This window comes from Manacus vitellinus, unplaced genomic scaffold (assembly GCF_001715985.3).
Source record: "Manacus vitellinus isolate BGI_N305 unplaced genomic scaffold, ASM171598v3 scaffold_18_pilon, whole genome shotgun sequence".
Taxonomy (NCBI): domain Eukaryota; kingdom Metazoa; phylum Chordata; class Aves; order Passeriformes; family Pipridae; genus Manacus; species Manacus vitellinus.
Genome location: NW_021939324.1, coordinates 2113209 through 2164389, shown reverse-complemented (window position 1 = coordinate 2164389; position 51181 = coordinate 2113209). Strand labels below are relative to the sequence as shown.

Here is a 51181-nt window from a genome sequence, read left to right as displayed (position 1 = left end):
CCTCGCCCAGCTGGTGATGCCTTGCCTGATGCCCCCCAGGACATGGCTGGCCCTCCTGGCTGCCAGGGCACTGCTGACTCACATTCAACTTGCCGTTGACCAGGACTCCCAGGTCCCTTTCCACAGTGCTGCTCTCCAGCATCTCATTCCCTAATCTATACACACATCCAGGGCTGCCCTGTCTTCAGTGCAGAATCCAGCATTTGCCCTAGTTAAACTTCATATGGTTGGTGACTGCCTGGTGCTTTGATTTGTCAAGGTCTCTCTGCAGGGTCTCTCTGTTTTTGAGGGAATCAACAGCTCCTCCCAGTTTTGTGTAAAAAATTTAGTATCCCTTTGAGTCCTGCATCCAAGTCATTTATGAAGATATTGAAGAGCACAGGACCTGAGACGGAGCCCTGCAGAACCCTACTAGTGACAGGTTTCCAGCCTGATGTGACCCCATTCATTATAACCCTTTATGCCTGATGCATCAGCCGGTTGCTCACCTATGTCATGATGCATGAGAAATGTCCACTGGTGAACAACCTGCCCCATGTGTAAGTGTTGCACCTTTTCAGAGGCTGGGCAGAGTCACCTGGGAGCTGGTAGTGAGCTGAATGTGAAATGGTTATTTTTCTGTCCAAAGAAACACATTTGGAATGTTATCAAGCTCCCCAGAACAGCAGATAGTCTCAACTGGGTGGAGCTCAAGAAAAAGAAGAAATTAATCCTGCAACTAAATACAATAAAGCATTATGCTTTCTTGTTTAAAACGTATAGTAAAAATTTTTACCAAAACCTGCATACATTTTCCTTTGTAGTTCTATAGCTCTTTCCTCCAACTGAAGATCTATAATAATATGCTAGTGGTGGTCTAGGAGGGGGTTGTAAATTTGTTTGTCTTTAGTTTTGGTTTTGGGGTTTTTTTGGGTTTTTTTGTGCCCTTATTTCTTCTTGCTGGTTGCATTCTGTGGGGGAAGAATCACTCAGAATGGTTGTGTATGCTTTTCTGCTCCAGCAACAAACAGTGAAGATTTCTTCCTCCCAACCCTCTAACCTTAATGATGGTTTCATTCCAGACTGATTCCAGTGTGACTGCCTAGCAGTGTTTCTGCTAAAAGGAATTTTTTTCACTTGACACTTCTCACCATACTAAATTGCCAGACAAAGTTATTTCCTGGTAAACAGAAGGCAGCCAAGCCCTGACTGTCCCCATTTCTCCAGCACCTCTGGTTTCAGAGTGGTTGTGTGCTGTGCTAGCACTGGCATTAACTTCCATTGTTCTCTCTTGTTGGTGGGGGTAACTCCTGTAGTTTCTGTTTTACAGTTGAGCATTATGGCACAGAATGGAGACATCATCTGCCACTCACTGAAAAGGTCGTGATTATGTCATAAACTGAATCCAGAGGAAATCTTCAACATGCTGAAATTAGTGGGAGTTTTACTATTGGCTTCAGTAGTGTCTGGACTGCACTTGCAAGGACTTTGGGTTTGCTCCTGTGCTCTATCACAGGGGTCACCAACCCTCACATCAAAGACTGCAGTTCTTTAATATTTCCTGCAACAACTATCTTTTCGTTAGATATGAGAACTTCTATTAGGTAATAATAGTTTTCTTGTTCACTGTGGGCAAGGAATGCCATCCCTCCTTTGCCATTGTAAGCTTCAAGCAACGTACCTGGCTTGATGGATCATTGCCTTGGGTCATAAATTATAATTGGGAAAGATAAAGGAAACCTGAAGGAATCTGTCAGAATAAGCAAGGTCACAGAGACCTTACCAGTTCTCAAGGGACAGCTTTCTTGGTAATGCAGCTTCACTACTACACAGAAAAAAAACCCTATCTATTTGTTCTTGTCATTAGAGAGGAGGCATTATCCAAAACAAATATAATGAGCCTTTCCATTGATGCAAACGTCCACACAACAGTCCAGCATATCTAATTTTTCACTGGCACAAGACTATGTGAAATGTGTATAGAATACAATTACCACATTGAGATAGCTGAAGCATGACTCAATGGCTGGACAATCAGCAGCTGCTCTTGTGGGCTTCTCACCATGGCTTTTGTATAAATAGTTGTTATAATGTAGAATGCAAAATTTGAGCAAATATAAAAGCTAACTGAACATATATATTTATAGTGTCTCTTATAGTGATTATCCTTCTGCAACCTCAGAAAGGAGTAAGTAATCTAGAGTTTTCTCCATGAGTTTGAAGTAAAGTCTCATACACAGGTTTAAATATCAACAACCAAACTTTTGCTGATGAGCCACTGCTTAGGTATAGTAATTACTGTTTCTTGTTACAGCTATGGAAACATCTTGTATTCAATGTTTGAGTCCCAATGTCTTTATTTAAAATGCTGTGAGTGGTAATTGTCTATTGATTTAAGATTTTGGTGTAAAACGAGGCTATGACTACTAAATGCAAAATTGCTAGATGCAGTAAGCACAGTAGAAAACAGGTACCAGTGTATTTACTAGTAATAATTCCCCAGTGAGTGATAAAAGAGACCATCATCCAGGTTTTTCCCACTGGGTTCCTGCAGAGCTCATTGCTCTCTCATGCACTCTTGAGTTTACACTCCAGGCAGGGCAGGAATGCATCTGCAGCAGCAGTATAAGTTGTGGCATTCATGACAGCTCAAGCTCAATGCATTCAGATATGTATTCGGGGGAAGAAGTTCATCATGTTTCTTGTCACGCAGAAGTCTTTGATCAGTAGGCTTTGACTATTTTCTTCAGAAAAGGTGTGCTTCAGCTGTATCTGTAACAGAAGCGACTTAACTTCACTGATAAAGGGTTATGGGATAGAGATGCCACAAAAAACATTGTTTATAAACCAAAACTTAACCAAAATAATAACCCTCCTGCTCAGAGATCTCAATTACTGTAAGGGGTCTTTCAACAGGCTCCCAAGGCTGTGTATTCATATGTGAGTAGGTGTGAAGATTTCTAATGCAGAAGGATTTTGGCGATATGATCTTTATTCCTTAATTACTGGAAGTGAGATTGCCCCTAAAGGTGTATGGCTGCACCCAAGGTAAGCATGTTTCACTGTCCTTTTAATCAGTTGAGGAGAGAAACTGTCCCTTGTAGGACAGAATTTCTGTCTTGTTAGGTAGACATCTCAAAACAAGTTGGGTGAGTCATGCCCTTAAGGTGCCTGTATTCCTCTGTTGACTGTGAAGGGAGCCAGGGGGTGGGGGTGTGGAACTAGGAAAAATACACATACTTACGCTATGGATATCTAAAATTGGATTACACTAATCCTACTTATTTTATTTTTTAAAAATTAATATATATGTATTTGAAATAGATAAGTGTATATACTCCTAACATATGATTTCCAGCACCAGATTGTCTTCCAGATCAGCATTGTTTGTATTGCCACTTTTTTCAGGAATAACTGGCTCCATCCACAAGGGACCAAAGCTGCTGTGGGATTTAGCACTGTGATAACTCATGGTTACAGACTGTCTCCCAAAGGGGTGTTAAGGACCAAATGAGGTGCCTGTGCCTCCTTCCCATTGCATGCTCTGTCAGCTAGAAACCATCCAGAGTTGTTCACATGTGGGTGGAAGAAACAGTGGTGTTTGTATGAGACACAGCCAGCCACCAACAAAACAGGATTCTGCCTTGCTCATAACCCAGTGAGCCCAGTTGTTCCAGGACCTGCAATAACCAAACCCAGAGCAGACAAGACTTTATTTTAGCTGAACTGATTGTTGCCTTTTAGATAAGGCCTGATTGCTAAAATTCCCATTTTGTCTTTGGAAGCTGTTACTTCCATAACTTGCAGGGTAACAGAGTCTTTCATCCAGCATCATCCTTACCCAGAGAAATCATCTACCTGGAGCACATACGGAATGTCAAGCATCAGGGCATGAGGGTCATATGCACATGTACGGCCCAGACCATCTTCCCATGGAATTCCCTACCCTATCCATGGCCTAGGAAACCATTTCAGCCCCTCAAGGCCATCAGGCCCTGCCCTGCCTGGCCATGGACCTCATTGGTTGGGATCCCTGCTTATGAAACAACATCCCCTGCTGGCCTTGGCCTGTCCCCATTCCCAGGAGGGTGCACAGGGCTAGGGTTGCCCGGCTCTCTGGGGGTAGAGTGGGAAGAGGATCTGTTGGAACGAGTCCAGAGGAGCACCATGAATATGACCAGAGCTGGAACAACTCTCCTAAGGGGAAAGACTGAGAGAGTTGGAGCCATTCAGCCTGGAGAAGAAAAGGCTGCTGGGAGACCTTATATCACCTTCCAGTACCCAATATGGGCCCCCAAGTAAGCTAGAGAGGGGCGTCTTACAAGAACATGTAGTGATAGGACAAGGGGAAATGGCTTTGAACTGAAAGAGGGTAGATTTATATTAGATATTAGGAACAAATTGTTTAGTGTTACAGTGGTGAGGCACTGGAACAGTTTGCCCAGAGAAGTTGTGGACAGACCAGATTGTATGGGGCTTTGAGCAATCTAGTATAGTGGAAGGTGTCCCTACCCATGGCACGTGGGTTGGATTAGGAGATCTTTAAAGTCCCTTCCAACCCAAAGCATTCTATGATTCCATGATAGGTTTGAACTACCAGGTGCTGCCTGCTGCTCTGAGGGTCCCTAGGGAGACTGAAGCCCTTGTGGCACCCTGACAAGAAGGTGAAGTTCATATTTATCTGGAAATTAAAAACATGTCAGCAAGTGCAAACTTTTAACAATATTTTCTTTACTGGGCATATTACCTGGTTACCGAGACTTTCTCCCTCTACTGTTCTCTGCTGCTGAGACCTAGCTAAATAATAAAATCAGTCGTCTTCTTTTATTAGATTCTTCTGTGAGCATAGTGTAATTGTGCAGCTGATAGGAGAGCATTAGCTTTTATGTGGTGATATCTTATTTTTTAGACAAATCAACTACCAAATCTATCACACTTGAGTGACTGCAGGTAACTGTGCACCAAGTGGGAATTTCAGGTCCCTGCTGAACAAGCAGGTCTTGTCAAATGCTGTCTCAGACACTGCAGGTTCTGGTCAATGTGACCCATGTATTAAAACCCACTCAGGGAGAAAATAAAGCTGATTATCTGCTGTTTCCTCCGCTCACTGGCTGTTTACGTGTCTCAGGAAGGCTTTCTGACACAGCACTGTAAAGCAGCCTATCTATAGCTTCATATTACTAGTCCCAAGAGAGAGCTGCAATAAACAGCAGAGAAGAAATAAAATCTGTTCCTGGAAATCAGCTCAGCTAGAGACAACTGAAACTTATAGCAGAATAAACCATGACTGGTTTAAAGCACTTAATCTTTTGTTTATAATACACACCTGGTGTTTATAATACACACCTAACCAAGGTAATGCAGGTTATATCAAGAAGATGGCATAGGTGCCACTGCCACAGCCTCTTTCCAAAAATGAGTCACTGAACATGCCATCAGCCTCTTTGAGGGGTGCAGGACTGAGGAAGGACCTGACTGCACGGAAGCCCATCAGTGCTTCCCTAGCACAGCTAAATTGCATTAAGAAAGGTGGTCATCTTGGAAAAATATCTGTGAAAACACAACTTGTCTAAGGACTGTGTGGACAAAGAGCCATGACCCACGCCAGCCAGGCTGCTGAATTTGACAAGCATGCTTCAGATTTCAGAAGGCAAAAATAAACTGGCCTTTTATCAAATCTGGGGAGTAAAGATCTTTTCTGTTTAAGTTTTTTCTCCTTTGATAGTGACATCTCTGGAGATATTTGTGTCCTTCTCAAAGCTGCACAATAGAAGAAAATGAAGCCAGATTTCCAGCACTTGATTGAAAATGTCTCAATGTCCGGTAACCCCTCTTTCTGTGTCTTGGTCCCTGTAATTGTGACATTGACATTGACATTTGAAAAGATAAAATCTTAGTGAGTATTGGAAGGAGACCTGCTACCACTGGGAAATGCATTCTTCAAATGCCTTGATTTATGTCTCACATTTTCAATGCTAAATTTGATGGTCAGTCCTTGGATTCACAAAAGTTCTGTGACTTCTGGTTACAAAGCTTTATACTGCATGTAAGGACCTGCTGATTTCATTTGCAAAAGTTTGAAAGGTAGAAATAAGCCTGGCAAGCCAGTACGTCTCAAGAAATCATTTTGGGAGCTACTTTTATTACCAGTGATCATTCTAGAAAAAAAATAATTTTGCAAATAAATAGCACTTCAGAGTTGGACTTTAGCAATGGGCTAATTTTCTGGAATTATTTCAGAACTGTTCCTTTATAAAACAGTTGCTTTTAAGATCTAATTTCTTGTGTATGTTCAGGATATTTTTTGAGAGGAGTGATTTACATTCTTTGTCCCCAGAAGAAGCAGAGGGAGGGTCACTGCAGAGGTCAATGACCTATCACGATCCCAGGAGAGGCAAGGAACTGGAATCCTTTATTGGACATACAACTTCATATTTAAAGAATCAGGGTTTACATATTCAACAGGGGGTTCTGCATATTTATGGTATTAAAATTGGGGGGTTTCACAAGGATGAGGTAAGGGAAAAAACCCAGGTTAACATTTTTGGGGTCTTAGGAATTACCTCATGGGAAAAACCCACTTTAACTTGGGCAGTGATTTTACGGGGAGGTAACACAAAAGGAGAGACAAAACAGTGGGTCTTCCTATGTGTTGATCAAATCAGGGTATGATCTCTTTGGTTTGGGCAGGGCATTTGATAACATCATGCAAGGAATCTCTTCCATTGTGCTGGAGGAGGCAGGAAGAATCTACAGTGATGAAGTTACTACAAAGGGGTTTTCCCCAGCTTCTTTGACTCAAGGTTTTCTGTTTAAGCCTAGCAGTTTCTTTTCACATATCTAAAATTTGGAATCCAACAGTGTAGGGAGTGTGTTTAAGGTACCGGGGATGTACCAGGGCAAGAGTGCCCGAGGGAGCATGCGCTGACATAGACAACTTTATTGGTCAAAGAAGTCACATGGGTTTAAGGGATAAAACCAGTGCTGAATTTGAAATAAATTCTCTTTGTTCACCACCTCACAAGGAGCGTGCTTCCTTCTTTACCATGTAAAGTACCGCCACGCTACATATGGTGCACCCAAACTTGAGCCTTTGAACTTATATTAAGTCAGTTTAGCATATCCTGAATCAGGCAAAAAACTTGGTAATTCCAGTATCGTCTCAATTATCTTGAGACGGGAATTTTCACCAAAAAAACCACAGCTGTCTTTAAGTTGTTGTCTCAGAGCGTTTGAGAAACACAATCCTAGTTTAGTGAGCTCCAAAAATATTAGAGATAGTGCACAGGAAATAGAAGAAAGAAGAAAGAAGAAAAGAAAAAACCGACAGATCGAGGCAGTCGGAGAGGCGGAGTGGGGTCCAACATACACCGGAGCGGTGAGTCACGCTGAGAGGCAGCGCCAACATCCTATGCAGCAAGGACTCTTCCCCAAGCGATACCATGTCCGCAGCTCGGAGACCCAGGTGGCGGAGCACCTTAAAACCATCAGGGAAGCCCCACTACCTGCTGCTTGCCACGGCTCGGCCGTGTGCGTAAAGCGGCTCCACCGCTTCTGCCTTCTAACATCCTCAGCGCGACCGCCAGACCCCGCAAAGCCCGCATCAGTTTTCTGCCTAGCAGAAACTGCTGCAGCTCACTGCCGCAGCCTGCCACTTCCTGCCGGCCATGTCCCATGCTCAAAAGCCACGTGGGACCAGCCGAAGCCGCGTCGTGACCCCGCCAAGCCTCTCCCCATGCCACGTTCAAAACCACGTGGGACCTACTGAAGCCGAACCGAACGCGCGCCGCGCCGCGACTCCCCGTCGCAGCGTCAGAACCCCTGCACCACCCAGCGAACTTCGGGAACCCCGGAGCCGCTTCCCGCTGCTGCTGGAGAGCCCCACACCAAGCCGCCCACGCCTGCTGCTTGCAGATGCCGCTTGCAAACGCCGCTTGCAGACGTGCCCGCGCTCACCAGCCGATCGCCTACTGCCGAGCGCCGCCGCAGCCCGCACCTGCGCCAACGAGCCCTGCCACACCACCAAGAAACAGCGCCTCCGCCACCCACACAGACCCAGCCGACAGAGAACCGGGAGAAGCCAGCAAATAGACAAAGACTTTCCAGCAGTGCACATCTACAGCGCCGAGACTGAAAGGTAAAATGAGAAATTTTCTCTCCACTGAGATATCACAGAACACAGATGCACTGGCTATCCTGCTAAAACCGTATCACATACAAGCTACAAGGGTGGAACTAACAGAACTGGTACGCTTTATTTAGACAGCTGTCCCTGAACTGCCAATAGTTGAAGCCCTTCACATAGAAATATGGGACAAAATAGGAAACCTTATAAAACTAAAAGCTCAGGGGGGAGACCCCCAAGCTAACAATGCCTTTCCAGCCTGGCAAGTCATAATGTCTGCACTAAGCAGAGCACACAAACGGACAACACATGCATCCAACACCAACACACACCCCCCCGCTCACACTGCTGGCAACAGCCCGACTTCTAGGCATAAGACCTCAAACGCACAAAGTCCGGCGGGGGAAGGGAGAGGAGCTGTTCGTGACTTAAGGTTTGGGTCAGGGATCGGGAGCCAAGGGGACGCAGGTCGGCGGGAGGAGACGGGGCCTGTGATGCGAGATCCCAGCCCATGGGACCAGCACAGAGGACCCCGTAATAGTGATGGGGGGGTAACCCAGCATATTTGCCACCTCGCACCGCAGATGATCACCGGCCATGTGCCCAGGGATGGGTGCCACCACCTTGCCCGCCACATGGACTGGAAACTGACCCATCTCTCCTGGCCCCAGCTCTGCCCTGCCCCACCCATAGGCACAAAGGGGGAGGTAACCTCGCCCCCTCGCTGCCTCCACCACCCACCACCACCTCCCCACAGGGAACCGGGTTCACTGGGGCCACAGGGGGAGAGGAATGGGGAGATGAAGAGGAGGAATCCAGGATGGTTCTGCCGGGAGGGAGCGAGGTAGCAAACGGGGAAGGATCAGTTCATAAGTATGCCACACGATTGGAAGACAACATGTGGCTGGCCGATTTTAGGGAGAATTGCTCTGCTTATGCCAGTGACCCACAGGCAGGTGTAATAGCACATCAGTTAACCAGAGATAGAAATTATAGTTCAATAGATACACAATCTAAATACCATAGAGAGATATACGATGTAATAGCCAAACAAGCCCTGAAAGCTATGAAAAACCTTCACACTACAGACCAAAATAGCAACCTGCCCTCTACAAAAGCATTACAAAACTATTCTGAACCAAATTCAAGATGTCTAGATCGGTTGCAATCAAACAAGTGGAATACAATTGTTGCCGTGGGAGTTAGGTGCTGAAAAAATCTCCCGGAGCAGTTAATTAGGGGTGAGATAAGAAAGGGTTTATTATGCCAAGGCAAAGGTGTTACAGGACGCGCCCACCCTTTGTGCCTGAGATGTTACATTTTATAATATCATCCATCCAATCCCAGATGTGTCCACCCTGTGGCCTTTACTCTGAACCACCCCAGGTCCACCCCCTGAAAATGGGTCTGGGGTGTGTTTCGGGACCCTCTGTTCAGCCCATCTTCATCTTCATCAGAGCACAAAGGGTACACAGTCACCCAGTTTTTGACCGTGTTCTGTGGTTTAGGCCCTGATATGCTGTTCTGCCAACAATCTGGGCCTTGCCTTGACAAAAGACTAAACATTTCTGCTGTATTCAGGGGTAGGGGTGATATGGGGAGCATAGAATGGGGTAAGAGGGTTAATGAATGTGTAAACAAGGGTGCTAGAGGAAAGGGATAAGGGAGGAAGGGAGGGATGCTGCTTTTAGAGTCTACTTCCACTACTTATAAAACTTACAAGTATTAGAAAAATAAAAACCATTAGGGGCTTAAGGCATCACAATAAAGCCCAAGACATGCTGTATAAGCATTTGGCTTTTGAAAAGGCAAGCTCAAGCTGTGGAGAATCTTTGCAAACCCCTCTTGAAAGGGAAGGCTACAGCATTGCTGAGTTAGTTCAATCCTACCAAAGAGTTAACTCTGTGAAACACCAATCTAACCCTTTTGCTATAACCCTAAAAGCCCAGTTAGGAGTAAAAGATGAGGCCAGACACAGAGCTAGTTGTGTTACATGTGGTGACAGTAACCACTCTCAGAGAGATTGCCCTTGGAGATCCTTAGCAGCAACATCCCACAACTACCTAAGCAGCAGGGAATGGGCTGACTTATACCAAGGGTGCCATAAACAAGGCAAAGGCTATGCCATAAGCATTGTACTACTTACTGCCGTGCTGCTCGCTATCCTCCTCTCTGCCACCCGCCTTCCTGAGCAAGAGAGGAAGCAGCTTAAGGCAAGCCACAATGTGCCAACAACCAGCCCCAAAAATACTCCTGTATTCTGCACCCCCAAGAAAGGTGAGAAGTGGAAAACACTGCAAATGTTAAGAGTAGAAAATGCGGTCATAAAGCATGTGGAAGCCTTGCAGCTTGGACTGCCCTTACCTACAAGGCTTCCAGCAAATTGGCCTCTAATGATAATTGATTTAAAGAACTATTTCTTTACCATCCTTCTGCACCCTGAGAATGCGCCAAGGTTTACCTTTTCCATCATGGCCTTGAACAATGCACAGCCCATGCAAGACCACCAGCACTGCTGGGCTGTCCTTCCTTGGAGGATGCAAAACAGCCCGACGAAAAATCAGACAATTATCATACACCATCATATAGATAACACATTAATAACCACGGCCACAAGAAATGAACTGCCATTTGTTAGTACTGCTCTAACCAAAACTGTCCAAGATGCAGGATTTCAGATTGTTTCAGAGAGGATCCAACCATCACAACCCTGGACTTCCCTGGATGGAAGATCACACAGCAAGAAATTTCCACGCAACCACTGCAGCTCGAGGTAAAGGACACTTTAACTTTACATGAGTTGCAAAAACTCCTGGGGGCCATAAATTGGTTAAGACCTATTTTAAACATAACCACAAAGGAGCTACACCCTCTATTTGTGCTGCTAAGGAGAGACTCCAGCCTAACGTCTAACCAGTCTCTGACAACGGAGGCAAAGCAGGCGTTAGACATTTGTGCCAAGGCAATAGAGAATAGGCAGGGCAGACGGAGAAATCCTGAACTGCAAATCTGCCTAGCCTTAGTTCCCAACAGGTACCAGCCATTTGCAGTCTTGTTTCAGTGGGATCAGACTGAGAAAGACCCGCTGCTAATTCTGGAGTGGCTCTTTCTGCCCCACACACCACCCAAGACTGTGTGGACCATTAACAAAATGTTTGCTAAGCTTGTCATTAAAGGCAGAGAACGACTGCAGGAACTGGACGGAATGGATCCTACTATCATCTACATCCCAGCTACGAAGGACAATTTGAATTGGATGCGGGCTGAAGATGTAGGATTCCAAGCTGCCTTGACAAGCTTTGATAGTAATATTTCAATCCATCTCCCTAAACACAGATTGTGGGCAGAAATTAGTAGTTTACCTTTAAAGGTAAACTGATGCAAACACAAAGGCCACAACCAGTGAAAGGCCTCAGAGCCTTCACAGGTGCATCTGGAAAAACCAAAAAAAGCTGCAATGACTTGAGTAAACCCTGCCACAGAACAGTGGGAATGAGAAGTACAGACCATGAACCAAACTCCTGTACAGGTTCTGGAACTGGCTGCCATTCATATTGCCTTGGGGAAATTTTCTGAACAACTTTTTAATGTTGTAACTAATTCCTGTTATACTATAAGGTTAATCCCTCATTTTGAGAGTTAGTTTCTTCGAGATATTGTTAACCTGTTGTTTGAAATGTGTTCTGCTTGGTTTCTTGTGATTCATAGAAAGTTTGATTTCTATAAAATACACACAAAATCACACATAAATTCTCTTTGTTCACCACCTCACAAGGAGTGTGCTTCCTTCTTTACCATGTGAAGTACCGCCACGCTACACAACAGGTCACCATTTCTGTGCTCTGTCAAGTGGCCCGGTGGTATCTGTGCTGCTAAAATGAAAGAGGACCAAGTTGTGGGCTTTAGAAAGGGGCACATGAGTATCCTTCCTGTTGAATTATTTAATGTGCTTTTGGTCTGTGCTAGCTAGGCCTCCCCTAAAAGAGCATTTGGGCACAGTTGAACTACTCACATGGGCCATGGACTGTTACCAGCACAACAACAGTTTGGGGGGGGGAATGGTACTGGAAATGAACTGACCTACATCCTTTTGCCTCTGGGACTGTAAAATAAGGCCTGTCCAGTTTTATTTACAGATTATTTGCTCTTTCCCAGGAATTCTTAGACTTGATTTACTTTATTCACATGCCCATATCTGTTTTGAAATTCTCTAACATGCATTAGGGACAGACAACAGTCCATTAGGGACAGGCAACAGTCCAAAGGGTCAGTGTTCAAGGCCACAGAAATGTTCCAATTTTTGAAGTATAAATGAAACACTTGACCATAGTGTTTCAGTCATCTGAGATCTGTAAATGGGGCTGGGAAATTTTAAGAAACCAAGATCTCTTTTCAGTATTGAACAAAACCTCAAGCAAAACTCTATATGTTCCTTGAAGTTATTTTAAGTTAAACTTGCACAGTACAGTACCTGATCATATTAGATAATTTATGATAATCACCTCATATCTTTGGCTTCATCCCCTAGGGAATAATTTCTTAATAAATACATGTGAAATCCCAGATTATTGCATTCACATTTGTGAATACATGGTTATTTTGTCTGTGAAATTCCTCTGAGAGTTGCTGTGTCAACATTTGTTGTGCAACACTCTTATTTGCTGTGTAACAGGATGAGAACAGCAGTGAGTTTTCCCGTAAATGTGAATTTTTTTTCTTGGCTGGCACAATGTGTAGAGCCCTGCCAAGAAACACTTGGGTAGTGGCTGCATTCCTTACTGGCTTGATTGGTGTGCCTGGGGGTGTGTGCAGGCATGTGTCTGCACATGTGTGCAGAAATATACATCTACTGGATGGACTGAAAATGCTTCAGCATTGACACCAGCACATGCTCCCATTGCTGATACAGCCATGGATGCTGTAGTCCCCCATTTAGGCTACAGCTGACTTGAATATGTGAGCATGCAGAGAGAGACTCCACCAAAAGCTTAGTCATTCTTGTCACTGTAGGTACACACTGTGTGTCAGGACTTCGGCTTAGTTTTTAGCCTTGTGATACATGTCCTATTTTTCTAAAATCAACAAGACTTGTAAATACTGAGAAAAGCCTTGACTGCAGCAGCAAAGCGGCAGGAGCAATTTGGGCTTGCTAGATGCAGTTGTGGCTGGCACTGCTGGCCCCAGCTCTGTATTTGCGCCACCTCTTCAGAGCCTTAAAGTTGGCTGAAGTCTCAAAGCACTGCCCTGTGCTCCTGTTAATCCATTCCAATCTCCCCAGGGTTTAGTAGCTCAGCAAATGTATCACCCTAGTGCAGCTACATGGTCTCCAGATCAGGCTATCGTGTCTAGACGGCTTAAAGAGCAGGAAGAGTAGATATGCACAGCCTAAGGCCATCTTTGGGATTCACAGAGATTTAGCTGTCTCAGAAAGAGACTTTATTTGTGAGCTTCCATAAAATCTCGTAGAGGAAACAATGCAGGGAGAGAAAAAGACCCAATCTCCAACAATTCTGTAGCCTCTTCCTCTTGTTTCTACCAGTGTTTGAAAGATCAGGAGCATTTTGGTTGCATCTTGGTGGGAACTTCACGCTCTCAGATAGACAATATCCAGTATATGTGTTCTGGAAGCAATGGTATGTACTGAAACAAAGATGACAATCCTATTTTCAAGGAGATATCAACATGCATGTGTCCTGGGAGATGATCCAAATAAATTCTCTCTCACTTAAGAAATGGCATCTTTTTCTGTTTTGAGAGAATTTGCAGCAGCCTTTGATGCTACATGTGCCTGGACTAATTGCACAAGGAGAATGCTTGTGCTTGTGCTTTATGCATGTCCCAGTACTTATGTAGCTCTCATCATCATAAGATTTGATAACCTGAGTAACAGCTCCCAAAGTAAAAGAATATTGCTCGTGTTTTTTGGTTGCCTGTTGGGATCAATAAGGCTTGTAGTATGAGCAAGTGCAGTTACCATCATACATTGTACAATTATTCAGGAAGTGAATTCTACAATCACTGTAAAAGTATCAGTGTACTTGCTGTGATCCAGTCTGGTTAAACTATCATTCTGCTCAAAAGTGCTATATGCAGCTGTTTGTCACTGCTTTATTTTGTATATTCACTCTTAAAACAGTTCTTAGAGGCTTCGATATAATAAAAATCCAGTTAGAGAGGTGCTAAAGTGAGTTGATAGTTTTCTCTTGCCTGCTGTGGTGTAGGGCTCTACCCACTGGCTCCTGACCACAAGAAATGAAAACAGCTGCCTGAGGAAAACATGCAGGAGAGCAGGTCCCAGAGGCTGAGCTCTGAGCAATCTGAGTTAAGCCAGCAGACCTGGTGTGCCAGCACTGTCCTTCTGCTGGTAAGAGGCAACTCCTCTGTGTTTTGCAGTAGAGAGAGAAAGAAATCAATAGCAATTTGTATTCCTGTGACCCCTGTCACAGACAGGAATGTATGGCTCTGCTGTTACTCACAGTGGCAGCTCATCACAGTGAGCAATGCAGCAGAGCCACAGTGTGATGGGAATGCAGCTAATCTGTAACAGCCTTATGAATATGGTGATGCAATGGTTTTAGGCAGGGGCAAGACCAGGGCAGGAGGTTATTCAGTAAGATTCTGTTGGAGCTGGAGAGAGAAGAACAAAGAAGTGATACAACAGCTCCCAGACTGGAAGCAATTGGTAAAATCATTAGGTGTAAAGATATGTCCCCAAAGAAATTTCAAGCGTATTTCATCAGTTTATGACTGTCAAGTGAGGGAAAACAGCAAGTTAAACTCTGTGAGAAAAGAGATGGAATAGTGGAAGTGGACTAACCAAAGCTGTCTAAAGAAGACATTAATAGAACAGGAGAGAAAAGGGACCTCTCAGTGGAGGGGAAAAATATATCTTGCAAATGTTATTTTTTGACAGTTTTTTAATGTTTTCAGGTTATGTTATACTTCAAAATATTTTTCTTTCAGTTAGTGATGTCATGCTTTCTTCAGGGCACCAAACTGCTGATCTGTTGTCAGCTGGGAGGTGACTGCAGTCCTGCCCAGGACTGCAAATCAGGGAATGATTTGGGAACCACAGCAGCCTGCTCCATGTGTCTCTCACACAGGAAGGCAGAAGATGCCTATGGATGTCAGGGTATAAGCTCAAGGATCCATGAGAAGCCCACTAGGGATACAGACTCTCCTGTTCTTGATCCTGATGCTCTGCATGAGGCAAGCCTTTTTACTGAGAAGTTTGTGATATCTTCCAAGTTACTGGCCTCAGATAATCCTATCAGTAGGGATAAACAAGTTTTTCTATACCTAGATCTGTTTACCTTACATCAATCTGAGTTAAATGTAATCTGCCACAGCTGTCCAAAGCTCAGGTTATCTATTATAAAATTCCTCCCAAGTACCCTGACACATGGTGATGAGGCAAATGCTCATGCAAAAAAAGCACGTGTTTTATTTAATTCAGGTAAAACAAAGGGGTTTACCACTCTCTGCCAGGTAATTTTGATTCCATGGAACCATGGTCCCGTCATTGTTCCTCCCATGGGACACAAATTCATCTGATTTTGCTTTCTTACCAAGAAAAAATATCCAGCAGTTCCTTGTTAGTTTAATATCAGTATGGTGGACCAGAGTGACTGGAGACGCTTCTGTACTGAAAGGGCCAAAGTGTGGCCAGCAGATGTGCATATCATGGGGATGGATATAGGACTGGACAGACATTCGTCCCAGACATTGTTCTTACACGAGTACCTGGTTTTCCTTCAATACATACTTATATTTCTTTGAAGAAAATTTCAACCTATTCACCTTACCTTTCCTCCCGAGCAGTATTAGACAGTCAGCTGATTGGTTAAAAAAAATCAAAAAAAGGACACCATGTCTGTTCTAAAAACTGTAAGATATCCTCAGGTTTTCAGGAGAGGTGATGCAACTGAAATGCCCCGATGTGCCAGGGAAGTTGTAAGTCAGGCAGGGAAAGGACTGTGGTGTCACAGCACAAAGGGGAGCAGATCCTTCCTGGACACCTGCAGTCAGGCAGCTATGAGGGAAAGTGTCCACACAGAAGGAGCTGACTAGGTAAAGAATCAGGAGGGGAAAAGATGGAGTGGGTAATTAGAAAGAAAGAGGAAAGAAAAAGGATCCCTGAAAAGATTTAGATGGGTCAGATAAAGTGAGATGCTGGGGACTGAATGAAGCATCTCAAATGCAGCCTTCATTAATATTTTGTTTGCGTTGTCTCAGACTAATTTATTTTATGGACATGGAGAGCTGTTTCTGCTGATGTATTGAGATGATTATCATACAACCTTATTGTTTTTTGGAACAGGAATTCTCAGCATTACTTGAGGCTCTTTGCTGGTTTTCTACATTTCCCTATGTTTGAAGACATGAATCATCAAGTCACTATTACTTCTGGGTTATCTCTCATGAAATTTCCAAGTGATTTTCTCTTTTCTTCAGCAGCTATAGAAGCTATTGCTACCCAGTGGGCTCAGGGTGCAATCACATGTTGTGCCAGTTGCCACAAGAAAAAGGTTAGAAATTGTGGACAAGTGACTGGGGAGTAATCAGGTGGCAGACAGCTGAATGCTCTACAAACATGGTACTCCTGAGCAAATAATAAAGAGCTAATAGCCAATTAAATTTATTTGGATTTTATTGTACTTGCTTTCATCTGTATACTATTCACAAAAATTTATTATTTGCTATAAAAAAAAATATTTTCCAGACAGCATATAGGTCAGGAGGTCCTTTCAGCTAGTGTGGTGGTAACCTTCCCCCAACATAGCTGCCCCCACAAGAGAGAGTCTCCCATGAAAAGCACGCTACTCCTGTTCTGTCTTACTCCTCATTGTAAGCATCATCCAAAGCAAAGCTTTTCCAGCTGAGGGTAGGGATTACACAAGGAAGCTACTGGTAGAAACATGACTACCAAGAGAGATGTTTCATCTTACTATCTCATTGATAGTAAGAAATAACATCCCTTGCTTTAAAAGCATGCATGTTTCTTGCTGGCAGTATTGCACTTGCCTGAACACCCATTTGCTATCCAGCCTTTTGACCTTGTTTGCATTCCTGAACAGTCAGAAGGGATAGGACTGCCAGCATAGGTTCATGAATGAACTTGTAATATGTAAGCAAAGGTGTCACTATCTGACTACACCAGAGAGCATGCTTAGCTGTGTAAGGAAAGAGCGTAAGAGACTTCTTTTATTCAGGAACAGTCTTTGAAGACTGTCCAAAGGTATTTCCAGGGGGATTGAATACAGAATGTCTCCATTGCTGTGAGGATAAGTTTTCCCTAACAACTGTCTTTAACAAAGTTTTACTATGGTGGAAGGCCTCTTTGTGCAATGGTCTGTAAGGAAACTGGTCTTGTCACAAACATAAATGTACGTGACAGATGCAACTGAGTTACCTGTGCTCCACGTAGCTCATGATAACAATGACAATGTAAAATGGCAATTTTTCATTAAGTGGTTCTGTGCACAAGAAGCTGCAAGCATAGCTGTGTTCTCAATGCTTTAAGGTGGCTTTCCTATTAACGCACACTGTTTGGACCTTTAAGCCCATCAGGCTCAACAACAGGTTCAGTGCTGTGTGCACTGTTTGCTCAACTGAATAACACACAGTAGGAATAAGCTGCTTTATTAAAAGAGAAGAATCATACCTCCTACTCTGTAAAGCTTAGTCTATATGTTTTGCTGATATAGATGCAAAGCATATGTGTGGCTTTAGTAAAAACAAATTTACCATGTCAGACATGGTAATCCATCACTATAATAGCTACTTTGGTACTTGCACTTCAGCAATATTTTTTAAAATCTGATGGAAATATGAAGTAAACCTGCCAGTGCTAAGGCTAGTGCCTAAGCAAGAGCTCTATTGTGAGCAGTACTGGTAAGTACATGTCTGTCTAACGAAGAGCCTCAGGCCTTGATTCAGAGCTGACCAGATGCATAATCTCATCAGCTGCAGTGGATTTCACAGCAGAGCTTACATTTGGCAGAGCAAAGTTCAAAGTATGTCCTGCCCAAGAGCTGACACATTTTGAGATATCCCCTGGCAATAACCAAAATAAACTGTAACCGTATCTTATTTACTCTGCACGTCGCAGGGCCTTATGCTGACAAGGGTGACAGCCTGCCCCTGGCATCTGAGCTGCCCAACCTCACACTCCGTCATGGTCCGACGGGCAGCAGAGCCGCTCACTTCAGCACAGACCTGTATGCCTCCGTCCTCACACAGACCATCTTCATCACAAACACAGTTGTTGGATTGCACTAAACAAAAAGCACAGAGGAAAAACATTCAGGATAGGATCCAAGTCACAAAAAAAAAAAAACCAGACTAAAATATTTCCAGTAAAACTGTAGGTCTGACAGAAATTTTCTGGAGGGTGCTCAGCACAAGGAAGACATGGATCTGTTGGAGCAGGTTCAGAGGAAGAAACAGAGAGGGCTGGAACACCTCTCCTGTGGAGATAGGCTGACGGAGTTGGGGTTCTTCATCCTGGAGAAGAGAAGACTCCTGGGAGACCTTATAGCACCTACCAGTATCTGAAGGGAGTTTATAAGAAAGATAGGGACAGCCCTCTTGGTAGGACCTACAGTGGTAGGACAAGGGTTAATGGTTTTAATCTGAAAGACGGCATATTCAGACTAGATATTAGGAAGAAATTTTTTCAGATGAGGGTAGTGAAACACTGTATCAGGTTGACCAGCGAGATAGTGGATGCCCTATTCCTGGAAACATTCAAGGCTAGGTTGAATGTGGCTCTGAACAACCTGGTCTAGTTGAAGATGTTGTGGCTGATTGCAGGGGGCTTGAACTAGGTGGCCTTTACAGGCCCCTTCCAACCCAAAGCTTCCTATGATTGTGTGATTGTTTTCCTAACCTAATTCCCTAATCCTTTCAGTAATATTAGCTTAGGTTCTGCAGAACAACTAGAAGTAGAAACAAGTGGGGCACTGCTGGGACTTCCTCTGCTCGGAGAGGCTGATCATGATTGTGGGAGAAGCTTGCTCAAGGTGCCTCAAAGATTTCTCTGATGTTACTGCTTGAACTGGTGCATGTATTTACAACTCCAGTGCTCAGATAACACGTAAAATGAGAGATCTGTCCTTGGACACTAACAAACTAATCATGCAAACTCTTACGACTTGTATCTTTGTTTTCATACAGGCAGTTTCACTAAGATTAAAGTATTTGCTGCTATAAATGAATGTATGTAGCTGTATCAGTGACAATCACATAAGAAGATTTTACTTGAGATTTATTTTTCATAACAGTGGCTTTGTTTTGGTGTTGTATGCTTACATTTTTTTTGCCAGTTTTTGTCTCTGCTGAAGCTTCAGCCAGTTTTATCTTTGGTTTTTTGTTATTATTTTTGTCTGTTCAAAAATAATAACTGTTAGACAAAACAGATGAACTCATACCAAGTAATCCTTTTTATTTTCAAATTATAACAATAACTGTGCCTCTAGCTTGGGCACTTCTAAAACCCTAATTTATTTCTTCATCTTGCCTATTCCTGGCAACCCTCCATTAAATGCAACATAGTGTAGGACACTCAGGGAAAATATATCAGGGAATTTGAAAACTTCCACTGCAGACAGGTTACAAAACACAGGAACTATTTCCTCTGAGGGAAGAGAAACTGTGTGAGAAACTGGGGATAGACAATGAAGTACAAACAACAGTAGCTGGCTTTCCTAGCTAGTATGCAATAAGACATTTAAAATCTTGCCACAAGATACTGCTGGGGAGACTGCTTGGCAAATTTCTGGAAAAGTTTACCTATTCCTGTGGGCAGTAAGGACTCCCAGAGGTAGAAATAGTGAAAAGGAGAAGGGCAAGGGTTTCACCCAAAACTTCCAGTGGACCAAAATGTTGACTCACTTAACAGGGACTAGGAATAAGCTTTGCCTGCAGATAGTGTCCTTTGCTACAATGTCCTGTGGGGTTTTCTTTTCCATGGTTGGAGATTCCTGCTGTGTTTGGACACCAAACACTGGGTTGATGGTTTGAATCAGCTTAGCAATGCATGGTGCTTCTGGGAGGAACTGGAGACGCCATATCAGGACAGACTAACTGCTAATGTGTGACTGGGGGTAAAGACTTCATTTTGGTTGTATGAAAAATTTTGCTTAGAATTGTGACGAATCTCTTACCATTGCATTTTTCCCATGAACGACATGATCCACAAGGTATTTCAGTTGCCTGGGATATTTTGCAGTTTTCTGCATTATTGAGAGAATATTTTCTGCCTGTGCACTCCAAGGCATGCATCTTGCAAACAGTTAAATGTGTATTTCTCTTGGTTCTTTGATCTGTAGCACAGGTGTCCAGGGAAGGACTGAAAACAAAAGAAAGGATTGCACTATTTAAATGTGCTTTGTCTTGGCACATCTTAAAAAGAGCCGAGAGAATGGAAAATATTCAGAGTCCAGTTCCAGTTTCTCTGTTCATTGAAGTACATCCTAAGAGGGCACCAAGGAACTAAAGACATAGACATGCGAAAAATCCAGACTTCTTCCTTTTCCATATGGTACCTTAGCAAAGTCAAGATCTGTCCTGTGTGAAGGACAGGGATATTACGTTCTATTTGCCATTGACCTCTGCAGCAGTGAGAGACTTTAGATAAAAATACTTCAGACTTCAATTATTCTCTAATTTATGACATATACAGGAACATAAGTACACACACAGAAAACACTGTCATACATATAATGATATATATGAACATGCACAAATATTAAAATATTTTACAAGTATTTCTTAATTTTAATACATCAGGATATGCTTCTAGATCTTTACTCTGCTGTCCTTTAAAAATCACAGCTTTTACTAAATAAAATCTTATGATTCACCATCAGAGACCAAAGATATTTCTGGAAATACACATGCATCTCCACAAAAAATTTATGAAAAATATTTATCCAGGAAACTTGCCGGTGTATTTCTTAAATGGTGGAGAAGTGGCAACAACAATTCTTGGACAACCTTGAACTGTATTTTGGGGACAGTTCCAGGAAGTTGTCATCATTTGCGATTCATGCTCTAAGTGTAGGAGCGGAGGAAAAAAACCCTCCTATTACTTCTTTGTTTTAATCTCAAACCCCAATCTTCTCCACTTGTTCTCAATGCAATCAGTGGCATGTGTGGAGTGAGCAAAAGAACAACCGTCTGGCGCAGGGAATGCTGTACTTTCCTGGATGTACTTTACAGCCATGGGTAAGGTGCAGCACAGGCTACCAGAGAGCAGAGATGCTCCTGGGAGATGGAGAGCTTCGAATTCAGCCCTGAAGTCTTATTTTCAGCACAGCCTCTCATTTTGAGCTCACAAATACTCTCACAGAAACTTTTAGTGTCTTATGGGTCGGTTCTGAAGGCCAATATCAGCCAAACAGGTGTTTGGTGAGCAGGAGAGACTGATGAGGTAAAGACACATGGCCCTGATGAGCTGACTGAAAGGAGAGGATAACTCCCTGTGAAAGCGGCTTGTTGGAGGAGGGAAGAAGAATTCGGAATATGGAAATCTAGTGAGAAAGTCTTGACTCAAACTTTGCTCACTTGCTTGTCAAGCATTAAGGTGACTTTTCTTCCCCCTGCCCCACCCCCCTATCCCACTCCGTGAATTAGAAAGTGGGTTTTGATCTATAAATGAGACACTAAGGAAAAGACTCTTCTCCAAGCTTTTGGAATGGTTCTTTGAAAGAAGGTTGGAACACTCTTAGAAGAGCTGGCTTTACAGAAATTTTAAACTACCTGTAACATAGTGCCTCTTTAGGATATTTAAAATATGGTATGAATTTCACTAGTTGAGCCTGAAAACTTTGATGCACCTGCCTGTTGACATGGTTTGAAGCTGGCTCCCTGCCAAGTCTCCAAACCTTACCACAAGAAGTCCCCCCTGCCAAACCTCAGGGAGAAGAGGGAGAAAAACAACCAAGAAAACCCGAAACGAGAGACAGCTAAAACAATATATATAAATATATTTACACTTACGTTACAGTTATATACAATTGAAATATATATACAATTTCACAAGGGAAAGGGAAGGGGGAAGGGAAAAGGAACAAAACCAAAATAAAATATATATATATCCCGATTAGTAGCCCGATATCTAGCAACTAAAAAAGTTAGCAAAGAAATATCTCACTACTCTCCTTGGGACAATGGAGAGTCGCTCTGGAACGATCGCCGGCAACCTCCGTCTCCCAAGGTCGACAAGGCCTTACCAGGCCTCGCTCCCCAACATGACAGACTCAACAGCAGGGAACCTGCACCTCCAAGCCGCCGGAAGGAAAGAGAGTGAAGGCCTCTCCTCCTTTCTTCTTATAGCCCGGCTTACGTAAAAATTGTAGGGAATACTGGGTAAATCTGGTTACAAACTGGTAACCAAGGAAGGCCTAAACCAAACTACCACTCCTGTGACCAAATATTTTTAGTAACAACATTACATCTCCCACTTAACTTAGCATCCTCAACTGCTAAAAGTCCCTTAACTGCTGTGCTTAGCCAAAATACCAGCCACTATATCACTAATAAAGTTAGTTGCATGAATTTTCATTAATGCTCTTTTGATAACACAAAGAATGAGGTTAACCCTCTTATTCTGAGGCACTGTAAGAGGACAGCCCAAGGGATATGTAGCACCAAGCAGCTGATAAAGGAAGCAGGTGCATTTGTATGTATTTTACCGTTTGCTCATGTGGCTGCACAGCCTCTGAGTTAGTGGAGCACTGCTTTAAGTGAATTTCCTTTGCAGACAGAGTTATAAGAAAAACTCCGTCTTTAAATGTAGTCTTAAATTTGGGAGAACAAAATGTGTTCCAGGGAAAGCAACTAATCTGTATTTAAGTTGTTTGTTATATTTAAAATTGTTCAGACACCTTCTTTCCTTGCCCAAGTGATAAATCTCAGTATCTGAGACTTAAGGTCAAAATCTTGTACACAAGGCAACCTAATTTATCTGAAAATATTAAGACCAGACCTTTGCACTAATCTGCCTGCTTTGCACCACTTTAGCAACACCCAAAAGAAGAAAGGGAGATGATTTAACCAGCTGCTGAAGTATGAATCCAGGAATTCATGGACTGTGTTGCCAAATTCACGCTACAGTACAATGCCTCAAACCGTCTTGAGAGTTCTTTAAATATTTCCTATAGCTGGGTCATCTAGGAGAAAGCCAGTGGGCATCAACATGTTCAGATGCATAAGAAAAAGAATGGAGAATCTGCACTCAGAAGAGATATTAATAATTTGCACTCGTTGCTGAGAAAGGATATTTCCCAGGGCTGGGAGCACCACAGCAGTCCAATAAAAATTATTACAGACAAGGAATAATCCTTGTAGAGAGAATGTGAGAAATGTAATATTTTTACCTGAAGAAGAAGGCTAGGATAATAAAAACATTTTACTAATATTTTATATTGTGAGAAATTAAATAATATCTGTAAGTCCACAAATACCTTCTTCTTCTCACCTACAGTGAGAGGTAGGAAACTTTTGGTGAAGTTAAAAATTCATCATGCAGCGAATGATATTAACTTCCTAAAATTACATTCAAGACCCTAAGTTGTAATATACCACAATCCAAGAACTCTCAGGAGAGACATAGACACTATGCAAATAAATTTTAAGGAAAAAAGAGGGGATAGTACTTAAAAATTGTCAAATCTCATGTTTCACTGTGGAGATAGCTCTTAGCTCCTGGAGTCTGAGGTTCCATCTGTATTAACACATCAGCTGTTCTCTGCCCCCTTCCTTGTGCTAGAGACAGTCCACACAGAGTAGCTGGTGTCCATACTCTCTCTGCTCCCAGACGATGGGGACTGCATCAGACCAGAATGGTCTCTGACCCTAGTATGTGTGCCTGGGAATTATGTGTTCCTGGGAAGTATGTGTTCCCTATGCTGTGCCTGGGAATTATTCAGGAATTGGCTCTTGCCAGAGGTCTACCAGGAGCTGCTTTAGTGATTTAGCAGCTTTGGTGCCAGAGATTGTTCCCTTGCTCTAACTGATGAGAATTGATCTAACCTAAGGCACCATACCATAGGGACAAATTACCCCTCACCAGCCTGTTCTGGGGGTTTTGTGCTGTCCTGGGCAGTCTCTTGGAAACTGAAAGGATGGAGAAAGCCATGGTGTTCCTAAGTTCCCACACGAACTCTTCTTGTTCCCAGCTCTCTTCAGAGAAGAGGCTGGTGCTGAAAGTCACTGCCACAGCAAAGCAAGTTACTTCTGCTCTCTGAAGAAGGACCAAGATCTGCTTATATGCCTTACTCCTACAGCCTTAACAGGCTGGAAGATTAGTCTGCTTTGACAGCTGATGATTTATCTTTCTGTCATTAGATGTGTTATTTCAAGACAGTGAAAAGATGGCATAAGGTAACAGGAATGACTGTTATCTATCTTCTTGCTATTTTGAACATAATTTAAAAAAATAGAAACAGGCAAGTAGTAGATTAATTATAAATGAAGTTTAAACAAATAACTAAATGTAATTCATTTAACTTCCAAGGTTACTATGAATCTGCCCATGGCCTTCCCTAGCATTGTGACTCCCCTCGTATTCTAACTAACCTTAACACATCCATAAACCAGAGAAGGACTTGTTGCCTTGTTTAAATAAGTATTGAGAGAAAAAGACCATAACTAGATTATATAAAATATTTAGGTGTTATGGATAGGAATAGTTACTTGAGATGACATCAAAGTTTCTTCCTCCTACTACACATGGATAAGACAAATTGGGTCTGTTATCCTGGTGTTTCCAAACTGCTCAGCTCCTGCTGTCACATAAACCTGGCCAGATTTCATCTAGAGCTCACGCTCTGTGTGATGACTTTATAGGAGACATCTTCCAGTCTATGCAAACCAGACCAGATGTTGGAGTGCTGAGCTCTTTGGCACATCTGACCATCAACGCCAGGTGATGTAATTTCCTTACAGTATTTCTTCTGCATTGCTTATTGCAGAATATAGCCTTAGATCAAACAGGAAACAATAAACCCTGATCTGCAAACCATGAGGTCAGGAAAGTGATGTGATTTGACTATGAAAACTGCTCTGTAAATGTGAGATGAAATTAGATTACTGTGCCTTTCATAACCCCACAGTCTCTCAGCAGCAAAAAGAAATCTATTTTATTTCACTAGCTTATAGGTTTGATATTTATGTCCCAAGGGCCTCTGTTTTAAGTTTTGTTCCATCTTCTAAATCCTGAAAACATAATTTTATCTTTTTCCATCTATTTCACAGATAAAGCGAAATTATCTCTTCACCTTTTGTCATCCAACCAAATTTCATCACTACTAAAGCCCACTGACAGTTCTGACAAGGCAGGTAAGCGATGAATAGGACATTGATTGAGCTGTAAAGCAAATTACAATGCCTCCTTCTCATATGCGTAAAGCTTTCTCCTCTGTTATGGACTGAAGACTTAAGAACTGTAATGGGTCTTGAATAAAGTGAGAACGTAATTGCCTAATTGAGCCTGAACTTACCCACACTCATAGGGCATTTTGCACACACATTGTGACTGATATACCTTCTCCCATGGCTGACATTTAGGTTCTGTCACTTCTGGTTTCACACTGGGCACTGAAGTAGAAGAACACAAACAGTGATATTAGGGGTCAGAAAAACAAGGGTTGTTAAAGGTCTACTCTGAAATTATCAGTAGAGTTTAGCAGGCACTGAATTATACAATCATGACACAAAGTCACATTCTGCATGTTCATTAAAAGTATCTACTGCATGGAAGGAACCAACACTATTGAAAAGATACGATACACTTTGCAAAGTTGCTGTGCAATAATTTATCTATGGGTCACAAGTCAGATGGAAAGAGACAGGTACTGTGTTCAATCTTAAGCATTCATCTAATTTCTGCTGCAGCTATTTGTTTCTTCTAAATTTAGCACTGCTGAATCGTAGATGGGAATGGCTTTGTCATTAGGTTTCAGAGTTACTGATTTCACTGCTGTCACTAGAAAAGCTAAGGCTCCAAAGTCCCCTGTAGAAATCTGAACCCAAATATTGTTATACACTGATAGTAATGAAAACTACAAGTTCCATCATTAGCCCTCAATCTGTACTAACTTTAAAAATGAAAGCAATAGTAATTCTTGGGGAATTTTCATCATTGCAGATGTTCCATTCTTAATGCACACAGTTGTATTCCAAACTTTGCTAAACATTTCTCTGGAGGTTTCTTTAGCAAGTAACAGCAAATCTTGCTAAATCCATATGGATGCAAGTTCTGAGGAGGTTTCATCCTGATTTGTATTTTAGATTATGTGTCTGTTAACACGAAACTTTAGTACTCCAGAATGTTGTTGCCTTTCTCAAAAAAAAAAAAAATCTCCATTACAGATTAAGACTGGCTAAGCAAAATAGATGGACAGAAATTACCAAAGAAGAAGAAAAAAAAGAGTTGCAGCACATTGCAATACAGACAGCAGGGCTAACCCTGTCTTCCTGCAGAGGGGTAAATTTACACCAAAAATCACTGCATTTTCTTCATCCCTGGGCTTGATGGTTGCATAGTTGATGGTTGCTGACACTTGCTGACTAAATACTCCCATCCGAACATATCTATGCCACTATGTCTGTGTATACATATCTTCTTAATTTTTACCCTTCTTATCTCATATTCCTTGGGTTTTTAACTCCAATTCCTTGGATTTCTAATCCAACTGTTGTCCTTTTTTAAAAAACTTTTGTATTAATATAATGCTGCCATACAGTGAGGCATAAGCTGTTTCTAAAGGTAGAAGCATTTGAAACTTTCTAATTATTTCTGGAATTTTAGAATGTGATGCAACAAGACAACAACAAAACAAAACAAAACAAAACCAAACAAACCAAAAAACCGAACAAAACCAAAACCACCAAAATTCCCAAGCCAACCAACCAACTAAAAAAACTAAGTTAAAATCACTGAAGCTAAGCCTAAGTAACTGGCAACAGCAATTCAGCATTTGCTGCTCTGGCACTTTAGCAGCAGTGAGTTGTTTACGTACGGCTATGCAATTCCTTCTGAAATCCCTGTGCTTCCTGTGAGTTTGGTTATGGCACAGTAGCAGATGACTTACACCAGGAATTTCACAGGACTGTTGTTTTTTGAGGTCTAAGCCTGACTGTCACCTTCGTCTTCCTGTAGGTGAGGAAACCTCAGGTAGCAGTTGGTTGATAAGGACAGGACAGACAAGAAACAGGACAAGACTACTCTTCTGCAGCAACGACTGTTGTCCCCAGGAGTATACAGGAACATCTGGGACCTCAGATGAAGTTGTTACTGGCTTGAAGCAGCAAGCTGCTTGGGTGCCCCTGTGTGATTGACCAGCACTACAGCAGTGCTCAAGAGAAATTCTTGTCCGTCTTCCACAGTTGGAAAAGACAACTTAGGCAGAGCTGCTGAGTGCTGTAGCCCAATTCCCCTTCTGCTAGTGTCTGTCCATATCAACCCAGAGCTTACAGCACTCACCATGAACTTAAAGCAGCATTTTCCCATTGCTTCCAGTCCTTGGACATTTACTTCATATCAGCTGTGCGACTGTCAGATGAGCAAAAGGAGTCACCCAGCCCTCTCCTTCTCTGCCATGAGAGGCTATGGTGTACAGAACAGTTTCCACATAGAAAAACTCTGTCTCTACAGTGCAGTTCATATAGTGGTGGTTTTATACAACATGGGCAGAAAGTGAAGTATACTTGGATGTCAGAATAGACAGCATACATCCCAGGCAATCTCTTAAAATGTTGTTAGTGACAATATGTGATAGCAATAGGGGAGTGTGAAGCAAAAAGCCATAAGAAAATCTCACATAAATTGCCTTAAGGCATCTTGTTTGAACAGACCACAGAAAACACATTTTCTGTGCTTCCTCCTGGTGGCTTATCACTGCATCAGCAATAGCTCTGTCTATACTTTAACTACATAAGGCATAGTTGGTCCAGGAAAGAAACTCCTCCATTGTACTTGCAGGACTGCAACGGCTTACCTGGTGTCTTGCACTGGACAGTCTTCACATCAGGAGACCACTTGAGACTGGGCTCACACAAAATGGAGTGTGCCCCTTCTAAGTGCATGCTGTGTGGGCAGGACAGAGTTATTCTCTCACCAATCTCATACACAGCTTTCCACGGCTGTCCTTGCAAACCCCCCTCCAGGTCGGGCAGGAGACAAGCGGTTTCTAAGGATTGAAGCATTTGAGATAGCCACAGTGAATCAGTGGATTGCATAAAGCAACCACATATTTTATTGTCTCCTAAATTCCTTAACAAATTGAATAGTGAGATTGCCTGATTTTCCCGCAGAAACTTATCAGTCATGTTAGTGCAGGATATTAACTCATCACACCTGCCAAATATGCAATACTAAGGACATAGTGGCAGAATCTTCTGCTGCTGCCTGCAGGTGCAGTCTAGCTTTATGAGGGCTTCTCTGTCCTTAGGACCCATGGTTCTGTTGAGAGTTCATAATAAGAAGTAACGTCCTGTAGAGAGTGGTCATACATACAGGATGCTGGGGAGGTCATGTATTGATATACAAAGAGATAACCTTTAAACAGTGTGGACTAGCATATATGGACAGTCGGTTCTGCTTGGAAGGAGAAAAGGATGCTGTTGAAACACAGTGCTGAAAATCCCCATGGTTCTTGCATATAGCTATAGGACTTGCATATAGCAACAAAAGTGTTTCCACAGGAAGGAATTCCTGGACTGGAATTTAGTCTCCGTCACTTCCAGTCTTTCTTAAAACCAGGCTTTATGGGTGTGTTTCTCATTCAGTATTACTATATCTAGATTCACAATAAAAGTTGGTTTAGACCTGATTGTGACTAGGGAACTGGGAAATGAGGGTGTGTGTTTTCCCCCTGCTGTCGCTGGAAAGCAGGTGTTCTGAGATGTTTCACTGGAATTCAGAAATAGAATTGTATTTCAAAACAAGAATCATTTAGACATACCTTGGCAATATCTGTCTCCAACTTGCCATTGTAAATTATCACCACACTTAGCAACAGGATCACCAACAAGAGAATATCCATGTCTGCAAGCATAAACAATGCTTTTCCCAACAGGGTATGAGTTTTCAGCATTCTGAAAGAAAATAAACAGGTGAAATTTTAGATATACAGTATTAGAATTAGCAGCAGCAGTGAACTGTCTTTGATTTTGGGATGCAGTGGCTGAGGACAGTGAGAAGTATTAATGCTTCTCTACAGTGCACTGATGAGAGCATCTGGAATATTGGGGGCAATCCTGGTTATCAATAGTCAGTAAATGTGATCAAAAGGGATATGGAACAGTACTCTTCTGATGATGCATAAACTGACTGCAAATACAGCTATTATCAAGCATTAGCAGGGCAAGATAAGATCCTGGACAACTTGGGCTGGAGATCAGTAGGGAGATAATGGCTTTGCTAATTCTTAGGATGGCATGTTATCAGCTTTCAAAAGTTTAATATGGTGGACTGGAAGACACAGGTTTTCTCTCATTTTATATCCCACTGTCTTCCAAGGAGACATCTTATGAAAAATTGAGACTACTCTATGAGTTGCACCTTTAGTTTGTGAACCAAAAACATCAATGTAGGAGACAACTATTAATTACCAAAAAAAAAAAATCCTGGCAAAAGAGGGAGAGCAAAATTTTGGATCTTGCCTCAATTAGCAGTTGTGTAGAGGCAACCAACTGATTTTTCTAAAACTAATCCTTTTATCTATTTATTGAGCAAGGAGAATTTTGACAGCCTGATAACATGGAGACGGCATAATCCATTCCTCCAAGGGAGGAATTTGGTCTCCTTTTTAAAATAGGCCCAAGTTACAGCTAGTCAAGTACCTTGCCAGATCACAGTTTCACCAAGGAACAAGAAAGTGGAATGGTGAGTTACGGAGTGAAGATTCCTAAAATTTGTTTATAATTTTGTTATATTTTGTTAGTTGGATGACTATGGACAGTTTACTTTCTGTGTGTTTTTTTCTCTAATTTTCTCTAATTTCCTGTGCTTTTATATGTAATCCATATGGCTCAGAAAACTTTTAATAAATACATAGGTTAAAGGACTTTTCTCTGTAGGTATTATCACGCAGAAAAGCAAAGATTTTGTTCTGGTTTTGGGGGTATGTTTTTTTTGGATTTATTTCATTTTTAGCATGAAGTTTGGGATATTGTCATGTAAACTTCAGCCAGTGAAAAATGCTGCACAAGTTGCTCTACAGTAGGTCTGATACTAAGCTTACCAAGAAAAATACAAATTTGCAAATGAACGTCTGTATTAACTACAGTAAAGACATTGCAGGTAGGGATAGGACAGATAACAGAGCGATAGAAATAACTTACTTGAACAAATCCATTTTCCAAAGGAGGAGGAGGTGAACAGAATTTTGTAGGAGTTATGGATAAATCAAAACAGTGTGGTTCAATCAAGCTATGAAGCAAACAAAAGTACAATTTAGTTTAAATTTAGTCTTCTTTCCCTTCAAAATGCTACACTTCTCAGTGAAGCCTGTTTTCAAGGCTATTATGCTTACATTTTCATCACAATTATATTTAAATCAGGCACTGCCAGGCTATCCAAGAGAGTGGTAAATAGTATGCTGTCAAGTTTACTGGCTTTTACCCAATTTTCTAGTCTTACCTTGTATTGGATTCACAGCTTTTGAATTTCATTTTCTCTCAACTGAAATACTAAAGCTCAGCAAGTGATCTTTTCCCTGAATTGAATAGCTTATGCACCCTTCTGAAATAAATTTTTAAATCTTTCTGAAGTTGTGCTCCAAATGTTTTTGATTGCTTACCGAAGATGCTGCAACTCTTCATCTTCACATGGTCTGCTTTCGCTCTGCTCTCCTGTGCAGGTCTTCCCACCCCCACGTGGGGAGGGGTTGTTGCAGGTTCGACTCCTCAATTTCCTTCCCCCTGAGCAAGGACTCCAAGAAGACCAGCAGCTCCAGCGTCCATCAAAAACATCTATTAAACATTTGGGAATATTTCACATTAAACCACTCTATTTAAACCACTCTCTCTTTAAAGCACTCTCTGCGAGTGATTTAAAGGCACAGGCTGTTCAAAGCTAGTGATGGTCCCAACTGTGTCCTTACAGAGAATTCCAGGTTGCAATGATCTAATCCTCCATCTTTACCCAACTTGCCTTGTACATCAGTATAATTCCACAAAGGCTTTGTGGAATTTAATTATCACTTTAATTTAATTATCACTTTCTGAGAGAACACAAAACCAGCTATCAGCTACAACTAATTACAAAATTAAAAAGAAAAATTTTTGAAGTTATTGATACTGGTTAATTCAGGATATGTACTTAATTATAGATGGTAACATTGAGTAGTTACTATTGTCCACTGTATTTAACATTAATAATAAAACCAGCTCTTTGGTAAGTACTGTTTAAACATGTTAAACAAAGACTCAGGCTTGACATGGCCCCCCCCATGCTGTATGTCTGCAATAGTACCTGACCCAAGCAGGCACTGCACGGGTGTGCAGTGGGACAGACAGACTCTGGAAGCAGGAGGGCACAGTTTGTTTCTTCTAAACTCTCACAAATTCAAATAGTGCTGACCTGGCTGATCTTGCACGAGAGTTCCCAGCTCACAAGCTGCTCCAAAGGTGTAAGGCTTGCAGTAACACACACATTGTGTTCCTTCCACAGCTGGTTCACCACCATTCTGGCAAGGCTGACATTTGCAGGGATGATTTTCAGCCATATATTCTTCAATTGCTTGTTTTAGGTAATGCTTTTTGACTGAGGAGCAGGGCACTTCCTTTACCAGCTCATATAATGGTGTTAGCTACACAGAGTAGAGAAACATGTAAATTAAGCAGTTATGATTGGGATATAAGGCTTTAAAAGCATGCAAAATAATTTGTGACATATGCTCCTGCACATGGGAATTAGCACATTAGATGTTTTAATTTGCTGACTAGCTAAAATCTCATGCTAGTATTTAATATTAGCTTTTTTCTGAAAAGTTAGCTCTGCTTAACACCATCCCTTAAAGCTGTTGGTACATCAGTCATGTTTAAACATATCTGAACTATGAGGATATGGCTGAGATAAAAGTGTAACACAGACCACCAGCAACCTGGATTCTCACTCAGCTGTTCCTAGCATAAAAAAACTGGACACTTGAACAATCCACTATGGTGGATTTCACAGAACAGTGATCAAAGGTAACAATAATTGAAAATATTTTTTTAATTTCGATTGCTTTAATATCGATTGCCTATTTTATATTATATACTTTTACATTTAGCTGAAAACTTCCTGACAGAAATACTCTGGGTTTATACCATTCTTCAGTATATGAGCAGTTCCCAAAAGGGATGTAGACAAGGTCGTAGTGCATATGGCCACACCGAGCTCTGAAGTGTCTGACTCTCAAAATCTCTAGTTATTCTAAAATTCTGGATGCAGAGTTAAGGAGGAGGGATAAAAGGGATACACAGGAGTTTGTAAGGGAAGTGGAAACCACACAGATATGCCAATATGCATTTCAGGAAAGAGGCTATTTCAAGTCTGGGCTTTCTCCAATGCTAGGGCGACCCTCTATTCCTAATCAGAAGTCCACTTAAGTCACTGAAGGCTGGTAAGATTATAGGTATTGACCTGCCTGTGGACTTAGATTTGTAATGTAGCTGATCATATTAACTTCATGGCATTTTCTTCCTGAGAACTTTTCTTTTTTACAAAGTGATCTGAAAACAAAACAAGTGTAGACCACAGCCTGATTAATCACCAGCTGTAGCTTAATAATTTCTCCCATCTGCTCACCTCTGCTTCAGGAAAATAGCCTTACCTTTTTTTTAATTACTCTGGGATAATCTGTCACTGATGCAGCCCACAAGCTGTATCTTCGAGTGTTCCCAGCAGGATTATTCAGCTCTAGATAACTAAGGCCAGCAACAGCACCTGGGCTTCCTCCTTCTATGTAAGGGTCTCCTTTAATCTTATTACCACTGCTTCCTGTAGATTCAGGATAGGAAATACAGAAAATATTGACATTGCTATATTTACAAATGAAAATAGAAACATTACACACAAAAACTATGCCAGCAAGTAGTGAAAGGACTCGCTAGTGCAGTTCAACCACCTGTGCCTGGATCAAGAGCTCTGTAGTGGTTTTCTGTGGCTGGGTTTTGGTAGCAGAGGGGCTACAGGGGTGGCTTCTGTTAGAAGCTGCTAGAAGCTTCCCCTGTTCCGTGGAGCCAATGCCAGCCAGCTCCAGGATGGGCTTCCTGCTGCTGGCCAAGGCTGAGCCAATTAGAAATAATAGTAATGCCTCTGTGATAACATATTTAAGAAAAGAAGATTGTTGTGCAGAAGAAACTCCAGCCAGGGAAGAACGGAGTGAGAACATGGGAACAACAGTGCACGCACCAAGGTCAGTGCAGAAGGAGGGGCAGGAGGTGCTCCAGGCACAGGAGCTGAGGCCCTGCAGCCCGTGGTGCAGACCATGGTGGAGTGGCTGTGCCCCTGCAGCCCATGGGGGACCATCAGGGTGCAGAGACCCACCTGCAGCCCATGGAGGAGCCCATGCTGGAGCAGGGGGATGCATGAAGGAGGCTGTGACCCCGTGGGAGGCCCAAGATGGAGCAGGGTCCTGCTGGGAACCTGCAGCCTGGGGAGAGGGAAGCCCATGCTGGAGCAGGTTTTTCCCGGGTAGGACTTGTGGCCCCAGTGGGGGACCCACATTGGTACAGCTCATTTGTGAAGGACTGCACCCCACATAGGAGTGACCCAGGGGACAGCAGTTTGGGAAGAACTGCTGCCCGAGGGATGGACTCACACTGGAGAGGCCCATCAAGGACTGTCTCCTGTGGGAGGGACCCCACAGGATCAAGGAAAGGACTCCTCTCCCTGAGCAGTGGTAGAAACAACAACTGACCATAACTCCCACTCCCCGTCCCCCTGCACAGCTGGGGGGGAGGACGGAGAAGATGGAAAGACGGAGGGGTGGGGGGAGGTGTTTTTAAGACTGTTTGATTTCTCACTCTTTGGTTCTTATCCTGTTAGTAATAAATATAAGTACTATCCCCACTTTGAGTCTGTTTTGCCTGTGAAGGTAATCAGTCACTGACCTCTCCTGCTCTTATCTCTACTCATGAACCCTTAGCTGTTTTTTTCTCTCTCCTCTGTCCAGTTGTGGAGGGAGAATGAGAGAGTGGCTTTAGTGGGTATGTGGTGTCTGGCCGGGGTTATCCCACTACAGTCTTTTTGGTGGCCCATATGGGGAATCATGAGGATTTTGAGATAAGGATAATAATTGGGAGAGGTAACAGGCAAAACAAGTAGCGAACAATGCTAAAGAATGAAATGATCGTGGGGAATTTTTTGCTGTAATTGTGGTAAAGGTACAAAGGGTGGATTTTGTGTAAATTGTCCACTTAAGTTTGGTGTTATAGTGATGTTATTTTGATTTCTGGTTGAGGGAATTTTTGTTATATTCTGTTTTGGTAGGTTCTTACTTTTGTTTATGTAAGGGTAGGCTGTGTGATGAATGTGGAATTTAAGACTCTTAAATATGTGATTCATAGAGGTGAGGGGTGGAATGTCCCAGTCGGTCCATCCTGTTCGTCCCCACCATCCTCCTTGTCGGTCACATTGGTGTACTGGGCCAGAAGAGCAGCCTTCCTCTTTTTCTTCTCCTGGGAGGAGACCTCCTTGGCACGATCATGGAGATGGGCTCAATGACCCCCTTTAGGGTGATGATTTTGTAGAACTGAAAGATCTCACAGACTGACATGTCCAGGCTGTGCTTCTGCATCACCTCCAGTCCTTTCTGTGGGGCCGGGGAGCGGAGTTCCATGAGGTAACTCAGATAGGACTTGTTGGAGCTGATCTCGTAACAGCAGATGTTGCCATCGCCCTTCCCAGCCAGGTACAGCATGTGGTAGCATGTCAGTGTCGTAGAACGGGAAGAGGAGCTCCGAGAGCCCATCGATCTCCTCCTCGATCAGGGGCATGGACAGGTCTTCTTGATTCCACAGGGCAATCTGCCATGTTTTCCAGTGCAACATGCCCATGGTGAGCAGTCTCTTAGTGCTGCCCAGGAACACCATCCTGTTGGCACAGTGGTTCTTGCAGCTGGCCTCCTGCAGGACCCACCCAGAGTGTGGCTCCACCACAAGCAGCTTCTTGTCCTTGCAGGGGGTGGCCAGGAGGCTGCTGTCTGTGTTGAAGGACACACACAGGATCACGTCCTTTTGGCAGTCAATCATCTTCACTGGCTTCCCAATGTCCAGGTTCCAGATCAGGACCTTGTAGTCGTAGCCGGCACTGAAGAGGATGTTGTTGGTGGTCGGGTGCCACTCGACCAGCCCCATGCACCGGCTGTGCCCACAGAGCTCCAGGATGGCCTCCATCATGTTCCTCATCAGCCCACCCTCAGGAATCTCCCAGATCTGCACTGTGGAGCCTCAGAGCAGGATGTGATGATGTTCTCAATGAAGGGGTTCCACTTGATGTCTAGCACAGTGCCCTGGTGCCCACAGACCTCAGGGTAGTTTGGTTCAAACTGGCCTGTCTGCTCGAGGGGGTTGACGAGGAAGGAGCCGCCACCAGCGCTCTTGGTGACGATGGCAAGGAAGAGGGCGTTGACGGCACAGAAGTGGTTGTCATGCATGTTCTTGGTGATGGGAAGGCCATCGAAGAAGTGCTCCAAAATCCCTGCCTTCTGGCCAGTCCATAATCTCTTCCAGGATTCCTGGGAAATTAGGTTTTCCCATTTGGGCTTGCTGTGTGATCAGAGCTACTCACTGGCTCCATGTAGCACTAGTTGCATGATGTGTTGAGGGGATGTTCCCTTTGAGCATCCAGTGCAGCACGGACAAATGTGGTGCCAAGAGGAGACATGCTTCTGTTCCAACAACTTCTGACGTGGCTCGAACCCCCTCATAGGCTGCTAATATCTCCTTTTCAGTTGGCGTGTAGTGGGCTTCTGATCCTCGATAACCCCAGCTCCAAAACCCTAATGGTTGACCTCAGGTTTCTCCTGGTATTCTGTGCCGGAGCCTCCAGGTGAGGCTATGCTCTCCAGCTGCCGTTTGGAGGATATTTTGAACAGCTGGTCCTGTTCAAACAGGCCCCAGAGCTACTGCACGGGCTATCTCCTGTTTGACCTGCTCAAAAGCCTGTTGTTGCTCAAGGCCCCACTTAAAATGGTTCTTCTTCTGCGTCACTCGATAGAGGGGGCTCACAAGCTGACTGTAACCTGGAATGTGCACCCTCCAGAAACCCACAAGGCCTCTGCAACTGGACACAGGAGAGAGTGAGAGAACAGCTTTAGTGGGTACCTGGTCTCTGGCCAGGGTCAACCCACTACAAGCTGATAATATATAAGAAGTATCTGTTTTTGCAAGTGTCTTGGCAGCCCTGACTTAGGGTGTCCAGAAAAGTGCTCTTTACGGGAAAGCATTAGCAATAATTGATGAGCATTGGAGAGCCTTTTAAATCAGGCAGTTGGTGTCTGGGTTCAGCATGGTAGGACAGAATTCAACAAAGTTATCAACACCTGCTCCTCATTTTGATAGTTATTTAGGATGAGATGAAGGTTGGACATATGACAACTGTATGAGTCATCATTGAATATTTACCTGAAGAACTCTGCAGTAATTCATCCAGTTTGGTGCATTTCACTTTCTTCTTTTTCACAAAGAATGCATTCCATCCTGATGTGGTACACTCGTATAAGTTTGTTATGCTGACACCTGCAGATAATCCATCCATTAACAGTACTGTACACAGAAAGTGTGCTGGATTAATTTTTGAGTTTCCTGTTGGCTAGAGAGGTCGTGAAGTACTATGCCTAAATTAGAAGGCAACTAACAAGTATGTGTGTGCTGTGGGAAGATCCACATGTTGGAGCCTATGGATGGAGGCTGAGAGATGAAAGATGTATCTGGAAAAGGTTTAGTTTCATTTATTTTCTCAGCAGTCCCTAATCCTGCAGCACTGCTCCACACTGATTACCACCATAGGTGTCACTCTAGTATTTTCTCTGTTTGTAATTTACTGTGTTTTACACAGTTTTACCCAACCTTCATCTCCAAATGACTTTAAAACTTTAACATTGTTTGACATTTATATTGGCACTAGAATTGAAGCTTAGCCTGATGAGGTCCTCAACTGACTATCAAATATTTGCTATCCAGAGTGCTGCAGGTAAAACACATGGATCTAGGACTAAGTGTTGTGGTTTGAGCCCTGTTTTTAGTTTTCTTTCTTTTGCTCATGAAGAGAATATGGTGACTTCTAGAAGTCTTTTACTTGATTTTAGATATTAGCTGGGAAAACATGCAAATAAATTTTTATTCTTGATTATTGACTTTGTTTCCTGCAATGAATACACTAGTACTCTACCTTCTGCTTTCATTTTGTCAGTATCCACATAAAAAATAACTTTGTAGTGTCCTCCTAGAGATCCAGAGTGTAAGAAATGGGTCCCAAAATGTTCAATAAGTCTTCGATAGATGCTGTAGTCATAGACAACGGGAAGGTTGAACAATTCCTTCCAGAAAGACTCCGCAAGAGTGAGGAAGTCAGGACGGTTGTTAATGAACTGAGCAACTTCCACACTGTTCTCAACAACCATCAGCTGCTTACTCTGGGGGAAGGAAAAGGCATCAGTCATGCTCCATGTCACTATCAGAGTGGCTCCCAGTAGCAAGGTGGCATGTATATTCCATTGGCTACTAATCAACAGCCTTACATAGCTGTCTCATCAACCCAATCAACCTAAAAAGAACACCCTGAAGTCAAGAAATATCACTGGACTTTTATTTATACTTGCTGCAACATCTTTCTTTTCCTCCTGTGTACTTGAAAACTAGCATAAGCATAAGAAAGGAAAATATCACTCTGCAAAGCTAACAGTGGCTTCCAGAACCAGAAGCCTGGCAGTAGGAGGTTAACAAGCTTTTTCTGAAAGCAAATCAGAGGCAGTAGAGAGATGTCCCTTGCACTCTGTTTTGTCTAGATAAGTCTAGGGTCTCCAGCCATTTTGAGGACGCTTCTGAGTTATAAAATCCTATATGCCTATACAATATTATTCATTTCAAACTCTCATAGTTGCTTTTGAACTTTGTTAGGCTGAGTCTCAAAATATGTCATCGTTAGTGTCTGCTTGGGGGCCACAAAATACACGTACTTGTTACTTGATTTTTTTTGCTATAACATATAGGTTATACTTCATCATTGAGAGTTACTCCCAAATTATTTCTCTCCTTTTAAAATAAGATGAAGGCATAAGCACTGTGACCTCCTGGTTGCTAAAGACATAAGATATCTCTCTCAATGGAGTTCTACAAATGGCAAATGCATTATAAAGTAAATAAACATTAATCACAGAGTTGTTGCAAATTTTTTGCTCCAATATACTGACCAAAAAAAAAGGGCAATAAATCCCTAGTAAAAACGGAAAAGATGAATCAAATATCTAAAGAAGCCAAAAGAAGTCAAAGATTTTCTCCCTCAAATAGTGAGGAAAACAGCTAGTAAATAAATAAATTACTAACAAATAGGTTTTATGGGATATTTAATGTCATGCACTTTGTGCCAAAAATGTCTGGATAAAATAAATATTTGTATCTCACTATAAAAACACATAAAAAATGATGAAAATGTTTATGCAAAATACTAAGCCACAGTGAAAACTTATACATACCTTTCGCAGACTTTCATTCTGTGAGTAACTGTGTCTATTTGAGTTTTCATACCTCTCTGTGTGTTTCATATAAGACCAGGTGCTGTTGAAAAACTCATAACTGAAATCATTCTGAACTTTGACCTAGAAGGTGAAAGATAGAAGTCTGTATGAAGAGGTTCATACAGGATTTTAAAATGATAACATAAAGAGTAGAGCAAGTCCTTACAGATGAAAAAAAAGCTGATGTGTTTTCCAGGCTGAATCCATTTCAGATTTCATAAAAAGTACTGAATACTATTGGAAAAGCATTCAACCATATATATGGATGTTAATATGTGGATATTAAGTATTTATATTATGAAATAAAGTACACTAAGGATTGTTTGGCATGTTTTTGATAAATGTGAGACAAATTGAATCTCTGAGACAGTGACTTCAACCAAAGCATATCTCAAAGATTCACACAAAGCACCCCAAAGCCTTGCATTTCACCCCCAAAACATTTCTTAGGGTGATTCAAGCCATTACTTATTCTAGGGAGATGGCTTTACATGCAGTCTAACTGTGAGAGATTTAGAAATTATATTCAAGGTTAATTTTTTTTCCTTTTATTTTAGCAAGACATACACCAATTTGCATTTCAAATAATAAGCGACTGCAGAGAGGGAACAGGTGTTGTTGAGATGTGTTTAGGGAACATACCTGCCAAAGGCCCCTGCAAGCTTTGCATCATTCTCCCAGTTTTAATCATGACTGTAAATACAAAGCTGTGCTTAATGGAAACATACCTGGAAAGTATAAGCAAGAACACTTTCACTCAGCCTGTAGTATTCTCTCCCATCGCCACTAAAGACCTTTCTGCATTGCCCTCCAAAGCTTTTTGTGTGAATGACTCTTCCCTTGGTCTCACCAGTAATAGCATCAAAGCTAAAAGAAGAAAAAATATGAAAGGTCATTAAGACAAGGAGCCAAAAATTACAGAGCCATTATAACTGAATGATGGATCTGCAAAGTAAGATCTTTTACCCAAGAAAAGGGGTTATCACCTGATAGACTTCTATACATGCAGAACTGCAGTATGGATAGCATGTTACAATATTGAAAGTGAAATGTTGGATTTGTCAAGACAAATGAACGTATTTCATTATGTCTTAACATTAACACGTTCGTGTCTATCTCGACTGATTTTAAATTCTATTGTTCAGGCAATTACTGCAACATGAAAACAGCAGGGCACCCATCCCAAAATGTGGGTGGTTTTATTATATATGAAGTATATTGCATAACAAGGGATATAACAACACAAAAGATACTTAAGATAATTATTTTGCTAAGTTGCAGATGGGATGTATAAACAGAAATACATATGGATCTACAGTACTAAATGCAACAGCAATGAATAAAAAGAATGAGCACTGCTGACTCATTTTTTCCATGATGTAAATCAGGGGTTATTAGTTGAAATTTAATTTTATATCTTAAAGCTGTTTTTCAATAACAGGAATGAAAGACTAAAAGCTTTACTCTGTGCTTCAGATCAAAGGACCTGTATATGCTGGCTACGCTGAGCCACTGGCATGATGGAGGCAGTTCTACCAAACACTTTTGCATATGGGATGTTTTACTATAAGCCCAGGAAGTCTATCTGTACATCTAGAGCTTGTAAACACATCAAAATGTAAATGTATGTGGCACCACTAATATTGAGCCTGGCATGGAACATTACCCTGCTCCTGTGAGTTCTGAATTTGGAGGTGTTTTGTCAATATCACATACAGTTTTCTTCTCTTCACATCGATCTTCATCTGCACCATCTTCCTCACAGTCCTGATCGCCATTGCACACAAGGGATCTGCTAATGCACTGACCTAAATCAGAACAAACACACACAGGCAAAGGAGTGTTTGTTAATTTAAAAACAGATCACCTAAAATCAAAGCAGAAGTCCTATTTATCTATTACATTAATTAGCATATTCACTCCCACAATGAACAGTCTGTGCCCACAACAGCTTGTTGAATACAGCACACTTGAGGGAACCACAACCATTTGAGGCTTATGACATATCAATAAAACAGTTGACTTCTAGATTTATTTCCGAAGCTTTCACCCTTTGACCATCACTTATGATTAACTGTGATTATCTCTCTGGTAGCACCAAAACACGTTTATCATGGTCCTCTGTAATAAATGTCTACCTATTGAGATAATACGCTCTTCTGTGAAGGTAATGGAGGCTGCTTGGATACAATGATTGTTCTACGGAGCATTAGTTTCCAGGCGATTTCCAAGATACTTGGATATAGCACAGAACAGCTTCAAACGATCACATCTAAGGTTGCACTCCTTAACTACCTTCTCATAATGAAAAAGACTGTTCTCTGGGGCAAATAAGTAAGGCAGAATGAATTAAAGAGGATACCAGGGCTATAGCATATTATCTGCAATGCTCTGCAATGCTCCAGATGAAATGAAATCCATGCATAGTTAAGGCTGGGAAAAAAGGAAACAACTACCTAAATCAAATTCATCTGTATATCAAGAGTTCTGCAAAGACACTGCCCATTTACTAAAGTTCAAAGATAACAAGGTTTTCTTCTTAACTTCATGACTAGAAAATGGTGAAAAAATCTTGGATGGTACCTGAGAAACACCTAAACCGATCACCACAGCCATCCTCTGTTGGACACCCCCTTGTGGGCGTGCATGGTCTTGTTTCAAAGGCATCCCCAGAGCAGGGGTTTCCCCCATACTGGCCATAAACTGCTACTGTCCGTCTCCGAACCTGAATGCAAATCAAGAGATTTTAGAAAATCCAACTGTAAAGCAGGAATAGTGTGCTACTGTCAAGACAATGCTACCGCACTGCTGCTGTAAGGAAATGAGATATTCACTATTTTTTTGGAGAACAATCACACCTGCTATTAACATAATATGGTGTGGTGGTTTGAAACTCCCAAGAATCTAATTGAACCCTCAAGTTAATAGAAAGACAACTCCTTTATCTATAAGGTCTTTAGACTGATGCATAAGCTTGGCTTGGTTTGTTCAAAAATGTAATACGTAACTGAAGGCAAGAGAAAGCTGCCAAGAAATTTCTGGCTTTTTTTTACATTCTTAATAGGACCAATCATGCCTGATATGAATTTGTTATTAAAGTTTCTCAGAGTAAAAAATATCTTTAAAAATATGGTAAAATATAATATCACGAGAGTTACTTTTTGTTTCTAAAAAAAGTACTGTCTCATGCCACATCTTCAATTTTGACTAATCTGTTCTTAATTGATGCAACATCAAAACAGATGAAAAGGAAAATCAAAAGCAAGTGTCTTGTACATCAATAGAGTTTCAATGTAAAAATCATCAACTTAGTTTCATCAAGGGTAACACTTCACAACTATGTTTTCTTCCCTTGAGATGTGACACCATTAATGAAAAATCAGTGAAATTGGTACAAACCAGCATCAGTGGAGGAATGTCTGTGTTTACCAAACAGTTCAGTTGAGTTTTTTGAAGCCATCACCAAAATAAAAAGAGCACAAATTATTTTACAACATGAACATCCTAGCTTTGAAAGGGAACATACTGGGAAGAGACTAAGAATTTATCTTCTGAGTTCTCTGCTCTTTAGCCTTCTCATTTTGCTGGGGCTTTTGTGTGACACCTGATTTAGGGTTTTAAAGATACAGTGGCTCCTTAGTTACCGAGAAAAAAATCACATATGCTTATGAGGTCATGAGTAGAGAAAAGATGTGTCCATTTATACCTGTTTTTGAGTACAGCCATTGCACTCAGACCAAGGGCCAAAAGAATTCCAGCGGCAATGGACTGGAGGGGAAGGGCTGCTCCAGAAGGCAGTTTTTTTGAATTAAAAAAAAAAAAAAAAAAAGGAGAGAGGAAAATCATCAGTGATTTCCATCCATAAACATGAGTGCAAAACTTTCCTAAACAGTAAATCAGACCTTCAATAACAATTAGGATTATGATCAGGCTTTCTATAAAATCACTTGGATTTGCTTTTCATAGATAAGAATGAAATCAGTCTCAGCTTAGGTTTTTCTGGTCACTCAAAAGAAGAAACTAGACACATTCACCCAGTCTAAAGATCAGCAACGACTCTGTGCAACTATAAAACAAGTTTCAAAGACCAGCTTCACACTGTAAATCAGGGATAGGGCAGTCCCCATCAGGGAGCTGACAGGGGCTGTGTGTGCCACTGATGGCTGCGGCAGTACTGACACCAAACAGTGTGTATTTGTCCCAGGAAATACATCTGAAGACCCTTTTAAGGCCTGCCTTATGTGATGCACCTTAATAATACATGCTTAGCCTTCAGCATATAGTTTGTTAAGTAAATATTCACCTGGTAAAAATAGGAAAGAAGCCTGAAACTTCCAGCAACAGAAAAATCCCCAGCATCTGAAAAAAAGAGAAGTAAAAGCAAACTACTTTGCTTTTCTGCTTTTTCCTCCCTGTTTCAGCTCATACAGCTGTTCAAGGTTTCTGCAATTTTTACACTAATCATCTAAGAAATAAGAGAAGTTCAAACTTATTTTCTCAGCTGCGTTGTGCAAGCTTTTGTTTTTAATTTTCTTATTTCTTGCAGTGTTGTCCAATTACCTTTTCAGCTATTTCTCCATACAAAATCATATGTCATTATACTTCACATATTCAACTTCATCAGTACTAATAAAGTAAGCAACTGTCTTACCTTCATGTTAGATGAAATACTCAGATATACAGCAATTACCAGGGAATATGCACTTTCAGCATTCTCAATTCGGCAGCCAAAGGAGTCAGTCAGTCTGTCTGCTGCTGTTCATGTCTTCTCACTCTGCCTTGCTGTTCTGCTTTTCTTTCCCTAAGAGGGTTGAATACTGCCAAGGAATTTTAACCTTAACCCATCCAGTCCTCCCCAGGGATGAAGTCTGCTTTGGGAACTGCTCAGTGTTTTTAAGATACATAAATCAAGTGTTGGATGTATTGACTGGGACTGGCAGAAAATTGTGAGGAGCACTTACTGGAAGAACCATCACTTCTCCTTATCTTCTCTCTCACAGTTTCTTTCCTCTGAACAAGATTTTTCAGAGATCCCAGGCCACACACACTACATCACAGCTGAGTTCACAGCTTCAGTAGGAAGAGCTGCTCTTGATAAAGCTGATATTGCTAATTACAAATCTTCATTCTCCACTGAAGTCTTGCTGATTTTTCTGTATCAGTTTTCACACTGAAAATCAGCTTACGGATCTGAATGCAAATTTTGGTCAATTATGGCCTGGTTCTGCCTGCTTTTTGCGGGGATATTCATACAGAAGAAGAGTACTTCATTTTCTCTTTCCTCACCCTGCCATGCCTTCTTATTTTTAGTTTTGATTTGTTTCACTTTCCAGAGCTGACCCATTGCAGTAACAGCAACAAGATGCCACTGCTAGAGAAATCTACACTAATTTATTCTAGCGTAGCCCAGATAACACCCTCACAGAAAAGTAGCACTTCTATGTGAAAACTCTTTATATATTAGGTCTCAGATACCGCACCAATTTTGAACTGCTTGCACAGTCCTCAGAAGACTAAATGCTTCATGTCGCAGCATCACTACATGGTGACTTTTAAGCCCTTCACTCTGATGGTATGGTCTGCTTTTTTTAAGGAGATACTCCATTCATGTGAGGGATGCCTATGTCCACTCCTCAGAGCCAATTTAGATAAGCCAGAGTCTTTGGGACTTTTCAGGTTTAGTAACTATGAAACTCTTAGATAATGTAGTTCATATGTTGTCATCACTTCCGTACATATTTTACTGCTTTTTATCAAAAACATCATGCTCCTATTTAGTTTATGACCAATTTGTGCAATTTGTGCAACACTGTCAGTGGTCATTTGCCTACAAAGGAAATTATTAAAACCAAGTTAAGACCTTTAATAGCTGGCCCAGAACACAGAAACTCCAAAGAATATTTTATCTCTCCAGACATATGACTTGATCTTGCAGTCAGCTGTTGTAATAGCTTAGATAGCAAATTCACTTTCTGTAAGTACATCATTAGCTATAATAACCCTCAAGATAAAGATTTACTGTAATTTGGTCCCAAACAGAACATGCAAATAAACATAAGTAGAGCTAGCAAAGAAAGTGTGTGTGGTGGCAGGGGTCTGGTCTTAATTAACAGGTAGTCAAATCATTAATAGTAAAGGGTGTCATATTTAAATGAACTTTTATTGATGGAATGTCTTCCTGCAAAAAGTATTTCAGCAAGACAAAAATGCTGCTTTGGCAGATGCTGTATAATAGTTCTTTTAGCACACATTTTCAGGTACTTCAACCTAATAATTTTATCTTTCATTCGGAAAAAGGATCCTGCTTTTTTATTGATCCTGGCTTCAGCAGTAACAAAAGCAAAGAAATGGTACCAAAATATGCAAAACAGAGGGAGGTTAGAACTGGACTTGTGCTCCTCCTTGGAGGAGCAGAGGTCCAGAGGTCCCATGGCACTTCATTGGTTTGCAGTGGGTAGATGTTCAGTCTCCTCTACAACAGTGGAATTGTGAATGGCTGATTCTTGTTCCATTTCATAGGGTACTTACAGCAGCCTTTTTTTCTACTTAGCATTTATGCTCTGAATACTTCAGTTTAGTTTTCTACTTTTTTTGTGTTATTGACACTGAAGGCAATGTGCATGATAATCCACTTACACTTGAATTTTCTGATGACAGACTATGGAACACCTAGTACAGTCTCAGTCTTGACTGACAGTAAGTTCTACAATAACATCAATTATAATAAAAGGCCTGATTGGGGAGCTCCCCAATTACTTCCCTTTACTGCATGGTAGTGAAGGATAGAGTGTAACTCACAGAGAAGCTGAAGTTAATTTTCCCTTACTGTTAGTGAAAATTGCAACAATCTAGTACCCATTTTGCTGTTAAAAGTGTGTTTTATCATTGCAACTTCTAGTTCTTGCTAAACATTTCTACTGTATATTCAGAAATAAACCACCTTTAGACTTAAAACCAATGTTTTAGAGGATTGAAAGAGGTGCAATTTGAGAGACACAAAGGAATAGCCATAAGGCAGGGCATTTCTTGACTTGCACCAAAGGATAATTCTAGCACAGGAATGATTAATGCAATGCTTCACTTGCTGGGCTAATGATATCCTGCCTGGTCTGGAGACAGCATGAAATGGTATTGTCTGTATTCTATTTCACACTAAGGTCAGCCAGAATATAATTATATCAACGATATTTCCCTGTAGACTTCCAGCCTTTTATAGGATTGATGCTAAGGTTACTCAATAGTTTACCAAGCTTTAAATAGTCTTGTGTCTTCATTGTCCAAGTTCATTATGCATTACAGCCCTAAAGACAGTCTGTGCTCTGTGACTGCTGCAAATGCCAAGGTTCCAGTGACAACTGAGTGGAGAAAGAACATCCTGTTATTATGGTTTTGAATTGTGAAATTGATTTGGAGAGTTTTTGTATTTGTTTCTGTATGCTAATGCCGTATTTATTTTTTTTAAAAGCTTTTTAATTGCCTGTTTTGCTTTTAATGTATTTGCTGCATTTCAAGAATTAATGACAATGCCTTGGGACGTGTCTCCATGAAATATGTCAAATAGCATTACTGCTGTGCTAACTTTAATGGAAATTATTCTCTCTCAGGAGACCTTGTAGAAGGATATTGCCTTAGATACTGGAATCTGTATGCTGCAGAAACTACACCAAACAATGAAGGGTTGTGAGGGTTCTGGTTTGAAAGAACTGGGTTAGAAGAGCTCATGTTATTAGTATTCAAAATTCAGAGCGCTTCAGCAGTATATTGATAATACATCAGACTTGTCTAAAGCACAGACATTTCAGCCTGTATGTACACAAAGGTCAAACAAATAAGTACTGTTCTTTAGAATTATCGTCTGATCTTAGACCACAAGACGTGGTCTAAGAAACTAAGCAGCTTGATTCTGCCCCAAAAGTCGAATTACTATTCTGTTTTTTTCCACATCTTTGCCTGCTTTTACGCCCAATCCCCTGCCATACACTCCTTCTGCACATCTGGTGCTGGCTTTGGCACACTTCAGTCCTCTCTGAGAGCCAGTTTAATTTACTACAATGACAGAAAATAAACCCAGAAAGAAAAAAAAAAAGAAGAAAAAAGCATGAACAACAAACAAAAACCCTTGGTGGTTTTGTGCTGGTTTTGAGTTAGAATGTCTCTCAGGAAGGCCTGGTGAGCAACAGACCCGCGGAGAAGGTAAAAACATACAGTCACAGAAGAAAGATGGGACCAAAGAGGTGAGAAGTGGGAAAGGAAGGAAGGTAACGGGAGAATCTTCTGCTTGCAGATGCAGCCAGCCACTGCATCTGCTCAAGTGTCAGCGAACCAACACCTTGCACAAATTCTTCTGGTTGCTGCTTATGCTAGACTATCAGATGTAAATCACTCTACTGCTCACTGCCTCCCAGGAATCTCCTGGACAGGACGGTGGCATACAAATGCGCTGTGTTATCTAGTGATCAGTTGCCCCATACAGGCCTAATTTAGGTTTTCATTTAAGTTGAATATTTATTTTTCATTTCTACCACTACTGATACTTGCCTCCCTGAGACCTTCCACCTTCAGGCTGATAAAAATTGCTTAGGTTCAGACCATCTGCCTTTGGAGATGACAGCAAACAAAGTATGGGTAATAAATATGAGTGAGATTTTCAGTGGTCTTTATCGTCAAGGGGTAGAAGCAAGCATAGGTCCACTTTGAGTCCTTCTAAAGCTAAAAATCTTGCCCAGAGAGCTCAGAGGGTTCAGGTCTTCCGCAAAAGCTCTTCTGAGAGCTCATCTGCCAGCTGTGTGCAAAAGCAGAGGTACTGTGTCTACAACAGATCTATAAGCTCTCACTTGCGTGTGCATCAACAGAGGGCTCACACACATAAAAGAGGGGAATTTTATGAACCACAGGGGTTACGTCATAATTTGAGCACTTTATATAAGCTAACACAGGAAGAGTCACATGGAACAGGTTATGTTAAATACTAGAAAAAGGTTCTTCCCCCAGAGGGTGGCTGGGCACTGGAACAGGCTCCCTAGGGAAGCGGTCACAGCACCAAGCTGTCTGAGTTCAAAAGTATTTGAACAATAGTCTGGGGCACATGGTGGGACTCTTGGGGATGGTCCTGTGCAGGGGCAGGAGTTGGACTTGATGATCCTTGTGGGTTCCTTCCAACTCAGCATATTCTGTGATTCTGTTATTGCATTTGTTCTAACAGTGACACAAATCCACACACAATGTATAAAGAAGTGTCTCAGAGGTTAAACCACATGGAGGAATGCAGAGCCTGTTCTAAGCAATTAATCCTCAGAGCTGGACAAGGCCAATTTTTCACAAGTATCCAATGACTTAAGTTTTTCTTGATTTTTTTTCTTGCATTTTTCTACATTGTTTACTAGGAATTTAATTTCTACAGTTAAATAAATTAATGAGCAGCTTTATATGACTGCCTGAGACAGTATTCCACATTGATAATCCAGATCTCTTTTAACCTGAGGTCTTGGTGCTTTTTAAAATATCATCTCTTTCTTATTTCTCTGTAGAGTGAGCAGAATGTCCAACATCAGCCATTAGTGACCTTGCCCATGCTTTTATATTTCTGGTTCTTTCTCAGTCAGTGGTGTATGTGCATTATATATTCTAGAATTATTATTGTAACTAGTTGGAAAGCTAAAATGCTTGAAGCAGACCTTGAACAAAAATCTTTCATCAAAGTCTATCAGTCTCCGTCTGAAAATTTCCAAGTATCTTGAAATTAAAACCTTAAATATGTTTTTCAATAAGCAGAACAAAGATTCCTCTCCTATAAAGGAGAGTTAGGGAACAAAACGAAGGCAGGACTTCAAAGAAACAGATCTTATTAGGATGTCTTTTTGAACTACAACATTTTTAGGCCTATCTGAAATTCATTAAAATTTTTTCAGCTTACTTGAGAAGTCAGTAATTAACCCTAACTGCTACTGAGAAACTTTCTGGGACAAGCTTTTGTAGATACCTTTCAGACGGAAACAAAGTTCAACAAATAAAGCAAGGTTTTGCAAACTTTAATAGATGCAACAGGCTGTAGAATCAGAAATGACAGAGCATTGACTTCTGCCCTCCCCCATTCTTGACTGACTATGCATATAACCAATATCAGACTGCAATAGATGAAAACATATACCAGTAATAAGAAAGGGATGAAACAGTTGCAGAGATTCACCAGAGCTCCAGAGAAATTTAGAAGTGCTCATCATTTGTTATTTCTTTCACAAGAAGCTTATAAGCTCTTAAAACTGACATGATGGCCTTTCGCGAGTTATTCTGGCTTCTGTCTGTACTTGCAGCTCAGTTACAAGGAGCAGCACTGAAGTGCAAGGTCAGTGTGGCCATATTAATTATGTACTTTTTTATTTCCAGACATAAAATTCTCAGACAAATTCTTCCTATCCAGCCACGCAATTATTGTTATATACCAATTTTGATCAGGATGAAAAAGGTTCATTTGGAGTTATTTAAATCAGAAATGCTTTTATCTGGTACTGGAGATCATACCACTAAACATCTCTGAATGAATCTTCATTTCTGGAGATCACAGTTGTTCCCAATTAGCCTGAAAAGACATCCCATTCTGTGCTCATTTGGTTGAAAGACCATCATAAGAGTGCTCAAAAGTATGGTGTTTCTAATACAGGCAGACGCTCTGTAGAACAATTAATAGCTAGGGAAAAACATTCAGGAAACAGCAATGTCCAGACATTTAGAACTTGCAAATGATTTTGAGATTTTTATAAATGATCAAAAAAAAAAAAAAAAAAAGAGTTTGGTCTTCTGAGGCAGTAATGAAGCCAGATGTACTGGTTGTGGCTGGAGTGGAGTTAACTTTCTTCAAAGTAGCTGGTATGGGGTTGTGTTTTGGATTTGTCCTGAACACAAGGTTGATAATACAGAGATGTTTTTGTTATTAATGCTTGCACAGAACAAAGGCCTTTTCTGCTTTTTGTCCCGCCACACTGGTGAGGAATTTGGGGATGCATGAGAAATAGGGAGGAGAAATGGCCAAGACAGGTGAACCCAACTGACCAAAGGCATATTCGATACCACATGACATCACAGTCATGTATATGAAGTGGAGAGAAGAAGGTGGAAGGGGAAGACATTTAGAGTGACGGGGTTTGTCATCCCAAGTTACCATTGTGTGTGATAGGGCCCTGCTCTTCTAGGAATGGCTCAATACCTGACTGACTATGGATAGCTGTGAAAGAATTCCTTGTTTCTCTTTGCTTGTGTGCACAGCTTTTGCTTTCCCTATTAAACTGTCTTTATGTCAGCCCACGAGCTTTCTAGCTTTTACCTTTCTGATTCTCTCCCTGGTCCCAGTGGTGCAGGGTGAGTGAGCAGCTGTGTGGGGCTGAGTTGCCAGCTGGGCTTAAACCACAGCACCAGGGCAGGGAAATACTTCCATGTAAAAACACATATCAGCCATGAGAAAGGTACCCCGAGAAAGGCTGGTGGTCAGTTTTGACTGAGGTGAATTACAAACTTGTTAAATGCTTGACAGACAGAGTAGAAAAGGTAAATTACCAATATAGTTGCTGCAAGGATTACCATATTTTACTCTACTGTTAAAATACAGTAATACAGAATAAGTAGGCTTGGACTTGTCATAGTTTTGTGACCTTTTCACAGTGCAACATTCCCTCAGACACTTTTCCATTCTTGAGCAGACACTGTTTAGGCTATATCTCCTCCTAACATATGTTCAAGCTCAACTGAAAACTGTGCAATTAGTTAATAAGGACTAACTACACAGATAAACCAAATCCAAACCTGTACATACTGCCATACTCTCCACCATCTGCATCAGTGCCATTCATAAAGCTCCATTTCTTTTCCGTGTCCTCTTTGCACACACAGATAAGGCTGGGCACTGTTTTGTCCTCTATTTTTGTTAAAGCAAAGTAGTGTAAGAGGGAAATTGTGCATGGGTGTTAGGGGAATTCCCTGATGAAGCCAGTATGCCTCACTTCCAGTAAATGCAAAGCTGAAAATGCCTGATACAGGGAAAACATATTCCAGAATAAACAGAAGATAGCCTTCGCAACTACAAAGTTGAGCTGACCTTTGTTAGCAATTCATTTGTACTTAGGGAAGGTTCTCAGCCAGTGAAAATAATAAAATGCAACAGTGATTTTGATGAAGAAATGTGAACTTACTTTACTCGGGGAATAAGCCTTTATCTTAAGTAAATATAGAACTTGCATTTGTCTGTTCCACTGCAAAGCCTTTTTTTCTTACAGTTTGTGTCTCATATCAAAATATTAAAGGTAAACCCCACAACTCCATAGAGGGTAAAGAGACCTATGCAAGTGTCAGG

General features: G+C 41.6%; 1 protein-coding gene and 1 pseudogene across 1 annotated transcript; both read right to left on the bottom strand.

Moving 5' to 3' along the window:
- Positions 1-16749: 16749 nt before the first annotated feature.
- C7 (complement C7) lies at positions 16750-43635 on the bottom strand. Its single transcript, XM_008921619.3, has 18 exons — positions 43493-43635; positions 43145-43200; positions 42548-42623; positions 41425-41566; positions 40508-40649; positions 39570-39708; positions 38800-38922; positions 37497-37740; positions 36731-36844; positions 32935-33101; positions 31698-31926; positions 30916-31087; positions 30458-30545; positions 29077-29209; positions 28111-28302; positions 25612-25708; positions 20272-20456; positions 16750-18381 (listed from the first exon to the last, which is right to left on the bottom strand). Exons 1-18 carry the CDS (start codon positions 43496-43498, stop codon positions 18194-18196), a joined length of 2493 nt encoding a protein of 830 aa, XP_008919867.2. The 5' UTR covers positions 43499-43635; the 3' UTR covers positions 16750-18193.
- Positions 34735-35903, bottom strand: LOC103755698 (annotated as a pseudogene).
- Positions 43636-51181: the final 7546 nt, after the last annotated feature.

Excerpts from the sequence above, each read along its gene's own strand:
- C7 (XM_008921619.3), bottom strand. Across the intron at positions 38,923-39,569 it reads TTCTTGCTTATACTTTCCAG|GTCAAAGTTCAGAATGATTT; the intron begins GTATGTTTCCAT and ends TTCACCTTCTAG. Across the intron at positions 33,102-36,730 it reads ATTACTGCAGAGTTCTTCAG|GAAGCAGTGGTAATAAGATT; the intron begins GTAAATATTCAA and ends CTGAATCTACAG.